The sequence below is a fragment of the Mercenaria mercenaria genome, unplaced genomic scaffold (assembly GCF_021730395.1).
Source record: "Mercenaria mercenaria strain notata unplaced genomic scaffold, MADL_Memer_1 contig_4267, whole genome shotgun sequence".
NCBI lineage: Eukaryota > Metazoa > Mollusca > Bivalvia > Venerida > Veneridae > Mercenaria > Mercenaria mercenaria.
Genome location: NW_026462483.1, coordinates 1187 through 73275, shown reverse-complemented (window position 1 = coordinate 73275; position 72089 = coordinate 1187). Strand labels below are relative to the sequence as shown.

Below are 72089 nucleotides of genomic sequence, written 5' to 3'. Positions count from 1 at the left end.
AGATGCATTTTCCTGCTACCTGAAACACCTTTAAGGATGCATGAATGTATCATATATTTAAGAAAAAGTCTACATTTTAATCATTTCATCAAGCCTTTTCAATGTATATATGATTGTACAGTCACAGTGTATGGACTTATTTTTCTGTATGATACCCAGTTGAAAAAAATGTTGAAGTTTTAAGATGATTATTAAGTAGAGTAGCTCCTAGACTATGATATTTTTTCACATTTTTATGATTTCATGTAATGAACTGAGCAAGTCTATAAACTATGTCCAATATTACAATTTTAACATCAGTCCTCTTAGAAAATCTCTAGAATAGACTGGCTTTTGTCTCTATGAACATAAAAAAAAGAAAAAAAATCATAGAAATATCGTAATTATCAGTCTAGTGGCTAGTCTAATTATTAAGGGTATCCTATTTGCAAAATGGCCAAATGTTTTTAGATTTCCAACAAAACAAACTATAACATCACGGCACATATTAAATGATATTTATATGTATAAAAAACCCTCACAAGTAACGAGTTTTAGATGCGTTTTGTAAGATTTACTGAGAAACTACTTTTTAAAACTATGGGAGTTTTTAAGTAAGGTTATTGGACCCAAAAGAGTAAAACTGATACAGTAGTTTCAAATTCATAATTGTTGTACAAAATAAAAAGATCGGATAAATATCTATCAATTTAATAAATTTGGGGAATGTGCCTTAATGTAAAAACAAAATACAACCATAATAGTGTTTCAATTTAAGATTCATTTTAAGATTTACTTAACAAAACCAACAATTTTGAATTATGTTCTGATCATTTTATAACACTTCCAAATAGTAAAAAACATAATAGTTTCTCCACTACCCAATCAAGTGCCGATCAAGCGATGAATGAAGCATGCACAGATAAACTTTTACCTGTGACATGCCTGGGGCTAATTTCCACTACCGGACACGGTTTTATGGCTCTTTAGCCTGTGTATTGCTGTCAAATCAAGCCAGTTGCGCTGGTGTATAAATTTGTTAATGGGGGGGGGGGGGGGGGGGCATAGTAATAAAAATCGTATCTAGCCAGCCAGCTGGGGAGGCCCCTGTCCCCTCCCCCCACCTGGACACGTGCCTGACTTAGATAAGTCTGCTATTCTAAAATTGAGATATTGATGAAGTTATTGTTGTTTTTTTTTTCCTGTAACAATATATTTATAGTTCAAGTATACTATGGTAGTAGTATTTGTCAGCAGTACTTATTCAAGTCACGCAAATATGATATTTCTGTTTAGGCACGATATAAAAAACTTAATCCTTACCATGCTAAACTACAATAATGAACTTGTCTATCTTTCAATTTGGACAGTACAATTAATTATGAAAAGGGGTGCACACCCAAAAAAATACTGGCTGAATGGCAGAGAGTACAGATCATGATCAGTCTGCACGGATGTGCAGGCTGATCATGATCTACACTGATTGCAAAGGAAGAACCAATAGTGTCTAGCATGGTAAGGGTTAAGTATAACTCTTATTTCTATACATATTTTTCTTTAAAGCGACCGGCCGCCAGATCGTTCGGCAACAAAAATACTTTTTAGATATCTTGAAAAAAGCTCTTCTTGAATATTTATTTTATTTACAGACAGTTTCTTGTGCGTAAATATTTCTTTTCTGTACATAGATATACGTTAGCACGATGTTCCATGTATTAATAAAGTATTATATAAATTTTCGACTTGTTCCGATTTTCACTTAAAGGTGGTCAATCACATTTAATCAACATTTAATGACATTTTTTACTTTTTGTATATTCTGGTAGAGAATTTTTTAAGGAACAAAAAGACCGATTACATAGAGTTAGATTCCTATTTGAAATGTATATTTTATTAATTTTATAAAATTTTGTAATTACTCCCTTTAATATGAAAGTATAAAAAAGCTGGGTATTTCTTTTTTTCGATACAATGTCTAGTTTTACATTTGCATTTGATAGACATATCAACTATTGAACAATCTGAACCAAAATGCAAGTTTAAAAGCTGTGTGTAGCTTCTGAATTCATTTATTTCCAATCTGTCTTGGTTGCGCAACCAAGATAGGCAAAGGGAGGTAATAATATTTTTTCAAACTTGCGTTTCTAATGAATTCCATCTAAATACATAATTTTTAATGCAAATATTTTACAAATATATTACAATATGACTAATATTTATACATTTCCTTAGGCAAAGTATGTTTATCAAATTTATACTTATGATAAAATAACTCTATCTTGGTTGGGCAACCAGGATAGGAAAATGAAATTTTAAAAATACCTCCAGTGAAAATCTAATTTGTATTAAGTGTTAAGTGAACATAAATGAGTGGAAATGATCAGATGCTAAAGTTTCGAACAAATCCGTTACATGGCCAAAATCTGATTATCCACCTTTAATTATCGATTTTCTCCCGTGTTACTACAACAACAACAGTTAGTACGGGAATTCGTCTGGTAGCGAATATATCGGATTATTGGTTTTATTGATTTATATGATAGGTAGATCGGTTTCGAGATGTTACTAAAAGTTGGTAATGGGTTTTTCGACCAACATAGAATCAGACCAGCCGAAGGGTATTTGACAGAATTCAATCATGAATGACACAAATATTTAACTAACGAAAGGAAAAGAAAATCCGTTTACACAAAACGATTTCATATGTTATTGAAGTTTGGCGTGCGCACGGGTAATTTCATAACCGAAATGCACCCGTATTTATTTAATTAAAGGCGCAAAGGGTGATATATGACATAAATAATTACATTTCACGTGTCACCGCCATACATAATGCAATCAACAATATAAAATCACGCTGATTAGAGATAAACATTGATAAAACGTGTCATCTTGTGTAATCCAGTACAAATATTTACGACAAATTTTATCAATGTGTGAAATATGATTACCTTTTGAACATAGACCTGTATGATTCAAGAATATTTTTATTTAATTAAATGAGCTGCGCCATGAGAAAACCAACATAGTGCCGCGTTTGTGACCAGCATCCGCGCAGTCTGACCGAGATCCATGCTGTTCGCGGTCAACTTTTCTCCTTTACGGTCAAATCTATCGATTTAAAACCTGGAGCAGTTATTCGCCATTAAAGTTGACACTGCACAGCAAGTACCGTAACTCTGCATTGCCTTTTGCAAGAATAGTGACCTCCTTCGGTCTAGAGAATCACGGCTAGGTTTATAGGACTTAGAAAATCATGGCTAGGTTTATATTTCTTTTTACACAGAAACAAAAATTCAGATGAGCATCTGCATCCGCAAGGCGGTGCTCTTGTTCTGTAAAAGGAGAGTGCAGTAATTCGTTCTATACCTGATTCTACTTTATAGTGTAAGTCTGTATTTTAGTTTATTTTTCTGTTTCATTTACTGGGCGTATGTCATAAATGTTTACAACATTATTGTTCTTTTTACAGGTCATCTAAACGCAAAAACCGGTCATGCGGATAGACATCAAAATGTTGAATTGAACTGGTATTTGAGACTTAAATCTTCAGAATATTATTTCATAAAACTGGTCGATAAATCGAAGTGGAAGTCTTTAGGAATGGCGAGTAAACAGTTGTGTCTCTTTGGAGAAACGATGATACAATATCTATGTCGACATTCAAATGATGCTATTCAAGGTAACACTATACTCAAAGAAGCTGACATTTGGCAGTGTGAGAAAGGAAGTCTACTTTTGCACGACAGGAAAAATGATATTTGCATGTATATTTTATCGGAAGCAGCTGCAAAACCACGGTCAGGAAACTCTTTGAAATTATGGTGTGGTAGACTATTTTACTGTTTTTTGTCCGCCTTGATGGGACGATATTAAGGTAGAGTTTTATATGAAAATCTACGATAAAGTCTGATGATCTCGAATGTGGAAAAAATAGACTTGATTAAGAAGTTTCCGCTAAGAAATAAAGCCTTTGCGTTGGATCAGCTGCATTTGTTTGCCGTCTTCTGAAGATCTTATCTTTCAGGAATAAATTCGCTGGACCAGCTACGCTGCCTAACTGTGACCTCCATTTATCTGCCTCTCCTTGCGGTGCGACTCAAGCCTGGTGGAATCCCAGGGGATTTCACTGGGATCCCGCATGAATGTTCTATAGGGATATGTTTACAATTCAGCCGAAGAAAGTATAGAAAATGTAGCTTTTGGTTTATAGCCATGAAATATTACAATTACAGATAAATTTTTATTCATGTTTAAGCATGTTCAAGAGTCCCATAAAAACCGTGAAGAAAGACAATTATTCTGAATTAAACATCCAAGGAATGAAGAAATACACACGGACAGAAGAGTTATTCCTTTTGCCAGAATTCAAAATATATCTTAATATTACAGTAAAATGCATGATGAACACCCGTGGTTTTAAGTGTCCGTTTTGTACGTATTAGATGTAAGTCACTCATGAAATAAAAAAGCAAAATGGTGTAAATTAAAAATAGAAAAGTAATAAAAAATATGTAGTTTCTGATATTTGTTTTATTCAAGAAAGTCTATCAAAACTAGATATTAAAGAAAACATGTGAATACCTTTTAAGAATTTATTATAATTATATTATATAAAAATATATGTGTACATAAATTCAAGGCATTGTATTTAATTTTCATTTGTTATTTCTTCATTTATACTTCTTAGTTCTTAGTTCTAACTTTACTTTTTTATATTTACTTCTTACATTGATGTTTGCAAGTGTCGGTGTACAAAATCGAAAACATTATGCATTTCAATGCGCGTTTTAACAATACACAAAAAAGCAAATGTTACAACAATGTGTGAATTTCTCTTGATGGCAGACTCGAACAAACTTTTGAGACAAAGTTATGTAAAACAGAAATGTTGAAACCAACATTTTCTTTGAAAACGCATTTTGAAGCAATGCGCCTTGCAATAGAGTAATAGATAAGATAAAATGAAAACAATGTGTAAAAAGTGTTATTAAAGAGAAATTCAATTTGTGCAGACATATTTATTTTCAATACTCTACAGACTTATGCAAATCTAACATACTGTAAAATCTGGTAAAAATGCGTATACGCTTATAATTAATTTTAGTGGCACTCTAATACACCTTTTTGATAAGCGCTTATACTTAAGCCAAAACTATGCGCTTATAGACAAGCCGTGTGTGCCAATCTTTGATATAATTGGAAAATTGACATTGCTTACCTCGGTTAAGAAAACGAAAGTAAAACATTGGCATTGGCATGCGCAGTGAACTACTTCCATTTATTGCATACAGTATTTATACATAATGAAAGCATAACAATACATTGTATATAATGTTCATACGCTCATGCCATTCAATCACTGTTCAACACAAAGATTATAGCGTTCAACTACCATATTCACTTGCACATATGCACTTGAACTGCATGTGATGAGAGAGGCTAAAGGGACGTCGTCGTTGTTGTTTTAGTGTTCAAATTATACTACTTACATGCGCGGTATTGTTTCCCACATCTTTCATAAAAGTCAACAATTTCTATTTTCTTTTCCCTCCCTAGAGTAAGATTTTGCTAAGCGGTATTTTACTCATATTGTTTTCACAGATTTATACAAGAATGACAAACTGTAATGATTATCGTAAACGATTAACGTTTTACAAGACAATAGACGTTAAAATATTTGAACATCTATCGGCTATTCAACAGGTAAGAACACTTGTCACATGTATTCATGATAAACAATTATCACGATATGATACCGTTAATTACGTCTTTTTGCTGCATCTGTTGTTTGTTTACCAATATTCGGATATGCGCCTACTTTCGAGACAAAATTACGGAAAGGACATAAAATGGGCTTATTATCCCATACGGAATAACGGGAAGGCTATATGCGCTTACTTTTGATATGCTTTAATATTCGAATATGCGCTTATATACCAGATTTTACAGTACAGTTTGTGATAAATACAAAAAGTAATTTGAGTTGGATCGAGGCTGTATGCCTGTATGAGGGGTTTAGTACAGAAGATGTAGAAATAAGTATAATGTTATAAAATTTAGAAAGAGACATAACTGAGCAAAATTTAAACATGAACTCACCGACAGTATGCTACGAAAGCCCGGTGGTGACTTACGAGTTCCGACTTCTGACTTCCGATTTCGCACTTCAGACTTTTCATACTATAAGCATACGGAAGTCAGAAGTCAGAAGTCGGAACTCGGAACTCGGAAGTCAGATGTCGGAAATCAGAAGTCAGAAGTCAGAAGTCGGATGTCGGAAGTCGGAAGTCGGAAGTCGGAACTCGGAACTCGGAACTCGGAAGTCAGAAGTTGGTCGGAAGTCGGAAGTCGGAGGTCAGAAGTCGGTCGGAAATCGGAAGTCAGAAGTCGGAAGTCGGAACTTGGATATCGGAAGTCGGAAGTCAGAAGTCGGAAATCGGAAATCTGAAAATACTGATTAAAGTTTTTCATGTAAGAAAATGTATTATAACTATTTCTTAAAGGAATATTGCTTTGAAAGTTTCTGTTTAGCTCGACTATTCAGAGAATAGTCTAGTTATTCTACTCCCCATGGCGTCGGCGTCGGTGTTGTTAAAGTTTTGCATGCAAGTACATATGGCTATCATTTAAAGGTATATAGTTTTGAAACTTATTTTTTTCTTTAAAATCCAATTACAAACCTCACTGGGTCAAATCCCTTAACTTTGACATTTATTTTAGCAAAAATATGCCCCCTTTTGGACTTCTTGAATTCTGGTTAACGTTTAACATGCAAGTTACTATATCCAAAACTAATGCAGATATTGAATGTGAAACTTCACATGTGTCTTTTGGGTTATGAAACTATGTTATAGCACCAAGTCCCAAAACTCTGACTTGCATTTTGGCCAAATTAGGCCCCCTTTTGGACTTCCCGGTTAAGGTTTTGTGTGCAAGTACATATAGCTATTACGTAAAGGCAAATGGATTTGAAGCTTACATTTTCTTTTTCTAGATTAAAAACCTAACTCACTGGTTCAAGTTCCATAACTCTGACATGTATTTTTGCCCCTTTTATAAAACAAACTACTCGTAATATCCCTGATTCTGGGACAACAATTCGATTAGTCAAGCATTGGCTGTCTTACGGACATCTCTTCTTATAACTCGAATGCATATTCCAAAGGTCTAGTACTTCCGTACGCGTATAGTATGAAAAGTCTGAAGTGCGAAGTCGGAAATCAGAAGTCGTGATATCTAGAACGGATCCTTTATTTATGTTGCATGTAACTCTTGATCCAGTCCATTTTTACATCTCGTTTAGCATATTATTGTTCAAAATACGTTTGTTTTTTTTTTGGTCTGTTTAAAGATATAGACGCTTCGAAAAGCGGCCCCGATTTAAAAACATTCGGGAGAGGGCCTTAAAATTAACGTTTCAGACTCTAATTTCTAATTTTTACTCAAGAGACTCTAACGGTTCCTTAAACGGTACAATTGTCCCATTGTGAGCACATGTGACAGAGAACTTTGTATTACCAGTACAGACCTAGTTTTGTGAATACATATGAAGAGATTTATGACAGATTGTTTAAAGATTATCCATTTTTAGCCCTATCGGCCGCATCAAGTCTTAAGAAGCCAAGTGTTCCCGTTGGAATAAATTTAGGAGAAGACCTAAAACTGATGCTACAGACCAAGTTTAAAAAAAAAATAATTGGTTTTATTTGTATCCATCATTAGCTCTACAAGGGGTCCGGTGGTTTGTTCTAAGTACACACCCACGATAAAATCAATTGGAATATGAACGCAAACGTTTTAATCTTTAATACATAACACACTTTTTTACGTACTCGGTAATTTGTAACATTATCTTATTTCCTTTTATGCATTTGACATTTTCTGCGCCAACATTTATCGTTTAAATACATTTGTCTGATATTATCTAAATTGTCGGTCATATGAAAATTATATTTACATTTACCTCTTTAACAGGAGAGCTATTTGCTCATATATAATTAAACAATTGTTTTATTAAAAACAAGGATCTTACTCAAAATATATCAGTGAAAGTGATTAGCAAGGCAGAACGAAAGCGGGAAATTAAAGACGAAAAACAGCTAAACTAAATACCTAACTGCTGAACTTGTATTACATTCTTTATTTCTGTTTAGATATCAACTAAGTATTCGCTGATTTCCGTCAATCATGATCACCGACATTCCTTTTGAATGATAGATTAAGAACATCAAGGGCAGATAAATTTACCTTTATAGTCTGTGCCGAATAATCTAAAAATATGAATTTGTGTTTTTCCGCTATATTCTATAGAGCTGTGTTTTTATTAACTCTCCAGAGAATCAGAATCCATTGGCGAAATTTTTATATCATTTTATATCATTATTTTAGCAGCCATCTTGATTTCAAAATGGCCGCCTCAAGTTATTCATTTTTACATTTTCTTTCCAATTTTGTTTAAAATGTACTGTATGCACATTTTATGTTACAGAGTGTATTAAACAAATGTAAGTGGAACATTTAATTCTATCTTGTGTTTTATAAATTGAGTTATTTGTGCTAAAAGAGAAGGAGACAAATCGCTTGTAATTTTATAAATTTAGTATAATTTGCAATATCTTCAAAATACAGATATGACATAAACAAAAGACATTCCTTTATACAAAATATGTCTGCATCAACATTACTGTATATCTTTTAAGTTCATCTTAACAATTTAAAGCATATCGATAACACGATAAAGACAAAGTAAAGGGAGGTAAAAAGCAAGCCTGTGCATTTGCTCTTGGCATCTTATATTATTGAAATTATTAAATTATCAGTGAAGCGATTACATCTGTTACATTAAATATGGTAAACTATGTGTGTTATTATAAGTGTTGATCTTTTTGGTCTGATAAAAAGGGAGATAATTACAAAATACGATAGAGATATCCAGATATTTTGGAATGAACATTCACACTGTACTTATTTTCACCATTTCGGACCGAATACATCAGCCCCAGTTATTTTAAACAATGTTTTAATCTTTCCCGTGAATAGAATAAAAGGAAATGCCGGGAAGTTATTTTAAGATACATTGTTGTTATCATTCTCAAATGTTCATTTTGTGGTGTTATACATTATTAAATGCTTGTAATCTCAGAGCAATGCATGGCTGCATGACAAAAGGCCTTCCTTTACCATTACAATCTGGACGTTGACTTTCAAATTTCTTGGCATCACTATGTAGCGTTAAAACCCTTCAAGTGACGTAAAATTCTTTCAGGCAAGGTAGCAACACAACTGGTTTACCAAAGATGTTTGGTTCCACCCAGGCATCTGCCCGTACCTATAATGGATGGCGCCGGAGCCTTTCATTACCATTCAAAGCTTAAATTTTGCCATATTCCTAAATTGTGTTGGTGGGACATAAACCCTATATCAAAACAAAATTTCTTGGCCAATTTCCTGAAGACAATCTGATGACACATTGACGAAATGCAGGATATATGGCAACTTTCTATCTGTTATTGCTGGAAAACTCTGGATGACCAAATGAGGACTCAAACTCTCAGACAAAATCCATTTGGCTAAGGAGGTACTTTGTTAACTTTACTAGATGATCAGTTAGATTGTCAAAAAATAAACCATTACTGAATAGAACATTTACATTTTTGTCATGTAATGTGCTTATCAATGAGTTTTTATTGACATTTTTGAAAATAAGGTTCAGCATAAGAAGAAACATATTTCCCTAGCTATTCTTGCATTAATAATTTCCAGTTTGTAATAAGGTATTTACATATAACTAGTTATCCAGTAGGTATATCTGGCACATCCTTTTTAAAATGTAAAAATAGTTCAACATTAACTGGACAAAGATGAATGAAACATGATTACAAAGTGAACCAATTGCGTTGTGAAGCTTTCCTAATCTCTTACATTTCCCACAATACTAAAGCCGCCTTTTAGTTGTGGTTGTCATTACAAACTGGTAAATACGATATTGAAAGGAAGTAGATTTGAAGATTATTTCCCCTACAAGCTAAATATGGTCTAAGAATGCTATTGCAATATCTACAGCTGACAAGCCATTAAGCAGGCTTTGTTGCATAAATGTACTTAATTAAGTAGCCATAACTCATGCAATGTGTATTCACGAAAAGGTTATAATAATGCCTTGTTCAGGACGCTTTCATTGGGTGATTGTGATACCTGAGTTCCTTTTGCAACTATTGTTACTCAGTTGTATGAAGATATTGGATAAAATGTGAATGAAACATCAAATCACGGAATAACATGTACCAATGTTTCTGTGTGTGAAACATATAACTTTGTGTAGTTAAACTATGTATTTATTTATAGATATCTAGGACTGTAATAGTTATCAAAATTTAGAAAGAGTTATCAAATGCAGTGAGTGTGAGGGAAAGGTATGGGGTGGAATTCGTCATATTTCATACAAATATTCATATTTGTATCCAAATTTAGATGCACACATGTAACACCAACAAGTTTATATGCTGAAGTTAGGCTATTGACATAAATAATTACGTTTCACGTGTCACCACCATACATAATGCAATCAACAATATACAATCACGCTAACTGGAGATAAACATTGATAACACGTGTCTTGTGTAATTCAATAAACAGTACAAAATTAATATTTATGACAAATTTTATTAATGTGTCAAATATGATTACCTTTCAAAAAGGATGTATGGATGTGTTTTTGGAAAAAGAGTTGATTGTTTCAAGCATATTTTTAATCAATTCAATGAGCTGTGCCATGAGAGAACCAACATAGTGATGCGTTTGCGACTAGCATCCACGCAGTCTGGTCAGAATCCATCTTTCCGGTCTAAATAAGAAATTTAAATCAAAACTACAAACTTCACAAAACAGAATAACTAGATTTGTTTTAAACTTACCTACTAGAACCAGTATTAATTATGATGTTTTAGAAAATATCAATATCCTCAAAGTATGTGACAGAGCGAAGCAACTACGTCTGAATCATTCCTTCAATATTTCTCGCGATAAATGCCCAAACTATTTGAAACAAAACTTTATTAAAGTATCTGAGATACATACAAAGACAAGATTTAGTAAAAACAATTTTGTAGTTCCGAAAATTTCATCCTTTGAGTCAAGGACATTCTTTTGTCAGGCAATTTCAGATTGTAATGCTCTGCCAAGCAGCATAAAAGATATAAAAAAATAAGTCACGTTTTAAATCTGCTTTAAAAGCACATCTGTTTAAAGAAGGGAAATTACTTGAGGAAAGCCAAATTATAAGATATTAATATTTAGTTTTTAAATCCAATTGTTATTTAAACTTTAGTTGTTATTACTGAGGTACTCACTAAAATAATTCTCTTTAGTACTTCCTTTTTATTTTATTCTTCTTTCGCGTATTAGTTTTTCACTGATGTTTTTTTTTCTTTTTACTTAACATATAACTAAATCGGTGCCGTAATGAGTCGAGGACCCCATTGGAAATAAGTGCTCTTCAAGCTACTTTCATGGGTTATCCTTGGTATAAGATCAGCGGAGAATAATTTAGGAAGCACGACTAAACTTGAAATAACTTTTTTATGATTATTATTAGTATTAAATCATTGTCTTTTTATAACTTTTATCAAAGTATCTATTTGTATTCTTTATCTATGTTTAAGCAATATTATGTGAATGTAAGTCACATGTTAGTTTTAGAATTTGTTCTCTTTGTTTTAAATATCTTACAAAACTTGTCTTACTTAATGCAATATTTGTAATTTTAGATTGTATATATGATCTTATACCTGAATAAATCTATCTATCTATCTATCTATCTATCTATCTATCTATCTTGTTCGCTTCCAAAGCCTATTTCAATGATTTCTTGGTTAAGTTTTGCGTTTAAGTCAAATATTCTCCTTTACAGTCAAATCTATCGATTTAAAACTTGGAGCAGATATTCGCCATTTAAGTTGACACTACACAGCATGTACCGTAACTCTGCATTGCTTTCTGCAAGAATTATGGCCCCTTTCGAACTTAGAAATCATGGCTAGGTTTATATTTCTATTATACAGAAATAAAAATTTCAGATGAGCATCTGCAATCGCAAGGCGGTGCTCTTGTTGTGTAAAAGGATAATGCAATAATTCGTTCTATACCTGATTTCACTTTCTAGAGTAAGTCTGTATTTTAGTTTATTTTTCTGTTACTCATTTGCAGGGCGTATGTCATACAATGTTTACAACATTACTGTTCTTATACAGGTTATCTAAACACAAGAAAAGGTCACGCGAATAGACGTCAACATTTTGATACGAATCGGTATTGGAAACTTAAATCTTCAGGATATGACTTCATAAAACTGGTGGATAAATCGAAATGGAAGTCTTTAGTAATGGCGAGTAGACAGTTGTGACTGTGTGGAGAAACGATGATAAAATGTGTACGTATACATTCAAATGATGCTATTAAAGGGAACACAAAACTCAAAGAAGCTGGCATTTGGCTGTGTGAGAAAGGAAATCTACTTTTGAACGACGGGAAAAATGATGTTTGCATGCATATTTTATCGGAAGCAGCTGGTCAGGAAACTCTTTGAAATTATGGTGTGGTAGCCTATTAGACTTGTTTTGGTCCGCCTCAGTGGGATGATATTAAGATAGAGCTTTATATGAAAATCTGGAATAAAGTCTGAAGAACCCACTTGTGGTAAAAGGAGACTTGATTATGAAGTTCCCGCTAAGGAATAAAGTCTCTGCGTTGGACCAGCTGCAATCTTTTACCGTAATCTGAAGATCTTATCTTCCAGGAATAAAGTCCTATCGCTGAACCAGCTACTCTGCCTAACTGTGACCTCCATTTATCTGTCTCTGATTCCCATGGGGCTCAAACACCGAAGCTCTCGATCTGGTGTCTAACGCCCTACAATTGAGCTTGCATGGCTAACGATTCCACAGTGATGTAATTTTTTGTAATGGTAATGCGATGTTAAAAAATGTTCACGACGTCGAATCGACAACGACCGCATGCTAGCGTCTTTTACAAAGCTAACCAATTCATAATGGAATCGAGGCAAGCTCAGACGAATACACTACATATCACTTCGAGCTGATACCAGCGCGAAGGTAACCACAGAGACAGTTTACTGAGGTATTGACACACTAAAGAGCTGTAGGCTCTTGTTTTATTTATATGAAATAGAGGAACTTCCAGTGGCTGCAGCGCACACTGAGCAAGGCACATACCGATGGCCATTTGAAAAGTCTGTGACTTAGTGACCTTTCCTTGAGGAATGTTGTTAGTGCAGTATACAAATCGAAAGAATGACTTATTTTCCATGACAAATGAAGCCTTTCTTACGACGAAAATGCTACCAACATTTCAGGGATGGATCTGTTAAATGGTTACAACCAAAACAATACATCAAAAGAAAGGAATGTATTTCTACAGAGCCAAAACTGCGAACTATTTGAATCTGTTATTTTCTACAATTTTTCTCGCGCCATTTTCCTATTTGTTAATATCTGTATACCTACAGAGTTACAATTATGCACATTTAAAACAAGTAGTTTTACAATGCAGAATTTCATTTAACCCTGTTTATTTGGTTTGTTTTGAGCTTAGCGCCGTTTTTAAACAGTATTTCAGTACTGTAAATGACAGACAGTTAACCTAACCGGTGTTCATTGATTTACAAACCTGATCTCCTCAAGTACTTGCCAACTACCCACATGAATCAGAGGTGGAGGACAATGATTTCAGGTACAATAAATTTTATCAGATCGTCACGGAGAGCACACGCCTTGCACAGCTGACGACCCCGCGATACAGAGATCTGCGATCTCCCTATTTGAGCTAAGCGGGCGGACCTAAAACAGATAGCTGGATTCTACAAAATTTAATGGTTTCATTGTCGCAGCTAAATACACTGAATGACAGATATTACTGCATAAGACAAATACTTTTTTTTAAATTTCTATAACTGAGAAAACGCATCATCGTATAGAATTAGTTCATTATTTAACAATGTTTTGTGGTTTTAAGATACATCGACTTTTTATAATATGTTGTATTTAAAAGTTATAATTGTAGCTGCACTGGTTTTATTTTACTTGTTACTGTGTTCTGTTCCGATATGATATATATATATATATATGATTTCATAATACCAATGAAGTTGAATATTTCAAGTTGAGATATCTCTTTGTCTGTCTATCTATTTGACATTCAGTCACATTTTCCATGCCTAAGTTGAAATCCTAATGGTACAGCCGACATATCATTGAAACTTAAAATGCACATAGATATCGCTGAGACGAAGTGCATCGTACAAGAACCTGAAGTCTTTGTTGTAGTATTCAGATTATTTCCATTTATGTAGCTAATATGTTTGTCCAAAAGTACCAAGAACATCTCGGACAATGTAACTTATATGAGATGGAGAGCTCTTCAGTAGTAACTACGTTGAATGCATTTTAACTTATCTCCCTTTTGTACTTAATTCTTTCCGGTCCAATGCGTATTTCAAAAAAATACTAGAAAGCTGAAATCATGATGTACATTGTATAGCAAGGAGTGCTTGAGAATCCTTACTCAGTTTAGGACATTTCTCAATAGTTTCCTTTTTATCCTCTGCCAAAAAGCGGAAGCATACTGTTTTTGCGTTGCCCGTCCGGCTGTCCATCTAGGTGCTTATAATGCGGAATGTATTTAAGCTAGAATCGCCACATTTAACATAAATAAATTTGCTCACATATCATCACGTATTATCCCCATTACTCGGTAAATGCAGAATTGTTCAGTATACATGAAAATGCTTAAAATGCAAATAGCATTTAAGTTTAAAGCACCAGATGTCATATAGTGATAACGTAGTATAGTGCAACTACGCACTTGCGGATCCATGATGTGTGTGCAGGGAGGGACGTCGCTGACGTCGAATCAATTGCCCCTCCCAGATGTCGGTTCAAACTTCACTCAGGGCGGTGAATAACTCATGCCAGGAAGCCATCGAGTTTGCTTGCGGAGCGGAAGGGCTGTGTGTTCTACAAGGTACCCACCCGTAATGAAACAAAGCACAGAGGTATAATTGGGGTATTTCACCACCATCAATCCTGAAAACACGCCATATGACATAAAATTGTGCCGGTGTTGCGTTAAACCCAACAAAAACGATGCCTGTACTAAGTTGGGAGTCATGATTTCTAGGCTGTTCCTGGGGTACGCCCATTTGGTAAGAGATAAATATCTCTGAAGTGCTGCAACCCGACGCACATGTCATATGATTAGGCCTTCTATTTTATCACAATATCATCTTTGTTAATATTCGTTAATCAAAGGTCAAAAGAAAATGAAAGATATATTATTGAACCTCTATTACTGGAGAAATTTTTAGATGCGTTCGTAATGATAAAATAAATACCTATTGTTTCCAGTGATTATATTCTAAATATCTTATTAAATTTCTTGATTGTTGTCAGCACGTGCAATTTTAGTTATTAGCACGTGCATTCAGTTGTGAACCAAGAAGGTGCCTCTTTTAATCAGAAAATATTTTTCGGACTTAATTACAACTATGGCTGATTTTTGACTTGAAAATATTGTATAATACGCATGCAATTTAAATTCTAAAAAATTTTATACGTCAGTTTAACATAATTTTATATAATTATTAATGCAGCGGATTGCATGCCATATAGGCTATTAATTCGCTTCCATTTTAATACATATGGACAATGAACAGAAGTTAAGTAATAACGCGTTAAATATCGGCTTGGAATATTTAATTAATTGTTGGAAAAGATGTGGATAAATTGTTTTTGTGACATTGGCTTTTGTAAGCTGTTAGTGTTGTATAGATACGCTTAACGTAATTATAATGCTTGCATAGAATTATTCCCGTTTCCGTTGATAGTTTTACTATGACTGTTACGAAATCAAATATATTTAAGATTTGATACTTCTATCAATTTAATAATTAATCATATTACCGGATGTTTCTACCAAAGTGATGCTAATGTTCATGTGGAAAAAATGTACGATAGAATTTGCGGAACAATAATAATGCTTTGCGTATTTCTTATTTTGGGGGTGGGTCACTTATTGTTACTCTGTTGAAATCTCGTATTATGCAATAAACTTTCCGGAGATATCATCACCATTAGTATGTTATCAAGTACACTTCATATTTTGTATATAGCCCGGATGGAAAAATCAAAGGAAAATACGACGTTTTTGAAAGCGTATGTCTGTATTTCTTTCATACACATTTGAAGAAGCAATATACATCCCCTGCGTGCGGTTACGAAGAAAATACATATATTAAAGTGACAGTTTGGAAAAGGATGGTCACTAAATGTTATCTTTATACGTTTTCTTTCCGGCTCTGTAACTTCAATAAATCGCATATTTCTACTTATTTTTTATACAAAAACACTTTACAGTTTATTGACAAAATGAAAAACAATATGAAATCCAAATGATCGTTTTACTATGATGACTTACATTCTAGACATTGCAAAACAAACAAATACCATAATCTCGTTTTAAGAAGCAAATAGAACGTTAGTAGGGTGACCACGTGTAAAGACGAATTTCAAGTGTTAATGAATAACTCCAGTTGGCCAAACCCCGGATCCCCACTCCCACCCACAAGGACTACCCCTTACTGAATTTGAGCAACTTGAATAAATCCTAGACGTCTCAGCGCTAGGATTAATTCTTTATTGCAACTTTGTACGACTGTTTCGATACTTATCAATAACACTATATTAGAATCAGTTTGCTTAGAGTGAAAATACCGAAATGGTACAAAGTTACATTCTTCCTTTGTTTCATAGAAACAATTAAATCTTGCGACCTCATTTTCAGTGGTTTACAGCATTTCAATGATATAAAAACACATATATAGCCATTAAATATAACATGTCTTCTCACCAAAAATGAAAAAAAAAATGTATTGAGATGTTAAGTTACATACGAGGGTTGTCCCAGAAAATCGGGAACTTTTTTTATTATTTCTAAAATAAGCGACGCATGAAATAATCATTTTTAACTGATGATATTTCAGTGTATACTCGACAGGACTATATAGTTTAAATCAAATACCTCTCATATTTTTTTAGTATTCTTTAAATAATAGACGGCAGTCAGTGCTAGTCGGCGGACGCTCGTTATTCCTCCTACTAAAAGAAGCAGCTTCCATTTAAAATCATGTAACTTACCCGATATACATCTCATAGGATTAAAATTTATATCGACGTTAATTGCAATGTGTGGCACGTGTTTTTGTTGTGTTTCAAATCTTTGACATGACTTGCTCTTGCTTAAAAATGATGATGTAAACTTGAAAGTAACGGTCGCACGCATGTTCAGAAATTACGACGTCAGAAAAGTTCGCGGCGCAGGAAATATTAATAAAATACTGTGTAGGTCGTGGTGTGACTCCTTCACAAACAAAACGGGAAGTGGAAAATTCTGGAAGTCAGGCAAATATAAGCAGGACACTTGTTTTTACGTAGTACAAACCTTTTAAAGAAAGTTGGGCGAGTGATTCAAAGAGAGGGCGAGAAAATGCTTTTAAAACTTTCTGCGCCGCGAACTTATCTGATGTAGTTATTTCTGAAAGTGCGCGCGACCGTGGCCGATACATCCATATTTTAACGTAAGTGACGCCAAAGACTTGAAACGCAATATAATTATGCGTCACACGTTACCATTAACGAGGATATAAATTTTAATCGTGTGAGATGTACTGTACATCGGAAAAGTTACATGAATTTGAAAAGGAAGCCGCTTCTTTGTGTAGGAGGAAAACTGAGTGTGCGCTGACTAGCACAGACAGAGGTCCATTATTTAAAAAGTACTCGAATAATATGACAGATACTTAATTTTAAACTTTATAATCCTAGAGAGTATACATTGAAACAATACCAGTTGAAATAAGCATTTGATGCGTGGCTTATTTTCGAAATAATAAACAAAGTTCACGATTTTCTGGGACAACCCTCGTATATTGAAGAAACGTTATCTGTCTGAAGAACATCACCATCTGAAAATACTCCCATGAAATTTGTCATTTAGCGATCACCCGTATACATGTAGACATGGAAATTCACAATGAAAGAGATCTACATCTTTTCTCAATACAATAAGCAATACAGCTAAGCCAAAGCTATAACTGTCACATCCTTTTCTAACTCATACACAAGATGGAACTACATTTTGAATTGCAAAAAGCGGTCTATACTCTACGTGGCATTTATATGCTTCATTGTGTCTGAAAGGGCGAAAGGACCGTAATTAAACTTAAATAACTAAACTGAACTGAATTGCAAAAACAGATCATCTAACATCATCTAAAATGCTTGGCGAACTTCTCTTTTCGTAACACTGGGGCTCATTGTCCCTGCGCAGTTAATGGGGACCGATGCGCTCTTCTAACTGCTAAATGCTACATAAAAAGTTGTTAATGCCTAATGTCAATAGCTTAATGTTAATGTCAAATACTTAATGCTAAATGCTACATACAAAATACTATATGCCGTATACAAAATGCTGAATGTCATCACAACTCTACATGCAGCCACAGGAAAACACTGCAGCAATTAAAAGGCAGAGACTGAAGCACTCATGAAGGCCGTCTCAACGGTTGAAGACTCGGCAGACGAACGCTCCCCAGTCGCCTTTCTCACAGATGCACTGTCTGTTATGGAAGTTCTGATCAACAATAAAGCTTCGCCTTTAGCCAGGAGAATGCAGAGCCTGAGTATAATCTGCAAAGTAGCACTTCAGTGGATTCCGTCCTATTGTGGACTTGCAGGCAATGAAGAGGCTGACAAACTGGCTAAGCTAGAAGCTCAGTCAGAACAACCAACAAAACCTGAGAGTTACAAGGAGAAAGTCAACATCATCAAGGCACTAACGAGACCAAGGATAAAGGAAGATGCTTTTCATCTCCTAGATCAATGGTCACATGTACAAGAAATACAGACTGGCACCATCGCCATCTTGTTCATGTGGTGAGGAAGATCCGACTGCGTAGCATATACTTCAGAGATTTGAAAGGCATGACCATAAGTAGCTGCGACTTGGCCGATAGATACCTCAATGCACCAGAAACTATATGGAGGCATTGAGGATCTGCGGCAAACCACAAGTTTCATCGAGGCTACTGGCCTCACAGTGTAGTTGCGAACAAGAAGAAGAAGATAAAATCAAATTCTTTTTGTCAAATGATAAATGGTAATTCTCAAATTATCAATCTGTATGATCTTTATCTCTTCAACTAATGAATGTAACTTTTACTCATTTGAAAAATAAATGTTCTGCCTGCCTAATTCTAAAGCAATAATGTTGCAGGTGTTACGGGGACATGGAACGGAAACATTTGCTGTAAAATGTTTATTATTTAATAGACTAAGATATGTAACAGAGACTAAGTTATGTGACGAAGGATAATGATTATATAACTGATATATTCAGCTCTTTTTTTCAATGAACACGTAGCAATGAACATTTTGACATTTATTGTTATAACAAAAAGAAATAATAATTTATCATTGACAATTACCGTTCGAAAGCCAATATTTGAAATTAAGCAGTTCGTAAATAGCGTTTTTCATTTTGCGTTAACATTTTTTGCAGTTACCTTTGCGCATTGGCCTTCCTTAGGCATATAGCATTTGGTATGTTGAAATTATGTTAAGTTTTTGCAATTTTGCATTAGGTAATTGGCATTTAGCATTAAGTATTTGGCGTTTAGCATTCAGTTATTGGCATTTAGCATTAAATATTTGTCATTTAACATTTGGCTATATTCATGGCGCACCAGCCTTCCATACATGTGCTAAATGCCTATAATTATTGCCAAGTGGCAAATGCTACTCGTCAAATGCTTTAACGTTGTGAGTTAATGATCTTTATCCCTTACTTACACTAATGACTTTTACTTTTGTATCACTTGAAAACATATGAAGTTCTATCAGCCTGATTTGAAGCAATAATCTAAAGGTTATGAAATGACATGATCGAAGCTTTTCACTCTAAAATGTTTTAAAAGAAATATTTTTGATAGAGACAAAGTTATGTTATAAAGGCCAATGATATTTACAGGATGCATTTATACACTGATATATTCTGAATAAGTACTTAGCAATACGCATTTGACATTTATTGTTTCGTATTTGCAATTAACAATTAACATTTATTGTTTGACGATAACCATTTTACAGGCAATATTTGACATTAAGCATATAGCAAATAGCATTTTGCAATAACTGTTTGTCATTTAGCATTTGACAATTAGCATGGCACACCAGCTTTCCATAACCTTCCATAGTACTTAATAAATGTTATTTCGTTTTCAAAACATTTTGCATAAGGTGTTTTGCATTTAGCATTTATATTTGATATTTTGCAATTGACAAATAACATGGCGCACCAGGTTTCCATATAAACATGCACATTAGCATCTCTTTGGCAGAACCGCTCTACAAAAAATGGAAGTCTTTACTCTAGGGATAGTTTACTCCCATTATTGTACCGCTGAATTATGGAGAGAAGTCCGGTAACATGATTAATAACTAAAGTGATAGAAGTATGAAATTTAAAATACTTGAATTCGTAACAGTAATAGTAAAAATATCAACGAAAATGGGAGCAATTTTATGCTTGCATTATATGTTAAGCGTATCTATACAATACTGACAGGTAACAATGTCATAAAATAAAAATCAAAATAATTTATTCAACAATTAATCTAATAAACATTTTATTTTTTTTTCATAATATATTTGTTAAATATTCCAAGTCGAGATTCAACGAGTTATTTCTTAGCTTCATTGTCTATGTGTATTGAAAAAAAGAAGCGAATGAATAACGTATACAGATCAGCTCACGCGGAAAACCCATTCTACTCGATCCTCGGAGGATGGCCTAAACGAGTACCAAGGCTCCGACTCAAAGTTTCTTCGAGTCAGCCATTTTCCGTCAAGGAATTTCGCTTTCTGACTCCGAGGATTTATGAGAAGTCACTCGAAGGAAATCCTCGAAGTGACTCGAGATGAAATCCAATTAGCGGAATACACAACTGTATTGGTTTCTTTTGATTAATACTAAATTATTTTTTATCTTACTTAAAAATAAACCAATTTTGTCCTTTACACTTATGATATTTTATCATTTTTTGAGTGAATACGGCAGTAGTTTTTATCCTATTTAAAATTCCTTCCAAACTGATTAAAGAAAGACCATTTTTATAATGAAAAATAATCATTTCTCCTATATTTTTTGTTAATTTATTAAGGTCACATTTCTTTAACATCCATTATCTTAACGTTTATCTAGTTTTATATAGTTTCTGATTTAGTCCGTTTCACATCAATTTATTTCTAAATTCAATTTGCACTGTCAGAAACTATTTCAATTTAATGTTTAACAAATCACTATTCTTCAGCGGCTGTTTGAAAGTTTATTTAGCTTTAGATAATTCTTAATACTTAACTGTTTTTTCTAGCGGGTGTATTTTTAAAGTTTATCTAGTTCTAAATTATTCATAATTTAGTGCATTTTTTCATGACACTATTTCTAATTTAATTCGCAAAGTTAGAAATTATTTCTAAATCAAAATTTAACAAAGCAGTTTTCTTTAACGACGGTCATTTGGAAGATTGTTTAATCATATATGAATACTAATTTAGTCCGTTCTACATAAATTTACTTCTAAATCTTATTTGCATGTATTTCAATATTATACTAAACAATTTCCTTTTAGCGGTTGATATTTTAAAGTTCATCTAGATAAATTATTCTTAATTCATGCATAAACTTCTACACGACTTTTTTTCTAAATTCAACTCGCAAAGTCAGAAATCATTTAAATTTCAAAATTTAACAAATCACTTTCCATTAACGACGGTGATTTGAAAGTTTGTTTAATTGTGTATGAGTAATTTAGTCAATTATGCATAAATATACTTCTTAAACTAATTCGCATGATCAGAAACTATTTCAATATCAAAATTTACACAAATTTCATACAATAAAAAAAACAAGCTAATGTAAAAAAAATCCGTCAAGCAAGAAAATACTGCCTCAAAGTTTCGTCAAATCATCTTGCGGCACTCGAAATAGTTTATTACAGACTCGGAGTCGCGCGGAGTGGCCATAAAATACCGGAAATCATTATAATATTACCTGCATAATATCGACTCGGAGTTCCGTCAAGTAATTTCTCGGAGTGACTAAAGTAATAAAAATATAACAGTCGGTACTCCGAGTCAGAATTAGGCAGTACTCGGAGGAATTCCTCGCTATGCAAGATTTTTCCTTCGAGGAAAAACGGAAAGTAGGTTTTCCGCGTGAGTTGATCTGTATGTCATGTGATCCGCTGCATTAATATATGAAATGGTGTTTTACTAACGTATCAAAATTTTTAGAATTATAATTGCATGCATATTATACAATATTTTTAAGCCAATGTTCAGCCATAGCTGTAATTATGTGCAAGAAACATTTTCTGATTAAAAAAGGCACATTGGTGGTTAACAACTGAGTGCACGTGCTAATTACTAAAATTGCACGTGCTGACGACAATTAAGAAATTTAATAAGATATTTAGAATATAATTATTGCAAACATTAGGTATTCATAACTTTATTAAAATATGAAAAAATCAAGTTTCTAATACTATTACTTTTTGAAATATGACAAAAGACAGATTTTTAGTTTCATCTTCATGCCACTGGCTTTAGCGACTGAACTGTTCGTTTGTCCTTGAGTCCGTGCTTACATTTGCATACTTAGGTGGCTAGAGGGACAAAATGTAACCGTACTTTTTCTTTGATGTCATTCGTTCCGTAAGCTGTTCTGTGACTATCTTTCCTTTACGTGGCTAAAGGAAAAATAGAGAGAAAAAAAAGAGTAGCCACAATCTAGTTCATAGTTACACTCAACAAACCTTGTGGCAAGACATACAAACTAACCTATATATAGATGACATTGACCTTCATATGATCTTTACCTTCAAATAAATACATTTAAAAAATAACTTTTATCATAAACCCGGGGCATGATTTTGCTTTTTATCAACGCATCTCCTTGTTTGATTGACTGTGGTTACTTCTGGATAATATTTTAGACCAAAACATTCGACTTGCACATTCATTAAGTTTACACTATATTGCACGAGGATATGACTGTCTCGTATTTTGAACACTCAAACAATTATATGTACATACCGAAATTCGTAGCCATATATGAAATAAATAATTGATTGTTTTCGGATCATCTGAGACAGCCGTAGAAAGCAAATAACTTTATTACCAGTCAATACCTTTTTGCATGTTTATTGCTTATTAACACCTTTTAATTAGGGGACTTGGGGTGGTCAAGTAATTTATTACAAATATTTATAACTATCATGTTGGTGATATCCGCGGAAGCACTGCGTCTATGTTAACAGCCAAATTCCCGAATATTTTTAATCAAATACAAATGTTGTCAGATACAGTCAGTATGAAAAAAAATATTTCATTGAAACAGGCTTACTCTTTGCGTTATTTGTAGACAATCATATGGCATTATTTAAATGAATAATTATGTTTATATTGTTTGAAAAAAAAGTTTCCGTCAATAATTTGTCCGTCCGTCTGTCTGTATTTATTAGCGTTAAGTTCAGAATAATGTGACAGTGATTTAGTATGTACGTCGAGCTAATCTCAAGCAGGTATAGCACGTGCTAAAATAAAAGAAAAATATATAATCCCATATACATTTAATTACTATATTAATGATAATAACAATACTAATCATGAAAAAACGCGATATTTTCTTTCCACTTGATAAAAGGAAAAACTCATTGAGCTGTTAAAGAGTAACAGGTAAATAGAGCAAGTATTGAAAAATCAATCATGTAACATTCGTATTTTCCTGTGTTTCGAAAATATCGGTGCAACAGCATCATTTCACTTAAAATAAATCAATTTCTGTAGAGTTTTTTCTATGATGAGAAAATCGCTTGTTTTTACATCTAACATGTATTAAATACATACCTACTTAGTTCTTAATGACTGGCTGGCCGAGGGCAAATAGGTCACACTTCCATGACTCAATAACAGGCGTTGGTGTTGGCTATATACGAATCAAAATGTTCTTTTTTCACATAAAATTTTGCTACTTCATAACAATTTTGATACAGTTTCTAGAGTTTCACTCCATCGTAGACCTATTTTCCACAAGATATTAATACGTTTGCCTAAAGAAAACAGAAAGAAAAAGGGATGTTGAGTAGTATGCAGGAAAATGCAAGTTAACTAATTCAGGTACCCTAATATTGCCGCATTTCAGAAAGCGATCCACAGAATAAAACACTACTTTCCTTTTTAAGTAAACTACTCGAAAGCATGCAAATCTTAGCATCTAAAGTATCTTATTGTATGCAAAATACATTCCACGAATGAAATAATACCCATTTGGCCCCCGTTTTACGTGCATATAAATGAGCCCCAAAGGGACAAAATCAGCCTAAACCATATGTTGATCGGGTCATAATGGTGCTCGTGTTGCATGCTCCCATGGAAGAAATTAATTGTAGAACAGAGCTCTGGTGCATTTCGATGTATATATTTCGACCCACATATTTTTGGAGTTTTTTTTTATATAATTTCTAAAATTTTCAACATCATCAGGATACCCTGGCTATCGAAAAAATGCAAGTAAAAATGTTTACCAATGTATTTGAATTATAATTGCCTTCCTAATACAAGGCACTAGCAGTCTGATAGGTAGAAAAAGGGTGAAGAAGCAAAATATCTTCTATAAACTAGAGGACGGTAGGTCAGTTTTCTTCTCTCTCCTAGACTTCAGCTTAATAAAATACTCCTGATACTACTGATACCAGATTTGCGAGAGTGACGAACAGAATTTTCTAAAAAATACTCTGGTATCTGTATTCTATGCTTTAAAAAATGTATGTTTGCAGTTTTTGGGAAAAGTGGTACACTGGGTGCATCCCTGACGCAGATGGTGTATACACAGTATTATGTATGTATGTATGTATGTATCTTAGATGTAGCAGGGTTCGGGAAACTGCTTGAGGGGGGACCCCATATCCTGCAATATTTTTAAACACGAAATTCTACATTCTGCTGAGATTTTAAGAGAAAGTTATCTCTGTCACAGACGTATTGTTTCACTTGAGAATAGTTTGTATTTTAAATGAAATTTTTATCATTAAACAAAAGAAAAAGTCCACCTAGAGCAAGAAATTGGCGCATTAATATCAAAACAATGAATGGTGCTGGTGATGTTGGAGTGCTTAAGGTATTATACCTGTAGTAGAGTACCTCCTTTCCGAAGTCAAGAGTATTCAATTCCTACTGTATACCTACTTTGACTGCTATTTTCAGTGTGTGTGTGTGTGTGTATGTGTGTGTGTGTGTGTGTGTGTGTGTGTGTGTGTGTATGTGTGTGGAGGGGGGCGGGGGGGGGGGGCTGGGGGGAGTAGGTTTGTTTCTTTTAAGTTTTTACTTCTTTCAAGACATATTATTTTACAAACAGAAGGTGTAGAATTAGATATCTTTAAAACTGTCGAGTTACATGTGGTAAACGTTCTCTATTTTGCATTCACTCTTTAGATTGCATAGTGTAGATGAAATGTAGGTAGGTTTTACTTCTGCCCTAATGGTATTTTTGAATTAAGTGAGCAAACATCAAAACAGACCCGCAGGATTCGACCTTAATTTATCAGTGTTGGAGTTAGAATTCTGTCGCATTATCTCCGTTTACTTAAGGCACCCTAGAAAAATATATTGACAGTTATATTTATGTTTTATAATTCTTTACCAATAGTTTGATGTTTCTTTTATCAAAATTTATGGTGAAATGAATTCTCTGCGAACGTTTTGGATAGTGGCCATCACTTTGAAATATGTCTCTCTTTGAGCTTGAGGAAATATCATGAATTATACAAAGTTAAAAACAAGAAGTGCACAGTAAAAGTTGTTTGAAAATTGCTAAAAAAAAAGGTGCGAAACATGGTCAACTTTAAACATATACCAAGCAAGTGCCATTCTATAAACATTACTATAAGGGGTCCAATACCTAAACGTCTTGCGTTCTGTTTTATTCGACAGTGAGATGATTTAAGCTTTGCCCAGTTTTTGATGACACAAAGTCAGTTAAGATTATTTTTCAATTTTTTTCCAGTGACAAGACATGACAGATGCCGCTGTTCATAATTTACAGACCTAAAGCTGATGAAATTTTACACGGAGTTTATAATCATTTCATCACAGTCTGAGACGAACTGTGTATATTGTAAAGAGTTGAAATTATAAATGCCGATATTCACATTATTTTGTCTGTGTGTTTGAGAGCTACTGTTTACAAAGCTGCATAAATGTTAAAATATCTATAGAGTTTCAATCCAGTATCTGCATAAGTTAACTGGAATGGAAAACATTAACCAGTATTTTCTCTATGTCCAAAAGGGGGCATAATTTTGAACAAAAGCATGTGAGAGTTATTGGACTTGTGCTGTCACCTAGATTTAAAAGCCTGAAGCCACAAGTGAGGTTTCAATTCAATATCTACATTATAATAGTTTTGGAGGTAGAAACTGGCATAAAAGCTTTTAACCAGGTTGTCCAAAAGGGGGCATAATTTGGTCAAATTGCATGTCAGGTTTAATGGGTCTTGACGCTATTATCTAGTTTAATAACCATGAAGACACAAGTGAAGTTTCAAATCAATATATGCACTAGTATTGGAGTTACTTGTACCCAATCTTTATAACAGTACCAAGGATCTAAAAGGGAGCATAATTGGAAAAGTGCGTGTCAGAGTTATAGGAGTTGATACTGCGGGGTTGATATTTTGACGTACACAAAGGAAAAAAAATAAGTTTCAAGGCTGTCTTTAGGTAAAAGCTACATGTACATGCGTGAGACATATTACACCTTATATTACATTTTGAGAACATGTTGTATTATTTCTGTGAAAGGAGATGGGAGGGGAGTGGGGGGAGGGGGTGTAAATTTTTGCAATTGTTGAATAACTCCTGAATTCTAAGTGATTTCAACACTGATTATGATTGCCAATTACTTTTGTTTAATTTATATTTTGTAATCAAAACTTGGGAAAAAAATAATGTTAGAAATCTGTTTGCCGTATAGGGTAACGTTCATATACTGAAATTATCAGTACAACATATTGCAGTCACAATTTTGCTACACAGAATCAATCTCATCTTCAACGGTGTTCAATTACTATATTTAAATGAACTGTTGTCAAGAAAACGTGTTATGCTATGATATAATTGTTGTACTAACCTCATTATGTAATTATAAAATATTAAACCTAAAGGCAGTTTTGAAACAAAGAATATGGCTTTCGGAGTAATAAAGATTTTTTTTTTAAATCTGACTTGGAGCATTACAGTTCTCTTGCAACCACCTCTTTTAAGCGATTTTTTTCTTTTTTCCATCAAACGACTGGTCAAAATCAGTTAAGATTATCTTTTAATTTATTTCCAGTGACAACAAATGACAAATGCTGCAGTTTATAATTTACAGTTCTAAAGCTAATGAATTTTTACACAGAGTTTATAATCATTTCGTCACAGTCTTAGACAAACTTTGTGTATCGTGAAGAGTTGAAATTATAAAGACCGTATTTCACATTATTCTGTCTTTGTGTTTGAGAGGTATTCTTAACATTTTAAATCAATCCACTCATGTGCCGGACCCCTTTTTATGTTGCATTATACTGTTAATTATGATAATGGAGATTAGTAAGCAAAGTATCTTCAATCCTGCATATATTCTCCAAACATACTAGTCATGAGTGTGAGTCAACTTTGAAATCTATTTTTCTTATTATTAATGCATATACATAGATTTAATTTGAGTTTGGTGGTGCAAATATGCATTGGGGAAGTGTACATAGATACCTTTTTGCACACACAAAAATGATGCACATGCAAGTTATGTGCATTAAACTTATTTTGAACAAAACAATTTCGGAACAAAATCAAGCTATATAAATATTTAACACAAATTTCTTTTACAGTAATGATTTTATAAAAAAGGTCTAAGATATAAATTTATGTATTTTCAACTGTTGGAAAATTATACACATATAAAAGGGGCTCAAATAAAATTAGGAGTTGTTAGTTTTTTGGCTCTCCTGAAAAGTTACGAAAATGTCAGTTATCCAGTTTTTGCGCTCACATGACGGTTTATAAGAAATGTATTACAGTTCTCATCATAAACAGAGTAAATAAACACAGACCAAAGCTGTTTATCATGTCTTACAATTAATTACTTCACAAAACCTTGTATTTATTAAATTGAATTCCAATTCCCACTGTTCTAATATAGCATGTATCTTTATTATTAAGCAATGCAGTATTTCAAATCCCATTTCAGTGAGTTACAAAAAGTTCAGTGAAAATAAAATAAAAAAACCCTAGAAATTAGTAAAATCAAGCCTTAATTTAGATAGTGTCACCTAAAAACAAATTTCTGTTGAGGTGTCACTGTAAATTCCAATGTAAAATGGTAAATTGTGCACGTGCACTATAGGCTTGCAGCTTTTATTCATAGAGAAATGATTTGTTTAAAGATTGTGAAATTTAATTTAGTGATCTATATGGAATTTCATATTTAAAATTGATATTGAAAAAGAATGCATTTGAGGATACAGACAGTGATATAAATGTATTTTATGTAAACACTAACTTTAAAATCCGATACCTGCATTCATGAGGATTCACAGCAACTCCAAAGAATCTGCATTGATGTGTTGTCTTAAAATACAAGGGCCTACAACTTGCTGATTATAGTATGGGTACAATGATTGTTGGGCATAGTCAAAACTGCAGTGAACCGTTATATTTTTTACTGCTGGAGGTTGTCCTGAAAAATATTTACAAAGAATTTTCATTCATTTGGTAACCTACCAGCATGCTGTCTACCAGTACTGGCAGTAGTGACAATGAAAAAACGTAATTCTTATTGCAAATTGCTATAGAAATTTTTAGCAATTTTCAGGAGATCTATTTTAGTTGCTTTTACAATAAAAAGTGGCAATTTAAAACGTAATTCTTGTGCTATTGTACTATTATATTTCTTTTTAAATTGTCATATACTATGTACATAATTTCCATGTAACTTCAAGTCTGTGACAGTTAAAAAATGTACAATATCTTACAATATTCCTGTTCATTAAATTACAATTTCCAGATAGAATATTTCATACATAAAGTAGATGCTTGACTGTCTTGGCTGCAAGTATATTCTGCCATCATGAAAATTGACAAAAATACCCAAGGGATATAAAGTATTTGACAGCAGACAAGCGGATTGAAATGTCAACACTGCCATTTTTCGCTTCCAATTTAATCCAAGTTCATGTTCTCAATCATCTTTGATAAAACAATAAACGAAGCGGTATGTCCATTCCCTTTTTATTAAATAACAAACAATCTATAACGAAAATAAACACTTACCATAGCAATTAATTATTCCGCATTGCACTTTAAATATCCACGTATATTTAGAGCAATTCCTGCATGTTTTTTTCTTACCCAGTTTCACGCATGTATACATCGTTAATGGCGTGTTGATTTCAAAGGGAAACAATTCGCTAATCCACTCATTATTAATGATATTTCACTAAAAGCGCGATAAGTAAAATATTGAAAGGTTTAAACTTAAAAATCTTCGTCCGATATTATTGATTTTAACACTAATGGATGTTTCTTAAAAAAAAAAACAAAAAAAAAAAAAAAATAATAATTAAGCGACGTCAACTTCAACTTCAATTTACCGAAATCGAGGCTTGTGTCATTTGAGATAAAAATGTCATGGCGGGACACATATATTTGGCAAAAAAACAATGTGTTTAATGTCTAAACATTATAAGGTAGTAATAATCATACGAAACTGTTTATTACCCGCCGCCAAGAGGGTTTATTAGTATGCTAAAAAAAATTGCATGTGCAACATGGAGCAAGTCACGTGACAGGTTTTCATTCCTGTACAGATTTTTTGTTTGTAGATCTGTGATACACTAATACTTTATTTAAATGATAAAATATTCTATTTATATCTATATATTCTATTATTATTTTTTTAAAAATAAGTAAAAAACTCGGGTCATGTGACACGTTGCGAACATCTTCGTAACACACAGTAAGTTACAACCATCTCGGATGACTGTGATCCAATTCACACGATCCTTTTGTTAACATTTTCATTTCTACAATTTTCGCCTTTCATGTGGTACTTTTGACTTAGTTACAAGATTTTTTATTTGCTGGTGATGTAGGATTACCACAAGTTTCGAAGCTATATGGAATTATGCTTTTATTAATATTAAATTGTAAACAGGTTGAGTATGACGTCATCTATAACAATAATATATACATAACATGTATGCAAATAATCAGATGTTCAGTGAGCTGATAATCTTTGATAGAGATGAGTAAATGGAAATGTGTTTTGCATTACTTCTGTTAGGAAAGTGTTGCTAGTTTGCATAAACTAGAGATATTAGATTTTTTAGGATGTAGTTTAATATATTTAGATTGCCATGACCTGCAGATGACCCCAATTATGTTTGTGATCATTAAAAGGACATTCATTATGATTGACCTGAATAGACATTTCTGGCGGCGGAAAAACTTTGGAATTGTTTAGTTATATTACAATCACATTTTATTTCTACAGTGTAAGACAGCCGTTCGTCTTTATCCTTAAAACTAAAATGAAAAGACACTTACTGTATAAGTTTGCAGATAGTTGAGAAAATACATTTATTCAGGAAGGGTCTAAATTATCCACCTGAATAGCTGTATATTACCTAGAATATAGAAAGAATGATTTTCGTGAAGTTTTTGTGATGGAAAAATGTAGGTCACTAGGTCATAGTAGATCTTTAATAAAAATATATATGTTACAACCGTTTTACAAATCCTAATTCAATCTGGACAATATAAAACAAAGTAGAATGTAGGTAAATCATTTATCATTCTCGGAATATGACTGCATGGTATCTATGGACTTGTGAGGAGATTTGAAAACTTAGCTCGCTACGCTCGCTCGGTTGACAATTCCCTCAAAGGTCTGTATACACAATGCATACCTATTCATTTAACAATAACTGTTACTTATTGCCCGTTAGTATTGACCACGCATCCCTAGAACCGGATAAATAAATCTGAAAGCATTCAGAATCCAAATAAATCAGTTTTATTTTGGGTTTGCATGCAAAACATGCCAAAAACTGCAATAATATTTTCTGAAAGCAAATCATCGAGAGTTAGAATCTGTAAAAAGATCCTTTGGAAGCAAAGAATGCAACAAAGAAGAATAATAGAAAACTCGATTTGATAGAGTGAAATGTGCATCAACCCATAGTACCAGCTTTAGCGGAACTCTGTCATAAACACTAAAACTCATATCTGGTGATCGACACTGCTACACTGTTATATATTTTATCACATCACCGAGAGACCAATAATAATTTACAAGAAACAACACGAACGTTAAGGCACGCGGATATGCTGCAGAATCTAATGACGGATTTGCGTGCGTGCGTGAGCGCTGACTTAACATCGCCTTGTTTCGCAATAAGACGGATTTTTTTTTTCTTTTTTGTGCGTGTGTGTGTGTCGTTTTCAGTGTTCATTTAGAAGCACAAATGCAAACCATAAACTTCAGAATATGAAAGAGTGTGTGTTTTTGAAATACAGTGCATTTTTCTTTGATATCTTCATGTAATTTACAAAAAAAAAAAAAAAAAAAATAAAAAAAATAAAAAAATAATGTATTCATATATATTATAGGTGTATTGTTATTTATTGTCCACTATAAGTTTTGCATATATACGTCTCGAGTTTTTTTTAGCGTAATGTTTTTATTAGAAATAGTAAACTTTATGGAATACTATACACTTACTAAATGGTCAAGTTAGTTGTCAAAACTATTGCCCTGTGATTCATTTTAAAAGTTATCATTATGTATTTAAAACCCATGTATGAGCTAAAAGAAGTCTGATATATAACGATTAAATTTTGAACATGAAGAAACTCATATTTTAAAGTCTCATCCGTTTTTTTTCTTTATATCAGCCAGACTTTAATACAGGTAGACTAGAACAAAACCTTGACACCCTGATTAATTATTAATTAAATTGACCATTTAGCAACAAAAACGTGAAGTCGTAAATTGATGTAAATATGTTCTTGATAAAAAGATACTGACTGAAAAGCGGACAGTGCAGATCATGACTGTACAGGCTGATCTTGATTTGCACTGGTCGCAAAGGTAGAATCACTTACGTCCAGCAAGCTAAATGTTAAATTATTAGATAACAAATTACTATGAATAATACCAATTAACACGTCCAATACAAGACTCTTCAACAAACTCATAATTATTTTCCCAATTACTATACATATGCAAATTATAGATCTAGTGAGATTTATCTCGCTATCATTCTTCTTTCATTAGCTAGCGACTTAAGTAATGTATTAATTAATGTTAACAGTTAACATATTTACATTCTTGAGAAACACCATGCATATAAAGTTTATATGATTCTTTTAAGGAAAGCCATAAATTTCTATAGAAAATTCCAGAACGTTTTTCTCTCTATTACTATAACAACCTTTCCTTTGCGGAAGTTTCATAGGATTCGAAATCATGCATCATAACATGAGACGGTTAGACAAGCAAAACCTATTGCCTTCTATATTATCGGCATGACATGCCCTTGGACTAATTAAAAAAGAATTCTACAGCCTCCAGCCACGTGTAAAAGTGCAGAAAATTTTAATTCCCGGTAACCGATTGTCGGTGTTCTACGAAGATCTATCTTATCTTACCACGTTCTGCGAAACTAGAAAGTATTGTATTCGTTTAAAACATCAACAGTGACATTTTCTGTGTGTATTTTAATCGATCCAGTAATCTTGTTTTTTTTTTTCCAATGCTTTCGCAAATCAAACGCTGAATATTCAGGAAAACATATAAACGTATTTAAAACTGCAAAATGTTTCACTGAGATTTTTTCAATATTGTTGCATTTAGCTACGCGTACGATCGAAAGAAAAAAAGAAAAACAAGATATTCATAAATAAATTCGTTATGAACACCATAATTTCGTCTCGTTTCTTTTTTTTTTTTTAATCGATAGAGAAATTAAAGAACCGTCAGTGTTCAAAATTACATTCATGGAGATTGTTCACTATTGCCATTCGCAAAAGAATTATTTGACTATTTCCACCCCCACCCGCACAAGATCCCATCCAATGGTCAATTTATCCAGACGGGCAGAATCCCCGCTTTGATTTTGTTCAACAAAATCTCTAAAATAGATTATTGTAAACCTAATAAAATGTTTGATACAATTTTAAAAAATCAAAGGCGATCAAATTGCGAAGTTGCGCGCGCGCGTGTGTGTGTGTTGTGGGGGTTCGGGGTGGAGGGGGGGGAGGGGCGATTGTAGGAGGAAGTGGCGTTGGTTTGGTGGGTGGGGGCGGGGGCTATTCCCTTGCGAACATATTTTGATATGCTGTTCACTCGGATAAAGATGTTTTGATCTTACATTTAAATGAAAAAAAAAAGTAAAAACTAAGAAAAAAAAAAAAAAAAAAACAACTAAAAACATCTATTTATTTTATGTTTTAATAATTTTACTCATTTTGTTATTTTCATACTGTTTTATATCTGATATTTGCAGTAAGTTTGACAGGTTGAAAGGCAAATGTTTTAAAATGTGCCTATTTAAAGGATGCTGTGTACTTTTATATATGTTTCGGTCGAATGCTACTTTTTACATTGATTGGGGATTGAAAGGCGAAAATTGAATATCTAACTTATTTCTTTAACCTTTTTGTTCTTTACCTACAATTAAAACTTTTTTGGATAAGAGCAAATATGCTAAATCTGACATTTTTGTCAGTTTTTTTAGTTTATTTCATTTTTTTATAATTAAATTCAGAATTAAAACGAAGATTTTGAAAAATCGAGTGCTGCGGGTTAGCTAATTTATACTCATTTGGATAACATAAGCATTATCATAAAATTTCTGGTTAATATTCGATATTCTTAGTATAAATCCGTTGACGAAAATACACAATTTCAATGAATTTATTGTATATGCATCCAGCGAAGAAGTATTTTGTGAAAAGTCTGTTGTCTTTCGTATGTTTAAAAAAATCACATGAACAATATCATAACAATAAAATCAAAGCTTTTATTAACAAGGAAAGCAAATTTCCAATGAAGCCATAGAGTACCCGCACTTATTTTTTCTTGTAGTGCAGGCTTGGATCCAGGGCTGAGAAGTGACCTATAGCCTTAAGGTTGGCCCTAACTGTTTTGCAAAGGAGCAATATTTTCTCACAATTTAAACGTAAAACTGCACCAGATGTCAGAATTTCATACATAAATCTTAAAAATATCAGTGGGAATACATTCTGACACTAGTAGAGAAGGTCATGACCACACACGTACATAAAATGTTGCACTGAAATGCAAAAGAGGCTATTCATATATTTATTTCAAACAAATGACCACAAAGAGACCAAGAGACCGACTTTACTGCCTGGTGGGAGGTAAGCCTCCCGTACCTCAAAATTCGGACTCAAAAATAAAACAGGTACCACTATTTTTTTACATATGTTCCAAACATTTTCTGGCAAAAATGCCCTGACATACCTAATCTTTCTAAACTAGCCGGTGCCGCTTTAATCCTGAATTCGTGCCTGTCCACCTACCCTGGAACTGGGTCTTTTATACATACACTTCTCATTCTTAAAACGATAAATGACATCTGTCTAACCATTGTAGTATTAAATAATCCCAAATCTTCTAATGCTGCTTTAGTGAATATAGATAAACTGTGAATCGAAAGTTCGTTCGAATAAAGAGAAAAATGCTTCTTAAACCCTTTGGAACGGGCTTTAGAATATCTCTAAGATTTTCAAGAGAAGTCGTAGAAATATGTGTCGTGCTATCGTATTTTCATGTGGGCGAGGAAAACACGACAAACGAGGACACAAACAAACATATTTATAATCGCCAAAAAGAAAATGAACTTGAAAGACAAATTTGTTGTGTCGGCATCGTCTTAACGTCGAATTTTCTTATACAATGACACGTGTTTCCGCTAATGAAAAGCAAAGAAAACATGAGAACTCAACAAATAAAGTAATAGTCGAGATTTCGTATTGTCGTGTTTCTGTTTTGCACAAGCTTAACAGAACTTAATCAAGCTAAGACATTTCTCCATATTGTTCTTAGGTTTTGGAAATAGATTGTTCTTAGGTTTTGGAAATAGAAAAAAACCTTTCACATTTTATAGGCGTTCTAAGAAAGGACTGTCTGGCTTGAAGAACCTTTTACCATTTTTGATGCATATCTCACGTTAATATAGTCATTTTCAAAATTATTTAATCAGCTGTTTTATCAGTGTCGAGATATCAATATTGGAAGGTAATATTTACAGTAACACCGCCCGCATTCAAGCACATTGAAAGGCAGAAAACCTAGCAATTTATTTATTAAATTCACAGACGGTTTGTGGCCAATTGTCCCTCATACTGATATTTAGTTTAGTGTTAGTAATACAGTTGAATCGATTGGAAGTAAGCGTTAAATATTTTGGGAATGTACTTAATTTTTATTATGGCTTAACGGTATGTTTCTCTTTTCTTCTGATTGATCTACAACAATTACAATTTACATGATTACTGAATATTATTTTTGTTTCGAATTTAATTTCAAACCAACCTAGCGAAATCTACACTAAATTTTGCACAATATATAAACTGAATGTTCAACTGGAAATTAATTTCAGAAGAGTGTCTATTTCTTTTCTGCTTCAACTCAATGGAACTTGCACTGTTATTTTCCTTATAGCAACAATTTAATAGCTTAATGATTTTTAATAAAATTATATGATATTTGTTCAATACATTGAACATATACAACGAAATTTAAACTTGTACTCATCGCAAAACCTACCAAGCCTTACCATCTATTTTTTTTTTCGATAAAAGATGATAATAATAATTTCATAACATCATTAAAATCTCTTTAATTACATAGATAGCTGTATCATGCATAATTAGTTAAAATTTCCAGATTTTCACGAAAAAAAGTTATTTTCTACATTGTTAACGTTTTCAACGTTTACAACAGTAGAATAACATAAAAAAAGATAAAATCCTGGATAATGTTACTATATTTGAATATATCTATATAATATTAAAAAGATGGTCTCCGGGTTCTAGCTTATATCAAGTATATATTACAAAACAAAACGGAATATCGGCCGTCAGATTAACGTAGTATTTTATGAGTGTCATTATTATGTTATGATTACAAAATTATAATAGATGCAAATTGAAAATGATGATCTCGCATTATGTTGTTGTCTGAAGAATAAATCCAGGATGACCACCACTATATTGAAAACTACTACTATATTTGATTTGGTTCAAACAGGTCATGATTTCATATTGTATTTTTTTTTGTCATAAATGTTCAGTTTATAGATAGAAAATTCATAATAACGAGTTAACATTAACGAAGAGAACAAAATAAAGTTAACTTACAATTCGTTGAGAAATATTTATACTTAAAACTTCTTTGAAAGTTGGTTCGATAAATCAATTCCCGAAAAAAAAGCAAACTGTAATTAAAACAAATTGAAACCGGTTATTGAGTCAAACCGCGAAGAGTTTGAATAATGGAATATTTTTAGAACCAGCACATGGGAAAAGAAGTTTTACTCAAGTACTGCGAAAACGTCAATTGTTTCTAGTACAACGTTTGGTATTCATAAAACTAAGGGAAGTATATATTCAACAGGCCTAGGTATGTTAAAATGAGTATTCTTGATTTGTCAAAGTACTTAATGTATGATTTTTATTGCTGTTTCAATATTGAGAAGTTAAAACGAACCAGGATAAATCTTAATTGCTAAAACGTAATAAAGCAGGATTTAGTTAAGACTCAAAATATTACTTCAAAAAGAAATTTAGTACCAAATTCAAAGATAAGGCTTCTGGCATCTAGTTTCTGACGATTTTGGATAAAGAAATAAAATGCATTTCATTTTAAAACAAGAAGAAATTGTTAAAATGTGCAAGGTAAGTGCAATATAAAACAAAAGGACATGAAAATTACAAAACCACTTTGCAGAATTAAATGCAAGCCCATATTACATTTAGAGGTATACCTTCAATAGATCATCTTAGTTCTTAGGGCTAATATTCTTTTTGATTAAATGATTATGTTCTTGACGGTATTAGAATTTCGTTACCTTAACCTTGCTTACAGAGTCCAAAAGAGTTTATAGCTTTCGGCGACAAGTGCACATCATCAGTAGTAAACTAGATACATTTAAACACGTATGTCATTTATATAAATCACATTATTGATTTTACTCTTATTTAGTTATCGTTTTTTAAACTGCATCTACAAAGTGATAAATGTAACATTATCACCATTTTAGATGTACAAGGATCTGTTTTACCAATAAACAAACTGAATAATGCACTAGGAGCATCTGAGACGTTTCGATGTTATCTGTCATTCAAATTACTATCCACCGCATTAAATGTTCCAGTTATATTGACTGACTTTACAGTCACTGGTTTCATTTCTTGTTTTAGGTGAAAACTTACAATGGACACTATTATCTTGCTGAATAGAAAGTACACTCTTTGTATCATTTCTTTAATTATATTGTTCTATAAAATAACAAGTTATTATTCACGTAAGCTCCCTTCCTGATTATGCATTTCTAGGGGCAAACCACCAAACATTAGGATTACATAAACCTCCTGAAATGGAAATAGCAATGCGATCGAGAAAATATTCATAGTCTTCTAGAACTTGAAATACTTCAAAACTATTGATCCTCACCCTCACCTACTTTTGTTTGTAGAACATATATCACCTAAAATGTTTAAAACGTATGTCATTTCAAATAAGTAGCATTCGTTTATTTGCTGATTATCATCAAAATAGAACCAAAAAAACATTTAGTTAAGTAATAAAAGCGCTCTATAGTCTGTTTTTATAGTATTGAAAAAGACTCATTTTCTACTTGTTCGAGATTGTTTCCCTTTTTTTAAGTAATTTTTATATTTATATATATGTGACGTCGTCTTTGAAAACCGGTCCAGATGCGGCATGACGTAATATCGAGAAACGACGTTTAAAGTTGCGCCAAGTTTACGCGCGCAGCTTTCTTACACATGTTTTAATTAGCAAAAGTTTGACCGTTAAAGTACGAGTGCTTGTTACATGATTGATGACAGCCTACTACAGAAAGAATATTTAGACATCAGACCTGTAAATAAATAGTGGTATTACGCCTGAGACAAAATACTTCGTTCAAAATCAGTTGTTTCCCCTTCGCTACTGTATGTTTCCGGTTTCGGATTTTATCAGGGAAGCATGTGAAGTTTACTTTTGTTTAACTGCCTTTGTTCAACGATGAAGGGATCTGAGACTTGTAGTACTGTTTACTGATTTGGTAAGTACTGTTTATAAACAGTTGTTAATGTAGATTCTCTAAATATTTTAAACTTTCACTGAAATAAGTCTGTCTTTTTACCCGGAAGTGAATCCAAAAACATACCGAGAGAAATTTATGAAATTTATCTTGTGGCTGGCCACTAAACACAGATGATTTCATTATGCCTGTGTATTTAATATAAAATGGCCAGTTGGGTTGTCACAAAGATTATTGAAGGCAGGCAGCTTCTTACTCAAGGTGACCAGGATTCAACAAATTATTTCATTGTCCATAGTAAGCATTAGTATGGAAAAATACAAAATACATGTAGCTATGATAATTAATAAATTTGATGCAGTCTTATAGATGCCTGCCTATTTCACATCATTTCTCGAAAATTCCCCTCTCACAGCAGTAGCAAAGGTATTTTAAAAGGAAATATGTAGATGTCCGGTAACCGGACGCCTACCCTGCATTCTAGCTGTCCGGCAACAAGACGACTAGCCTCTCCGCGAATGTTTTTCTAGCTGTTCGGCGATCATTTTATATATGAATACTGTAATGAATAAATTTATTGTATCATATATTTTTTTGCATACTAAGGTTTGAATATTCACATGTAAGGCTTATTCAGACAATATTTTAAAATTGATTACCAGACGCCTAGAAACCCCTACAGGATAAGATAGGCTAGGCGTCCTGTTACCGGTTGGCTAAAACACTGGCCTATATATAGGTTTCTGGTTACCGGATGTCTAGACGCTTCCATTTATAAAATGGTAACTGTTTTTGCTGTGGGTCTCATAAGTCATGTTATTTCTGTGTGGTGACTACTCTCTTTCCATTATTGTTGATTCAGAATGTTTTGTAACAGGATGATTGTAATATGGATAGTGGGAATTTATGTTATATAATGAAAATCTTTTTATTTTTTAAATTTTTGAGCCTTGCTGTGTGTAAAACAATTTATGATCCTTTAAAAAATAGATTCATAGTATAATAACTTTTATAGTATTTTGTGGTAAGTTAATGAAACCTTTCACAATCACATTATTAATTAAGTATTCAGTTTTTGATTTTTAGTGATGTTTACAGTACATGTATTATATCTTCTTTCAGATTATATTCCTTGTTCCTTTGATGGTTCATTCTACTACAGCTGGTTCATATACCCTACAACAGCCAGGAAATTGGTCTGTTTACTTTAAGATCAGAAGAAAATGTAACATATTTTTGGATGTGCTTTGAGGAATCAGGTAAGTAACATGCAGCTGATGGCTCTATTATAATTTTAATGCAATATATTATTTAATTATACCTCTGTCTAAGTTTTGTTGGAGTCTATACAAAATAAGTCTACTTCTACACTAATGATTTGTACAATGTATGTACATGTACTATGACTATTGAATGGCTTAAACTGACAAAACTGGCATTATTGAAATTCATTTCAACAATCCGGTTTTGAGGAGGATCAGTTTGTGAAAAGTCTTCATTACATTGGCTATTAGCCTGAGAAAAGTCTGTGGCACTCAATAAGTACATGGATAATTTGAATGCTTAACACTACATGTACATGTGTATAAATTGATATCTCATTTAATTGTAGAAGAGTTCTAAATAATAGGAATTTTAATTAATTATTTGAAGTAAATCAGTTAATTGTAATTTAGTTTAATTGTAATGTGATTATTTTCAAATTTAATTAACCCATTCTTGACTTAGAAATTGTGATGTGATTGAATTTTTTTACCAGTTTTATTGCACCAAGAATATGGATTAGAATGAAGGCTGTAAAGGTTCCTGAGATACATGAAGATAACAGATACTTTTACCAAAGACTTTTAAATCTTTTTTCAGGAAGGCAAGTGTTTCCTCTTGTTTATGAAAGAAACTCAGTTGGTTAAGGGGCAGACAACTTGTGAGCATGGTACATCACTACCTGTATTGGTATTCCATTTTGACAATGCTGCTAGCTAGAATAGAAATAACATCTTGCTGTGGTATGGTCTGTGGAGAGTTTTACTAGGTAACAACCATTTTTTATAGCTGTTAAAACAGTGTATACTTTTAACCCTTAGGCTAAATGAGGCAGCTATGTCTGCCTTTGCAACCAGTGCAGATCAAGATCAACCTGCACATTTGTGCAGTCTGATCATGATCTGCAGTGTTTGATATTTAGTCAGCAAATTTTCTATGAGAACCCCTATAAGCTATTAATGGTACTGTCTCTATTTAAGATGGAGTAGTCCATTTTGCAAATTTAGCAGGTTAAGTGTTAACACAGTAAATGCAAAAAATGTGTTTTAGAACATCCTATTTGCAGTAATCAAAATTTACAAACAAAGTACATTTTATATACTGACAGCACGCTGTTGTCAGTCTGTCAATATTTTAGAGCATTGGTTGTAAGAATCATCTATTATCAAATAGTGATAACTTTGCTTTTATTAAATAAAGCGACTCCCAGGTTAATTTTTTAAAATAAAATGTTTTACTATTTGTTACAGGATATCACAGATCGATTGAATATTCAACAATGATCACAGACCATGCAAAGTTTGAATCTGACTTGCACTTTTGAATTTAGAAGAATCTGTGGAGGAGGGTGAATGCTGAGACCTTTAATAATACATGATATTGCTGACACAGTGTGTCAGTCATCAAAGAAAGGTCATAACATTGCACAGTTGGTCAACAATGATTTAAATCCTGTCACATTCTACCAGTGGAGAAATATCTTATCACAATATTTTAAACTTTTGAAGAAGATAACTAAGTATTACCACTTTACATGTCTGCAGAAACACCTGGATTGTTAGTGTTAAAAGTGACAGTCCAGTTGAGACAGTTAACTTACTAAAATATACTCCCCTTGCCAAACGAATATTACTGACATGGAATGACACAAGCCTGACAATGGTACCTGTATGAACTCCTAAGAGAATAGTATTTGTCTGAAAAGTCAAAGGATTCTGTTTGTCCCAGACCACTTGAACTGAAAACTGAAATTGTGATTGACGAGGATTTTTCTGAGAACTGAAAAAAGGAAGTGAATTATAAAAGATAGAAATTGTTGTAGAATTCAAACGTTTTAATACACAACACTTTAGCCTGTTTTGCTGTTCATATAGATGTGTTTAGCTGTTAAGGTTAAACATCAAGTAAAGGTTGTAGTTTCAGTTACCTACATTAAAGTATTGGCTGGAAATAAATATTTACTTTTCACCAGAGCTTGTAGCAGTGTAACCTTCATCAAAAGTTAAGCTATTGTGTTAATTATTAAAGTATTTTTAGAAAAAAGGAATTTAGTATGTATGTTGCCATTGGTAACATAATTCAAATTATATTTCATTGAAATTATGGATTTGTATTTCAATAAGGGATCTACAGTATATAATGTAATGGTAAAAGAATGTTCACTTTCTTCAGTATTGTCAGTTATAACTAGACAGTGAAAAAAACAGATTATGAGGAAAGGGATGACTGAAATGTTTATTCTTACGATAACTACTTTTGTTACTTTTTTTGTTTTGTTATTTTAAAGTTTTTATGTGAAATTTCAGATTTCTTTCCTGAATACTTATACTTTAAAATATTTAACTTATTAGAATACTTTTTTAAAATAAGCTCTTGTTTTTAGGTATTATTGTAGGAAAAGGGAATTTAAAACATATGTCGCCATGGTAACACGATTTTCTTAGAAAATATGGAAATTTTTTAATTAGCTCTACTTTCTAGTATTCTACTTTAAAATAAGCATAAACAATAAAAAAAAATCAGTAGTAATATATGTTTCATTTATTTCAAAATAGTCATTTATTACCAACAGGTAAAAGGCAAGTTATGAAGAAACAATGACAGAAATGTCTTATTCTTATAGTTATTACTCATGTTACAAACGCTGTCATAAAACAAAACATTTTAATTTTTTTAACATGGAATTTTGAGATAATATTTTTTAATACACACCACTTGATAATATTCAAGTTATCTGAAACACTTTTCCAAATTTAGCTCTTTTTTAAAGTATTATTATAGAAAATAGAATCGAATGCATATGTTGCCATGGTAACATAATTTAATAATGTTTTTATAGAAAATGTGAAGGACTTTAGCCAGCTAGATGTTTGCACTTTAAGTGAATATCTAAATATTCTTTGTAAGAAGATTCATCTATTTAAAAATAGCCAGTGATTACCAATAAGTGAAAACACAAACTGAAGAAACAAGGACTGAAATAGTTTATTCTTGTGGTTATTACCCGTGTTACGAAATCTGTCATAAAACCAAACATTTATATCTTTTCACATAAAATTTTCAAATTTTACTTACGAATACATATACTTCGGAATATTCAACTTATAAGAAACATTATTTCAAATCAAGCTTTTATTTTTAAGTTCTATTGTAGAAAAAGGAATTTAATGCATATGTTGCCATGGTAACACAATTTGAATAATGTTTTCATATAAAATATGAAAGATTTTAATTAGCTGTTTTTGTGTTTTAAGTAAGCATCACAAGAATAAAATTTCATAGTAAAAGAAGGTTCATTTTTCCCAAAATAGTCATTTATTACCAGTATCTAAAAGACAAGTTATAAAGACACAATGACAAATCTAACTTATTCTTATGGTTATTACCCATGCTACAAAAACTTGTCATCAAACCAAACATTCTTAATATATTTCATGTGAAATTTTCAGAATATTTTTATAAATACATAGGCCTTCTAATATTTTACTTTTTAAAGTCCTTACTTTAAGTGAACAAGTCTTTTTTAAAGTTTTATCATAGAAAGGGAATTTAATATATTTGTTGCCATGGTAACACAATTTGAGAAATATTTTTATAGAAATTGTTGTAGATTTTAGTTTATTATCATTTTGTGTAATAAGAAGGGGTCTAATATATATCATACAATTGTTACAGAAGATAAATTTATTTCAGAATTGTTAGCCATTACCAGTAAGTGAGAAATAAACTAGAAAGAAAGAATAACTGAAATGTTCTGTTCTTATTTTTAATATCTATGTTACAAAATCTGTCATAAAACTGACAATTTTGAAGATTTTCATCTGAAATTTTCAGGATTTATTTCTGAATGAGTAAACTTTCTAAATATGCAAAAACCTGAAAATGTCAAATTTCCTCATCTGGACCCGTTTTCTCAGTCACGGTCACATATATATTTAGGGTTAAATGTAACATTTTCTTATGATAAATTCTCTTCGTTTATGCTATATCATAGTATATTTTATTATTTTTGATTCATTTTTTTTCGAAAAAGCATATCAACGCTTTGCATATTAACTATTGGCAACTGATTCACTATCCCTGTTATTTGCATCTCCATTCTTGACTGTCTTTCAAGTTGCTAAGTAATAGTTATTTCCTTTTTCCTGATTTTATGTATCGGATACAGAAGTTTCCTTTAGTTATGCATTTGCAAATTGTTGCAAGTTGTCTTACTTTTCATTCTGGAGAACGTTATCATTATATATCATGTATTTCAGTTTCAGACGATCATTGAAGTATTAAGTACGCTCACTAAATTATGTGCTGTGTTGACCAATGTTTTGTGAAGCTGACACTTCTAGCTCTGCTTTATATTGTGCAACAGTTTGCTGTACTTGAATATTTAAAAAAAATAAAGAAACAAAATATACTTTATTGTTATATAAGATTTAGTTTGAAATTTGATTAACGCAATTTTAGATCTTAATGTCTTCTACAGATAATGGTTTACGGTTAGACTTATTTTAATACATTTAATACATTGCCTGGTTTCGATGGAAATATCATAGAATGAATCGGGGACTGTGGTGCTTAATATTGCTGATTCTCTTAACAAAATTTACATTAGCTAAGGATCTTAGTTTGCTTTAAAAACTGCAGTTCAAACAATGACATATCAATTTCAGCGTTAAGCAACCATGTTGCATAATCTGAAATAAATAGGAAAATAATGAACTCAGTTGAAATGAACATTACAGATGTGTGTTGTAGAATGATAAATCTGAATGGAGTTGAAAAAAGTTTTTTTCAACAAATATAAAACAATTAAGATCAGGAACTTCAATTAATTTGTAAACATTTAGGATAACATTAGGTAAATTTCAGTGAAAATATGAACACTTTTCTATGTTGATCGTTGAAGAAGGGGCATGTTGCTCGGTCTGAGAGAGAAATGCACACTGGTAAATTTAAAGGTTTTGAAGGCTTATGGATGTTTGGCAATTAAGCAGCAATTGGCAAACGCATTTTCTTCTTATGTAGGATGTGTTAGAAAAAAGCCATTGGAAGCGGAATGAAAACAAATGCAAATTCGGCTGCAGTTACTTTCTATAAAATACCTATCCGGTTTATTAAAAGCGATGGTAATTTACTGATTAAGAAATTAACATAATTATATTGTCAAGCTAACCATGATTTTTAGATGCGAATAAACAAATTAAAAGTTGTCTTGTAGTTGGCCGAGGTCGATCACATATTTCATTAAATGCTTTATTTATATCATATCTGTTTAAATCATAGTGGTATGCAGCAAAGCGGGTATCATTCAACAATTAAAGAAAGAAGTCTGATTTTGATTAGATAAATGATTATTTTGAAGTAGAATTAAAACTCATGTATACTGAAGATCAACAGCAAAATGGAAATGACATTTTAAATGAAATAATATTTTTTTAGCTTAACTCTTGAAATTTGACATTACTGAAATCTTTTTCAGACACTTTATGTCCTGCAGGCTAGCTGTGACTAATATATTCAAGAAGCTGACTCTAGAGAGTTTCTTATAAGCTTGAGGCTTTCATTACAATCAAGCTAAAACAAAGTAATATAAGCTAAACTAATCGGATGAAAATACCGAATATGTAGAAGCGTCACAGCAAAAAATATATTCTAAGTACATATAGCAAAAAAGAAAAAAGAAAATGAATTACTTTCATCCCTCGATATGGAAATTTGGAATCAATATCCCACCAACAAATAAACCGCATGCATTAATGAATATTTATCGTGGTCTCATTGTTCGAAAAAATTTATCGTTACTGTCATCAGACCACTAAATAACATTCAGCTTTGTAGAGAGAGAGAGTCAAAGGCTTCGTAAATGTGGGCACATCCTTTTGAATTTCAGTACCGTTAGTCTGCCAGATATACGGTTCCATTTCTATAGTATCTGCCCACTTTAAAGGATTGAATCGCAACCTCAAGCATATATCTGCCTATGTATATATATACAGTGGAACCAGTCTAATCCGAACATGCTCGGACCAGAAAAAAAGTTCGGATAAGAGGGGTTTTCGAATTAGAAAGGTTTCTATTTTGGAACGAAACATTAAGTTATTTGTTATACATTTGTTATTCATCTTTTTGTGTACAGACTAATTAGAAATAATTAAATTATAAGCAACATGTAGATTGCTTTAGTGTAATGTAAATTCCATGTTAATTCAACTTCTCAACATCACTTATAAACATTTTTTCACCACTCCTATATTCCCAGCAGGTAGCTAAAAGGAAAATATGTTACTTGTCCGATTATTGTAAGGATCAGCTGCTTTAAAAGAACAAATTGCACAAAATTGAGTGAGGAAGGTGCAGATTAATAAGGCTCTATTACATTGGCACTACATGTACCTATTTCACGCATGTCTATTCTTACAAATTAATGTTCAAACATACTTGATTCTTTCATACCTGTGCTTATTGCAATAATCTGACAAGACTTCTGATTACCAGTGTTGAAGCATTTGTTGTTGACTTCTTCATAAAGAGTAACAGTTAAAATTGTAAACAGACTCAAAAATGTCAAAAGTACGCAAGATTTACATCAGTAACATTGACTAAGGTTCAGATTAGAAGGGTATAGATATAAAAATCTCATAATTTTGTTCGGTTTTCGGAGTAGAAAGGTTTCGGATTACAAGGGTATTCTTACAATAGAAAATGAATAAGAAAAAAATGGGACCAAATAATATGTCCGGTATAGAGAGGTTTTCGGAATAGAGGGGTTCAGATTAGGGAGGTTCCACTGTAAATACTTCATCAAAAATCATCAATCAGTGTAGATTCTATCAGTTGTAACAAAGCAAACGTGTATTGTCTCTGTTTTAGAAAACAGTAATAACAAGAAACGAAAACTGAATGAATTTCCATGGGTGATAGCTTTAAATTTATTGAACGTCTTATTTTATCATTTTCCATGATATTGCTGATTAAAACGGTCAACATGTTTAACAATACATTACCGTAGCATGCAAATCAACAAGACTTCTAAAACAATAGGCTCAATGTTTAGAGCATTCAGATTCATTTCTCATGCCAATTAAGGTATAGGTAAATAAATTTCAACTTCAAAATAATAATCTTACATGTGTTTTTTTTCTATAGAAAAATAAGCATTGAACCGCTTTTAAATGTACATGTAGTCAATGAGGATGTTAAAAATCTACCAACTTGTGCATCTGAAAATCATTGATATAATCCCTAAAAAAACAATCTTTCAAAACACACGCGGTCATATATTTTCCAAGTAACCGACAAAAGAAAAAAAAAGGATTTGAAATGTCATGCACAAAGGGCTTAGCATTCAAGAGAATACACATTGATGGCTCTGTAGGGAGGGACCACAGTGCGTTTTGTGCTGTTTTCAAGTGTTTTTTTTTTCAATAATTTGTCTTGAAGATACAGGTTTTCATTCATGTAAACGTTAAAAAAAAGATTCCATATTTTAGGCTGTATTATATATTATATTGTTTCTATTTTCAGAAGTGTTAGACCAACGAAGACATCATATTTAACAATGCAAATATATGTTTTTACTTTCGCAATGAGGAAGAGCAAAACGTTAAAAAAACTGCTGTTTCTGTCGTGTTTTTTAACATTTCTAGTATGTGGATTCATGTTATACACCAAAAAGGATTCTGAGATAAAGCAAATTTCGCCGAATTTTACAGTTTACATACCTCCAAACTCTACTGCAATGTTTTTACCGAATCACTTGAATAAATCTCATAGAATTGGTGTTTTGATAATGTGTAACTACCAAGACAACAGAGGCTCATTGTCATTGATGACATTGTTACAACAGAACATTCCATCCATCTATAGGACAATGGAAAATGGTCATATATACAAAATATACGTCGGTCTTACAGAATCTTTTCGAGATATCATTTCCTCACAATATAACAAATTATTGGTGATGTCGTTAGATAATAGACGTTTTTCAGACGGAATTAATTCACTCGCAAAGAAAGCAGTCAGTGATCAGATTGAATATTTTGCACTGGCAGGTTATGATACAGAGTTCAATCTAAATACTTGGACGTCGCAGGCCATATATTCGTTAAAAGGACACTGTCCGTCAGATATCGGTGTTGTTCTTCAACATTGTTGCAATACAAATGCAATAGCAATGGTTCATAAAAGACATTTTAATCTATTTGGTAACTTCCTTCCACCAAAGTTGAATATTACCGACTCAATTGCATGGCTACAGAGAATGTATTTCTCAGATCATCTATCTACATTACCGGTTAATACAGAGCCGTACAGTACTAATCTGTTGAAAAGAGCTATTCATGAATCTGAGCGCAAGAAAACAAGCTTAAACAACAACTTGGAAAATGAAAAAGAACTTTGTGTAATTTCATATTCATTGTACGGTTCAGATCACCGATACATTGGCGGTGCTGTAGAGAATTCGTATTTACTAACAATAATTTACCCAGGATGGAATATATGGATATATCACGACAATAGCGTACCCAAATCAATTCTTGATACGATCTGTAAACTTCGTAGCATTAAGTGCATCAATATGTCATTAAATGCAATTAAAAACAAGCGGTCCTGGCGATTTCTTGTTGCATCTGAAAGAAAAGTTGCTCGTTTCATCATACGAGATATTGATTCGAGACTAAGCTTTCGCGAGAAAGTGGCAGTTAACGAATGGATATATTCTGGCAGAAAGCTGCATACAATGCGAGATCACCCTCACCAGACGTTTTTCATAAACGCTGGATTGTGGGGTGGAATGAATGACACATATCAAAATATGGAACAGGCTCTGTATGCAAATCATTTGGCCGACAACTATTTAAGCGACTCCAACTTCCTCAATCGTATAGTTTGGCCGGCGGTAAAACACTCTGTCATGAAACATGATTCAGTGCTCGGTTTAAAATTTGGAGGAGTGAATTTCCCTACTTCTCGTATTGGATATGAGCACGTTGGAAGTGTATACATCAATGGAAAAGAGAGAAAAGTTGATGTTGATTCATTAAGACGGTTTAAAATTCTTAATAATTGAATGAGCAAGAAGATCCGAAGTGATTTTAATTATGTAAGAGTATTTAAACGAAATGAAATTGATTCAAAACTAAGTACCAAACATTGTTTCTATGAAATATAAAATGTAAGGGTAGATTTCATGGAAGCACAGAACTCCCCAAACATAGCCAGAGGGCAATGTATTGCAAGGTCGACCCACAGCAAAAAGAAGCTGTGGGCGAAAAATATTGTAGACGGGTTGCTTCAAAATTCCAACAATAAGTGCATTATAAATGTATGCAAATACAGAAACATTGGGTTGGGAGGTAAAATATAGATTAAAGGGTCGGATGTAGGTGGAGAATGGATGTATATTTAACAGAGAAAGCAAATTTCCTTAAATGCAGTTTTCCTATAACGTCGCACACACGCTCGCATAAAACACATACACGAACACACGCATGCACGCACGCATGCACGTACGCACGCAGGCACGCACACACACATACCTACGTACATTTTGTTTCAAACCACTACACGTCATTTTCCGCCGGCAATTCACTACCACTACCACTATAACAATAATAATTAAGTGCGACATATGACACTGTCGACCACGCCATTCTTCTAGATGTTATATAAACACAATATGGCTTCTGTGATACGGCTCTTCAATGGGTGACTCTTAATTAAGGCCTCGTGCTTATAAGATTAATATAAACAATTTATTCATCAGACCTCAACCAGACCTCCATCTTGAATGCAGTGTGCGCCAGGGCAGTTGCCTTGGTCCTTGGCTGTATCTCATCTATGCTGGAACATTTTTTGATGTAATTCGAAAATCCATATCAGTCTACGGTTTTGTTTGCATAGAGCAGATAAAAGATTTCTTCCTACATTTGTTTCAACAAGGTTTGTTAAATTTCATTCTCAAAAACTATATGTTTGCACCATTAAACATGATGTTTTAACCTCTATATGCAACTAGTCTGGACGTACCATGTAAAGCTAAAGCACTGGTATTGGCAGTAGGGATGAAATGACCTTAAGCGGAAGGGGGCGGTCGTGATTGATTGTTATAAAAGGATGCTATTATAACTACTGTTATTATTAATAGTGTTATAATAATAATAATAATAATAATAATAATTAAAATGTACAACGCCATTGAGTATCATTGTATAAAATAGGCGTTTAATCAAATCATTCAGTTTCAGTTTCAAATCAATTTTACTTTATATACCCTCATTTTAAAGTCTCATAAAAAAAATTGTAGCAAATAGGTAATCTCATAAAAAAAAAACTGCAGCAAATAGGTGATAGACGAAACCTTGAAAGATACCATTTAGTGATGAACTTTGCATTTAACTGAAAACAGCTCGTCCGTAGGTCAAAAAAAAATTTACCTTGAAAATTAACAAGTAAAGTAAATATATATCTAATAGTTTAAACATTATCTTGACGTTTTGAACCACCATATCCCGATGTCTCTCTAGTTTATGGCTGCTTCATACGGGCTTTACCTGTCTGCACTGGCAAAATATGTTATCTTCAGCCTTTTTCGTTTTACAGGCAAATGTAACATAAAATTGAGACTATTAATTTCAGTGATAGAGCCTTGTATTAATATGTAAATTTGATATTTGTAAACTGTATGTTGAACTGTTTGCTTTTGTGAACTGTGTCCTTTTTGAGTTTATTTATAATTCCAGTGAAATGCAATAGATACACTACATGTAAAAACAGACGTTTTAAAGGAATCTCAATCAATGTGTACACACATTTTATTCACAATTACAGTTACTACATAGTACATTTTTACATTGCATAAGTCGGTTTTATTGTATTCAACCTCAGTTTAAAGTATCATTAGAAAAAAGGAGTTAAAATAGGTATTGGATGTAACTTTAACATACCATTTAATAATAAGTCATTGCATTTACACTGTAACCATCTAATATGCAGGTGCATGAAATTACTACCCACCGATTAACTCAATAAGTGAAGTTAATTTATTTTACATGTACGAAATTTTACAGCTGTAAAAGATCGGTATTTTGTTCTAATTACAGTCATAATTATTTCAATTTTACGCCTGTAGATTTTATAATCCAACATTGATTTTACAGATGTAGATTTCAATTAACAGCTGTTAAACGACAGTAAATCAGGTCGAATTATGCAAATGAGATACAAATGCAAGAAAAACTTACAGCTATAAAAATGAAAAAGTTACAACTGTAAATATGCCTAAAAGTTACTACTGCAGAAATAGAACAGGTGTTGAAAAAGAGAACATTAATTTAAGAGACGAAAGCAGAAGTACAAACAGTTTAAGGATGAATTGTAATTTTCTAGAAAGGGTAGCAATTACTACACAAATGGCAAAAAAAATATCTAGTAAAGAACAATATCAAATATGTTTCTAGTACGGCAATTGTTAAACTAAATGTATATGTAAGTTTGGTATTTGAAAACTTTATGTTAAACTGTTTGTTTTTGTGAATCGTGTCTTTATTTTTTTTTTTCGATAACACGAGTTAGACTTTATTTATATTTTCCGTTTCATTGACTACGTACTCGTTTGTATGGAAAGGATTGCAAGTCACACATGTTATCATATGTTAACACACACGATTTAAAGGAATCTCATTACATGTGCACACATGTCTTATTCACAATTAAAGTAACTACATAGTTCATTTTCTCATGCGACAAATCAATGTTATTCTATGCAATTTCATTTTAATCAAAGTCTCGTTACAAAGAGCGGTAAAATATAGGTACTAGATAAACTTTTGAACATACCATTTAGTGATAAGTTTTTGAATTTAAATTGAATACAGCTTATATGCAGGTGCATAAAAGTGCTACGCACCGAATAACTCAAAAATAAAGTTAAGTTATTTTATAGCTCTAAAATATCAAGCGTCTAGTTATCTTGTCATTTCGTACCGTCGCATCCCGGTGTCCCTCTAGTCTATACATGTTTCATTTGGGTATGAATTGGCTGCACTGGAAAATATATTAGCGTAATATTAAGCCTTCTTTCTTCTACAGACAAATGTAACATGAAAATGAGACTATTCATTTCATCAAATAAACCTCCTTTTGATATGCATGTTTGATTTTTGAAAACTTTGTGTTAAACTGTTTTCTTTTGTGGACTGTGCCTTTATTTTTCATTTGATTACACGAATTTGATTTTTTTTCATGTTTCCTATGAAATCCACTAACTTTCCTATGAAATCCACTAATCCATAAACTTTCCATTGAAAAGGTTTGTAAGTCACTACATGTTTACACACGGCTTATTCACTATTAAAGTGACTACATAGTACATTTTATCATTGCAAAATCAATGTGAGTATATGCAATCTCAGTTCAAAGTCTCGTTAGAAAGAGTGGTAAAATATAGGCAAAAGATAAAATATTTGAACATACCATTCAGTGAGAAGTTTTTGCATTTACATTGAAACCAGCTTATATGCATGTGGAAAGAAGTACTACGCACCGATTAACTCAATAATTGAAGTAAACATATTTTATAGCTCTATAACATCAAGTGTCTTGTTATCTGGTCATTTTTACCGTCGCGTCTCGCGTCTAGTGTCTAGTTATCGGGTAATTTTGTAACGTAGCGTCCAACCGGGGTCCCTCTAGTCTATACATGTTTCATTTGGGTATGAATTGGCTGCACTAGAAAAATCGGTTAGCGTAATATTCAGCCTTCTTTCTTCTACTGATAAAAGTAACACAAAAATGAGTTTATTCTTTTAACTAATTAAATCCCGTTTTTAAATGTTGACTACTTAGTATATTTTAAAGTGACTACATAGTATATTTTCTCATTACACAATTCAATGTTATTGTATGCAATCTCATTTCAATGTCTCGTTAGAAAGAGTAAAACAATAGGTGATAGATAAAAGTTTTGAACATACCATTAAGGGAGAAGTGTCTGCATTTACATTGAAATCAGCTTATATATACGTGCCTAGAAGTACTATGGTCCGATTAGCTCAAAAATTATCTTATCTTATCTTATCTTATCTTATGTAGTTTTGATATTTGAAAACTGTATGTTAAACTGTTTGCTTTTGTGGACCGTGTCTTTAATTTTCTTTTGATAATACATGTTTGAATGTATTCACATTTTCCGTGGAATCCGCTACGTACTCGTTCGTATGAAAAGGATTGCAAGTCACACATGTTATCACATGTTAACGCACACGTTTTAAAGGAATCTCACTACCTGTGTACTCACGTCTTATTCACATTTTAAGTGACTATAAAGTTCATTTTCTTATCGGAGAAATCAATTTTAGTCTATGCTATTTCATTTTAATGTCTTGTTGGAAGAAGTTGTAAAATATAGATAAAAGATAAAACTTTTGAACATGCCATTTAGTGATAAGTTTTTGCGTTTACATTGAATACAGCTTAAATGCAGGTGCATGAAAGTACTACGCATCGATTAATTTAATAAATAAAGCTAATTTATTTTATAGCTCTAAAGAATGAATTTAAATTTATTTATATTTTTCTATGAAAAGGATTGTAAGTTACTACATGTTAACACACACGTTGTAAAGGAATATGACTACATGTTTTCACACGTCTTATTCACAATTAAAGTGACTACACAGTACATTATCTCTCTGCACAAATATACTATATATACCATTTAGATTTTGCATTTACATTCGAACCAGCTTATCTGCATGTTCATAGAATTACCACGCACCCTGTAACTCAATAATTGAATTAAATTTATTTCATAGCTCTAGAACGTCAAATGTCTAGCTATGTGGCCAGATTGGGTCGTCATGTTTCGGTGTCCTTCTAGCCTATAACTCTCGTCATTAAACAACTGAAATACGGTTGAAAAACGGCGCTAAACCCGACACAAAAACTACCCTATAAATGCTTCCTACGGGCCTGACCTTGCTGCACTGGCAAAATGTTTTATCGAAGCATGCAGCCTTTTTTGTTCTACTAGCAAATGTAACATAAAGATGAGGCTGCTCATTTCACTGATAAGCCTAGAGTTGGCATGTAGATTTGATGTTTGAACTGTTTGCTTTTGTGGACTGTATTTTAATTGAATTTATTTCATATATCTCGTGATATCCACCACATACACGCTTCTAAGAAAAGGGGTGCAAGTGATTTAATTTCCAGATTTTTTTACATTACAAACGCGGGTGTAAAGTGCTGTGTGGCGGTCGTAAAATAGTCGCCCTAACTTCATCTCAGTTTTGTTATAATTTCTGATTCTTTGGGATCATTCATTCAACTCATTTAGATTAGAAGATTGAATACTGTCAAGCCGGTGCTATGGGGCATGGGCGGTGTTGCATTATCCATTACTGGTCACGAACAGACTCAATCAAACCGAGTCTGCAATTTTCACTTTTTGCCTTGTTCTCGTTGATTCCGAGGGATTTAATTTCCAGATTTTGTTGACGGCATGTAAACACACGCGCTAAAGAGGAATCTCACTACATGTTTACACACGTCTTATTCGCAACTGAATGGACTCCATAGTTCCTTTTTCCTTGCGCAAATCTTTGTTAAAGTATGCAACCTCCTTTTAAAGTTTCAGCAACAGTTATGTTATAGATGCATCTTTAAAAATTCCATTTAGTGATATATTTTGCATTTTTATTAAAACCAGCTTATCTACAAGTCCTTGTAACTCAATAATTAAAATTTATTTATTTTTAAAACGTTAAGTATCTAGTTATCTGGTCATTTTGTAACGTCATTTCCAGGATCCTCTGCATGTGCAAAAATGTTTTATGGAACCCTTCGTACTACTAGCAAATAAGAATATTCGTATAACTAATACTCTGTAGGAGTTAAAATATCAGCATTGTTTACTTCACGCACAAGGAAATCTTCAGCAAAAAGGGTAAAAGAAGTTTCATGTTCATGAATGTCCATGTCTTATTAAGGCATTTTATCCGGTGCAAGTTTCTTGGAAATTTTCTTATCGATAGTGCCAATAATCCAGTATTTCACCATTACCCATTACCCCGTGCATTATCTGTACAAGAGTATTGATTTTTCTGTCAAACTGAACGGAAATGGCACTAAAACCACATGCAAAAGCATATTTTAATTAGCAGTTAAAATGCATGTAGTATAGCATAATGGCTGAAAAAATGGCTAAATCTGGCTGTAATTTTCGAGGGCATATTGTAAGATATGCGGACTGCTTTGTATCGGCGCATTAGAAATTAAAGTCGATTTGGAGAAAGTGTAGGGGGACAGTACGCTGCCATATGTACCGTACCGTACCCGATGGATATCTCTCTTTAAGGTGAAGCATGCGTAACGAGCGGGATTTTTAAAATCAAAGTGCATCTTTGAACACATGCTTAAATTATAGCAAACACTGACTTTCACTCGATGTAAAATTAGGCCTTTGTTTCCGGTATCCCGACCTATCCTAAATTTGTGGACCGACCCGAAATGTTCTGATGGCCTTGTTGAAATTTGTTTTCAACATTTTAACAAAAAGTTGCAAACCTGCACCTTATGCTTTAAACATGGTAAGTGATTTTTAAAAATTAATTTACTGATGTTGTAAATGCACAACTGCCTGATCTATTCATTTTAATGACACAACAATCATTTCCGAAAAGTACCACATTATATATGATAATACAAAATAAAAACCTATATACCCCGACTATTCACCGTAAGAATGCTCAGTTTTGGGTAAAAAATAAAATGTGCTAAAAGCTTTCCACGAAATTATTGCTTTCGAGTGGAGTGATTAAAAACCGTTCAAAAGATATCTTTGAAAAAAGTAACATTGTCATTTAAATATAGCACTATGAGAAAATATAAAATTCATAAATTTTGTCAAAATATGACATCTTTCAAATGCGTATTATTATATCAATCGGGCTACGCCCTCATGTTTTATTTCCTTTGCATCTGAACTCCAAACAATGATATATTTAGCGACAAGTCACGAAATGAGAAATACTATTACCTAAATGAACAATATAATGTTAAATATCTTTTTTAAATATGTCTATTGTATTTTTGTTTAAATTAAAAACGAATCACTGAATATTGTTTTCTTTTCTGATTTCAAAACGCCTTATAAAACTCTGTAAAAGAGCGCCTGCTTCACCCGATTTACATTCCGAACATTTTCAGGCGGTTGTTACGTTAGACGGTTGAACGATCCAAATACGGAAAAAAATGAAGGTTTATTTTTAAGCCCGTGCTTCCAATACTGTAATATATTGTACTGTCACGTGTTGCAAATAAACGTTTACGATTGGATGAATAAAATAGAATAAAAAATCAAAATGTGTTTCGATTAAATGTAATATCAAAATATCTTTCACTTATAAAAATCGTATCTTGCATTATAACTCGTGGCTATGTCACTCTTGAAATTATTTGCTTTTCACTCGTGAAAGATATTCCAATCAAACAAATATCCTTTATGAAGACGCATTCTAATGAGAGTACAACACAAAACGGACTGCTCTTTGGGAAAGTAAAATTACTTTAATACGATGACAACTATGTAAAATACGCTTAGGTACTAAGCTTCAACATGATGACAAGTAGAAAAACAAGTAGGAAAACTCTTTTAATCAAGAAGTCGTCAAAACACAAGCAATCCTTTACCAGTAAATTAAAAGAAAAGAAAGGTAAAATGTTTATATGTGCAGGTATAGTAGGAATTCTTATGCGAAAGAAAAAGTACGTTGAACGATCGCTTTCAATGGAAGTACAGAAAATATCTTTATGTTCATGTTCATTATTTTCATATTTCATTCACTATTTTTTTCTTGATTATTTAACCATCCGTTTTAACTAGCTGTCGGCTTATTTACTGGTCACTCTGATAATCATGTTAAGTAACAGCAATAAACGAACTCAAATATTTGTCCTTGTCCATTAGGCCACCGCAGCTCAGTTTAAATTGAAATTGGCAGCTGTTAATGTCAACACATATTTAGCTTTCACGAAGATTAAAAAGAATGAACCTCCCGAATATATCAGACTCATAACTATGAAGCAGTTTCGACGTCATTAACTTATTCGAAATTTAAAGAAAAGTATCTTAATATTTATGTCACGGTTTCCTTTGGAATTAAATTTAGCTGATGTCATGTGCCGTCCGTCATGATTAGGTCGTACTGCCTTGCATCGCTTCGCGCATCTTGCGTTGTAGGACCACATTCGTAACAGATAAGAGAAATCAAGCACATTTGTTACAATTTTTGAGACGAATGTGATCGATGCCGATTTTTGATGTGATATCTGATCACATTAGTCACATGACATTTTCGATCGGAAAAATGAAGAAAAAAGTGCATTTTACATCTAAAACACATTTGTAACATGTTTTTACCCATTTGTACGAAGTGACAAATTAAGCTGTTGTGATCACCCTTTGTACGCCGTACGTCGTCCGTCCGTCCGTTCACATTTTTCTTGTGAATACGATAGAGACAACATTTATTATTTGACTTTGACACAACTTGCACAGACCTTATATATATATCTATTATTTCTTCGTTCCTTTCGTTAACCAGCCATATCACCTAATTCGTCTCTCAGATGGCAATACTTACAGATTTTAGCCTTGTAAATGCGATAGAGACTACATTTTGCTTTATTTTGAATATGTTTGCATACAACTTATATATCTATAAAGATATCTATTCCTTTAAAAAAATGAACAACCGTATTGTCTTGGCAAAAAATGCTAATTTTATCTTTGTCATTACAATGGAGACTACATTTATTATTTGATATTTTATTAAACTTATATTTATATAGAATCTCACTTCCTTTTAAAATAGCCATATCGCGCCATTTGTCTCGGAGTTATGTCTGAAATGGCAAAATTTGTTTGCTTATTCTAGTCTTGTGAACACAATAGAGACCATATTTATAATTTCATTTTGACCAAACTTTTATCGAAGTTATTTATCTTTATCATCTTGGTTCCTTGCAAAAATCAGCTATATAGCACCATTTGTCCTGCAGTAATGGTCCTTAGAATTACAAAAATTGCTGATTGTTTAGCATTGAGAGCATGACAGAGGTAACATTTATTATTTGATTTTGACCAAACTTGCATTGAAGGTACATATCATTAAGATATTGCGTTTTTTTCCCTCGAAAAGTAGCCATATCACGCTATTTGTTTTGGAGTCCTGGCCCCTAAGATCGAAAAAATCGCAGATTTACTAACATGCATAGTGTAATATTACTCATGTGAGCGATAGTGGGCCATAACGACCCTCTTGTTAATCAGAAGGTTATTTCGAGTCAGGTTAATATCTTAGTACCGGTTTATTATCTGGCAAAAAAACTTGGTAAGAATACCGTTATCATGACTGATCTATTCATAGTAGCATAGTACTACATGTACATGTCACTTATAAATTTCCCATATCGGGTTTGGTTTATATGATTTCATTTTTACTAAATGCATGAATAAACGAATGTGTATGCTTAAAGGGGAAGATGCACACCACATGCAGTCGCTGTTCAACTTTTATATTCAATAAGTCAATTGGGAGCTCTGATCTTGATCTTGGATCAAGTAACACGGATCATGATCGAAACACACCTTCTTCCCATGCTGATCATTTGTACCAAACTTGAAAATCTGACTATGCATGGGCAAGTTAACCAAGGACAAGAACCGATATGTAACTACACGAACGCACAAACCCCGCTATTTCACAGCGGGATTATAAGAAAAGAAGGCCTATACAGGCAGGCTCAGTGGGGTAAGGGTAATTAATAACAAAGGTATATTTTCTTAAAATCTCATAGACATTAGTTCGCAGCACATGGTCGGGCCCTCCTAGACTTAAAGTGGCACCACAAAATAACTGTATTCTTTTGTGTTTCCATGATGGTAATAATACATGCTTTGTATGAAGAGAATGAGAAATAACAAGTATCTATTTACAAATTGACAGTGACAAATATAAGGCAAATACAATGGGTTTAATGTCTTAACATGTTTGAATTTTAATTGCAATATGTGCATAAATCAGTGTATTTAGTTAAAATTCCAATCACATTTTGTTTCTACACGGTAGTATATTTATACATGTAAATTCTTAAAACTATGTTAAAAGAGATTGACTGAATAACTTTGCCGATATTTTTGAAAATACGTTCATTGTTTATTTATTTATATAATGTCGTGCGTCCTAATATTGTCAAGCCTAATGTCGTTTATTGTCTCGCGACAATTTATAAGAAAGGGCGGAGAATACACATTAGATAAACAGGATTCCGTTGTTTCCTTTGGGAAAGTCGCACGAGAGTTTTTGGCTAAGTAAGTAATCACCAAGGCGTGCGCTCACTTATGTGCGTAACATTTTTAAAAGCACGTTTGTTTGTTTTTTTCATTTTTTTAGTAAAGCGTTTTATGGTATGTTAGAACATCGTAGGTTTGTCACACGCTTTAGTTTTTTTTTTCTAAACAGCATTGTAATTGTATGGATGCAAGTAAGGTGTTTAATCCGTGGCAGTGGTGACTTTGTATATCTAGCCTCCTTAAATGACAATCATTACGTTAAGGTCTAAGTTTTGTACAACAAAATGTCATGTGGTACGATTCTTCGAACACACATATTTGTATGCATTCAAACATCATAGGCACAGAATTAGAGGTCATTCAGGCAAAGTCAATAGCATTATTAATACAAGTAGCGTTCATCATGGTCGACACCGTAATTAAAGATACATAAAACATTTCTCATCGGCAACGGTATAATTACCTTTAAGCAAAACGTTGATGAATCCCTCGAAAGATCAGGATATTTCTCTCTGTAATTATCGTCTCATGATGTACTGGATGAACATCGATAATTTGAGTTTGTCAGCATCATCTTGTCATTTTAAAGGCCGGAAATGCCTAAATGTCCGATGTGGTGAAAAAGATATATATATGATGTATACCTATCATGTGTCGGTGCTTCGTTAAACCAGGCCAAAAAAAAAAAAATAATATTCCCTTCGAGTTATGAAACACGTTTTTCTTAAATATATCTAAAACCTAAGCTTGATCCTGGAATTTGCTCGATGAAATGACTAAAAAAAATCTTTCATTCTGGAACAGAAAATGAGATAAAACAAAATAGAACCAGATTGTCATAATTACTTCATGTGTCCAAGGCAGTCTATTCCTCAAGTTTTCAGATATAATTTCGAGGTTCTTAGAGACAATCAGCCTTGTCATTTCTATACAGGCTTCGAATTTCTTTGTGCTTGCTACTAAGTTGAAAAACAATACCCGCCAATCAAGTAATAACGAGTTAAATGTTTGTGTTTGATAAGTTTGGCACTTATTAATGCAACTTTAAACAGTATTTTAACATTGTATTGCGATAGAAATACCATTCACCGAGACAAATGCAAAAAAAAGAAAAAAAGCTTATACAATTAACGTTCGACTCCAGGGAAACAAATTATGAACTTTTCTCACATAAATTGGTCTAGGAAAGACAGTAGTATAAGAAATGGCGCTTCTGGGACACTTTTTTCAATTTTAATTAACCACCCGCTTCTAAAAAATCCAAAGTTGGCCAAATAAAAAAACAAAAGATTTTAATAAATTATTTATTAAAAGTTTTTGTTTAACCAAATGAAGAAAACATATATTTAAAAATAAAATCCAGAAGGAAAATTTAAGAGATTCTATATTTAAACTCCACACTTAAAATAGTTTAAAATAATTTATAATTGTTTGTTCATTTACTCATTGATTGTTAACTTTTAGTATTCTATACAATAAATCATACAACGGTACTTTATCTTGTAACATTTTAATGAAAAATAAACAATAATATCCACAGAGTATACTTGTTTTGTCTTGATATTGTGTGATTTAAATTAAAATACATATAATATAGATGAGTTTACAAAATAAAATATATTGTTTGAAAGAAAGAAGATTTACTGATAATATAAATCCTCATTATGTTACAACAAAAAACTGGAGAAAAATGATAATGGCTACTTGTTCGTCTTGTGGAAGAATGAAATCAAAGTTTGTTAAAAGTACTATGACAGCAGGTAATTTAGACATCCATAAAGCAGTGTTACCTCTATTACCTAAAAAAGGGTTAACACTTCCAGGATATAACTATTGTGGACCAGGAAATCCTTTAGATAATGGACCTCCTGTCAACGAACTGGACGCAGTATGTAAGACCCACGACTTTTGCTATGACAGCGGTGTAAAAAAGGGTATATGTGACAAACAAATGCTTTCCAACTTAAATAACACTAAATCAAAAACATTTGGAGAAAAGATTACACAACATTTAGTTGTAAAACCTATAATTAAAACAAAATATAAACTTGGTTTTGGACAAAAACGAAAATCAAAAAACGGGAAAAGGGTGGGAAGAGTACACCCCCGAAAAAACTGTACCAAGCTACCGCTGGAATGATGAATTAGCAGAAGAATTACATAAGCCAATTAAAAGAAAATTTACAAAACGACGAGTAATTGTCAATGATATTGATGATACTTGGTCTGCCGATTTAGTTGATATGCAAGCTTTTTCAAAATATAATAAAGGAGTAAAGTACTTGTTAACCGTTATTGATATATTCAGTAAATATGCTTGGGTTATTCCATTAAAGAATAAAACCGGAGAATCTGTTACTGAAGCATTTGAAAAAATAATTTTAAAAGATAGAATTCAGGGACGAAAGTCCCCGAAGACTGCAAGGATTCACAAAATTTATGGGTAGATGAAGGAAAAGAATTTATAATAAAAAGTTTGAATCATTTTAGAATAAAAATAAAATTAACATGTATCATACATTTAATGAGGAAAGGCCGTAGTAATCGAAAGATTTAATAGAAGTTTAAAAAGAATAATGCGAAATATTTTACTGCAAATAATACTTATACTTATTTAGATAATTTGCAGGATATGGCTGATAAATATAAACAAAACAAAACACTCTAGTTAAAAATGAAAACCCAACCAAAGCCAGTAAAAACTTAAATAAAGGTACTGTTTACTTTAACTTATATGATAATTTAAAGATACCAAAGAGTAAAGCAAAATTTAAATTGGTGATCGGGGTTCGCTTAAGCAAACTGAAAAGACATTTGAAAAGGATATACACCAAACTGGACAGAGGAGATATTTATAATTCATGGAATTAATAATACAAATCCCAGAACATACACTATAAAAGATTTAAATGATGAAATAATTCAGGGTTCATTTTATGAACAAGAACTTTTACCTACTACACAAGAAGTTTTTAGAATAGAAAAAGTTATCAGACGAGACTATAAGAAAAAACAAGCTTTAGTAAAATGGAAAGGTTACAATGAAAAATTTAATAGTTGGGTACCATTTAGCGAACTGGAAGAAATTAAAAAAATATATTATATAAAGGAGTCATAAAAATCTAATTTCTAATAATGGAATAGAAACAATAGATCAATTAATTATTCACCTAACTAAACTAGCTGTTGCTTACAAAAAAAGTTATAAATTTTGTGGAAGAGTAAATAGAGGATTACAGATTACAGCAGGTATCTTTGGTTGTTCAGCTGCATTAGCACTTGTTCCAGCTATTCCTATATTTGTAGCAGTTGCTGGTGCTGTTCCATCAATAATTACTATATTTATTAATAGACTAAAAGTTGGCGACAAGAAATTTATTTTAAAAGCACATCATCACAAAATAAAACAACTAATAACAAAAGCACGGATTGCAGCTTTAGCTGTTCGTAACCCCAATGATCATGGAGAAGAAGAAGAGAAAAAAGTTATTCAAGATATTTTTACAATACTATGAGAAATGCAGAAAGAAAAAAACTATTTAATGCCCTTTGAAACATATATGAAGGAATTTATACTTAACGGATATAAAAGTAAAAAAGAAGATATTAACTTTAACTTAAATTAAAGATTTTTTCTATAAGTATTTTATATAAATGAGAAAAATTATATCAGTTGAAGGTAATATTGCATCAGGAAAAAGTACGTTTTTAGGTATTATTAAAGAATATAATCCTAATTTTAATATAATTCCAGAACTAATTCATGAATGGCAAAATGTTATGGACCCAAGCGGAAATTCATATAATCTTTTTGAACTTGCTGCTCAAGAACCTCTAAAATATTCATTTCCTTTTCAATTAGCAACTTTAAACAGCCACATAAAAATGTTAAATTCTGCTAAAAAAGTTGATGGTGTTTCTTTTCTTGAACGATGTTATTTAACTAACAACAACGTTTTTACAAAACAATATCACGACAACGATGTTATAAAAGACCCCGAGTGGGCAGTATACAATCTTTTCTTAATTGATCATGTTATTAAAATACATGGAAAAAAACCAATTGATGCTTTTATTTATGTTAAAACCGATCCTAAAATATGTTTTCAAAGACTTCAAAAAAGAAACAGAACTGAAGAAAACAGAGTTGGTTTAGATTATTTAGAAAAACTATACAAATTACACGAAGAATGGTTAAATAGAATGTCTCAAGAAGGCATTAAAATTTTAACAGTTGATAACAATTTAGAAAAAATAACTTTAAAATCTTATTCAAAAGATATAGATAATATTACCTATTTTTTAAATGTTCTTTAGATGTGTTTTTTTAGAGATTTTTTTCTATAAGTATATTATATATAGATGGTTAATAGAAAAGTAGATAGAATGATTATGCCAAAATTATCTAGCACTTTAGGAGAAATAATGAATCCAGACAAAAATGCATATAAAAAAGTTCTTAAAAGAAGAAATGTTATTAAATCAAAACTTAATCAAATAGTTAACGATGAATATAAAAATCATGTCATTGGTAAATTACAAAATGTTATAGATCCTTATCTATTAGAAAGGAATTTATTTGAATGGGAATGTGGTTGTCTATTAACTGAAGAAGAAAATACCGAAAGGTTATGTGATTGTCCCAGACCAAATAATTATCGAAACAATCCTAAAAAAGTTATTGTAACCGATTGTGATACTAATGAAGAAAAAGCATTTACAAAGCATCCAAAGAATTTAGTGTTAATACTGGGTTAATAAAAATGTGTTGTGAAGGGACAAACCGAGTAAAATGTGGAATATCAAAAACTAATGGAAAAAGATATAAATTTAAATATTTTATTTCTTCTTAAACTTTATTTATTTTATTATTTTTTTAATCCTTTTTTTTTGCTTGAAGATTTATTTTCTAAATATAATATATAGATGGAAATCGAGAGATCCACAAAACAATATTATAAGAAATTTGAAATTAAAATTGAATATAGACAAGATCCAAAGAATCAATTATATTTAACTATAAACGACTCATTTGGTATTCTTAAATCCGAACCTAAAACTTTAAAAGGTATAAGAATAAACGTTGTTTTAAAAATAACTTTTGTAAAAATGGATAAAACTGATACAATATATAAATCAGCTTATTTTCAATCAAAGGCTTTAGAAATTATTAACACAAACGAAATAAAAAAAAACTTTACGTCAAGCTTTTGATGAAATAATAAATAGAATTGGTAATTGGATTTCAGAAGGAAGTGGTTGGAGAATAGAGTCAGTTGATGCTCATATATAAATAGATATAAATATACACCACTAGCTGCTTCAAGTTATTTAGAATTGCCAAAATTAATACAAAATCCAAAGAAAGGATTAATAAATATAAAGAATGATGATAACGAATGTTTTAGATGGTGTCGTTTAGCTTACAAATTTCCTGCAACAAAACATTCTGAAAGAGTTTCAAATTATAAAAAAAACATATAAACGATCTTGATTATACTGGAATTAAATTTCCTGTTACATTAAATCAAATACCTAAAATTGAAGTTTTAAATGATATTTCATTTAATATATTTGGTTATGAAGAACCTATGGGAATTTATCCATTGTACATATCAAAATATCAATATGAAGAACACTGTGATATGTTATTAATCAGTAAAGATAAGATAAATGGCACGTCACCAGGAACCCCGGTCCATCATTATGTTTGGATAAAAGACTTTAATCGATTAATGTTTAAAAAAACAAAACATCAACATAAAAAACATTTTTGTAAATCATGGTAACAAAATATTTCACAAGAAAAAATATTAAAAGAACATGTTGAAAATTGTTTAGCTATCAATGGTGTTCAGGGTGTTAAAATGCCAACAGAAGGTAGTAAAGTAGAATTTAAAAACTACCACAAACAATTAGAAGTACCCTTTGTTATCTATGCTGATTTTGAATCAGTAACAAAGAAAGTTTCAAGTGCCCAGCAAAATCCAGAATCTTCATTTACCGAAGAATATCAAAAACATATAGATTGTGGTTATGGTTACAAAGTTGTTTGTTGTTATGACGAAAAATATACTAAACCAACACGGGTTTACAGAGGACCCAACGCAGTTTATAAGTTTATAGAAACAATGCTCGAGGAAGAAGAGCATTGTAAGGAAATATTTAATGAAAACTTTAAGAAAGATTTGAAACTGTCTAAAAAAGATTAAGCTTTATTTAAAAAGCAAACATCTTGTCATATCTGTGGAAAAGAATATAAGAAAAATGAAACACCAGTAAGAGATGAAAAACAAAGTTTTCCAAACGGACCAAAGGTCCGGGATCACTGTCATATAACTGGAAAATTAAGAGGAAGTGCTCATTCAGAGTGTAATATTAATTTTAGATCAACACATAAAATTCCTGTTATTTTTCATAATTTAAGAGGTTATGATTCCCACTTTATTATTCAACAAATAGGGAAATTAAAAAAAAAAGAAATTAACGTCATTCCAAACAATATAGAAAAATACATGGCGTATATGATTTCTGATTTAATTTTTATTGACAGTTACCAATTTTTGTCGCAGTCATTGGATAACTTAGTAAAAAACATCCCAGATTTTGAATATTTATCCCAAGAATTTCCTAAAAAAATAAACTTAATTTATTAAAAACAAAAGGTGTTTATCCATATGATTACATGGATTCATTCAAAAAATTCAAAGAAACTAAATTACCATCAAAAGAAGAATTTTATTCAGTGTTAAATGAAACCAATACTTCTGATAATGAATACGAACATGCTAAAAATATCTGGAAAAAAATTAAAATAAAAACAATGGGAGATTACCATGATCTCTACCTAAAAACTGACGTACTGCTTCTAGCAGACGTATTTGAAAATTTTAGAAGGTTGTGTTTATCATATTATAAATTAGATCCGTGCCATTATTTTAGTAGTCCTGGGTTAGCCTGGGATGCAATGCTTAAAATGACCGGAATTCAGTTAGATTTGATAACTGATATCGATATGTATTTATTTATTGAAAAAGGTCTTAGAGACGGAATTAGCTATATTTCGAACAGATATAGCAAAGCAAATAATCAATATATGAAAAATTACAATCCAAAAGAAAAAAGTAAATACATTATGTACCTTGACGCCAATAACCTTTACGGTTGGGCCATGTCGCGACCTTTGCCCTCTGGGAACTTTAAATGGGTCACCGAAAAACAATATAAGAAATTAACTACAAAAGGTAAAACTAATTTTATAATTGAATGTGATTTGGAATATCCAAAAGAATTACATTCTGTTCACAGCGATTATCCTTTAGCTCCAGAAAAAAATAAAATACCAGATGAATGGTTATCTAATAACAGTAAAAATATTAAATAAATATTTGAAATAGGAAAAAGCAATGTAAAGAAGTTGGTTCCGACTTCGAAGAAAAAGAAGAATTATGTAGTTCATTATAGAAATCTTGAACTGTATACACAACTCGGTTTAAAAGTAACCAAAATACATAGAGTAGTAACTGTTGATGAAAGTCCCTGGTTAAAAGAATATATCGACTTTAATACACAGAAAAGATCTGAAGCAAAAAATTCATTTGAAAAGGACTTTTTTAAGTTGATGAACAACTCTGTATTCGGTAAGACGATGGAGAATTTACGCAAGAGGGTTAATATTAAACTAACTCATGACGAAAATATTTTATTAAAACGTGTTGCCAAACCATCATTTATTAGTGCAACAAAATTTAACGAGAATCTTTTTGGGATTCATAGAATAAAAGAAAGTTTATTATTAATAGACCCTTGTTACGTCGGAATGTGAATTCTAGACTTATCAAAATATTTAAAGTATGATTTCAATTATAATTACATTAGAGAAAAGTATGGAGATTCAGCAAAGTTATTATTTACTGACACAGACTCATTGTGTTATGAAATTAAAACTAAAGTGCGTATAAAGACTTTTATAAAGATAAAGAATTATTTGATAATAGTGATTACGAAAGTAATTCAAAATTTTACTTCGGTAATAATAAAAAAGTAATAGGAAAATTTAAAGATGAAGCTGCCGGCATTCCAATAGTTGAGTTTGTTGGATTACGGAGTAAAATGTATTCATATTTATTAGAGAATGAAGTGAATATTAAAAAATGTAAAGGAATTAAAAAAGTGTTGTTAAGAAGACAATAGTTCATAAAGATTACAAAAATACTTTGTTTAACTCAACACAAAGTATGCATAAATTTAAAGTTATAAGATCGAAAAACATAATGTTTCTAGTTATGTTATAAATAAAACATCATTATCATGTTATGATGATAAAAGATATATCCTCGAGGACGTGGTTACTACCCTGGCTTATACATAAAAAAATAAAGATTTATACATCTTTCTCACTTTAGAAAGAACATAGTTTCTTATTTTTAGGACATCTTTTACGATGTAATTTTTCGCACTTTAGAAAGAACATAGTTTCTTATTTTTAGGACATCTTTTATGATGTAATTTTTCACATTTTAGAAAGAACATAGTTTCTTATTTTTAGGGCATCTTTTACGATGTAATTTTTCTTTGGGACATCACTTCCCAATTTTTAGCTCCGGTTTAGAGAAACATAAGTTTCTGTTTTTATGATTGTTTTAGGAGAAACATAAGTTTCTACTTAAATAATAGAACCATAAATTGTTAATTGAATATTTTTAACGTTCAAAGAATTAATATAAATAACATCATTTATGTTAAATTTATTAGCATAATTAATAGAAATAGATTGATTTTTTCTGTTATTTTTTTACATCGTAACTTTGAAGAATTATATTTTCTTTGTTTTTTAGTTGTAATTGAGCTTCTCCTTTATCTAATTTAATTGCATCAACAAGAATAATTAAAATACAATTAAAATTAATTCTTACATTATTACCATTTTGAACTAAACCAGGACTAGCATTTACAGTTTTCCATTGAAATAATCCACTATCAGTATCTTCGGTATAACATGTTAAGAACAATGGAGGTTTTCTTATTATTTGTCTTTCTATTTTACTTACTTTTTCGTTTATATTATTGAATATTCCCATTATATGAAATAGAAATAAATGGAAATAAATCAATTGACTAGATATATTTTGAGATAACTTCCTGGTTCTATAGTATATGTATCACCATCTTTAGGTAATTTCGATATGTCTTCATTTGGTAAAATTGCAAACCATGTTTTTTTGCTTAAATTAATTTTTTTCTTAAAACAAGTGTTGTATTTTTAACCTCAGGTTTTATATACTCTATTCCACTTGTGTGGCCATCCAACCCCAACAAGCTAAAAATGAAATCAAAACTTTTATTAAAGGAGTCTACGATACCTACGATAATGTTAACTTCAATTATATAATCCTCATCTTGTTCGATTAGAAATTTATTTGTTCCTTTTTTAATAAAACTTTTATAATCTGTAATCTCATTAGCTCGTATTCCAAATAATGCAAAAAAATCTTTCGTTATGACTGTTTGTTGTAACAGTTTATCTTCAATTATGTATGATACATTACCAAAAACCGTTATATGTAGTTGTCTGTTGTTGTAATGTTCAAAAAGAAACACTTCGCGTCTTATTGTTTCTAGTTCATCTTCTGTTGTTTTATAATTTTCATTTAGTTCAAGAATTACTTCAGCTAAATCATCAAGTCGTTTTGTTGTAGCAACTTCAGAAGCTGACAAATTGTCAACAACACCTTTTGTTATAGCTAATTGTGTTTCTTGTTTTAAGAAAACTTTTTTTACTTTTGTAATTTCTTCTGCATTAGTAGAAATTGATTGAGTATTAGCAGTAACTGATTCTCCTTGCTGATATTTCAACTACAGAGTCCAGATCATTTATTATTTTTTTAATTTTATCATTAAATTCATTAACATCTTCTTGTAATAAACCTGTAAGTGTACTTAATTCCGCATACTTTAAATTATGACGTGTGTCAACAGTACTAATCAAGATCCGGAGTTGTTTCTTAAAATGTTCTAGCTGATCATTAATTATATTAATTGCTTTAGCATTAGCAGTAATTGCTTCTCCTTGTTTAACTGATTTTTCAACTACAAGGTCCAGTTCATTTTTATGTTCTTCAACTTTAGCATTAAATTCATTAATACCTTCTTGTAATATTTTTGTAAGTTTACTTAAGTCTACATATTTTAAATTTTGACGGTTGTCAACAGTACTAATCCAAATTCGAATTTGTTTTTTAAAGTCATCTATTTTAGAATTAAACTCTTTTTTAAGGTTATTTAATGTAGTGTCATGGTCATCGCCTCTTTGTGAAGCTGCCTTTTCCAATTCAGATTTATATTCTGCAAATTTATTTGAAAATGTATCGAGTAAATCTTGGTGTTTTTTTGTAAAACCAGGATTTAGTTTATTTATTTCTGTTCTGATTTCTAACTGATACATATTTTGTAACTTTTTCGCAGCTTCAATAATCTTGTCTTTCAGTTCTTCATGTTTAATCATACTATCTTTTAATTCTTGAATTTGAGTGAATAAAATGTTTAAATTGACTCGAAATACTTCTTTTATGTTTTCGTCTGTCAAATCAGATTTCTCTTCAAGTTCTTTAATAGAATCAACCATAGCTTTCATTTCTTTTTCAATTTTATCTTGTAATTGAACAATTAATAATGAATTCTTTTTAAAATCTTTTGTTAATTCTTCAGTATTCTTTACTTCTGTTTCTAATGTCTGTTTTATACTTTTGATATCTTCAAGATTATAATCATCTATTACACCTTGAACTTTTTTAAACATAAATCGTCTCGAAACTGCATCGTTGGGTTTATCTGGATTTCCTAGGTTTATAAGGTTATTACCTCCCATATCTAATGCTCTGTTCATTGTGTTATCAAGTTCCTTATTTCTGTGAGGTACGATTCCGATTCTTTTTTAAGTTTTTTTGAATTGTTTTTTAGTAGCATAATCACTTAAATCAATATCAAATTTAACTTTACTTATACTGTCAGGTTGATTAATTTGTTTTACATCATTAAAACCTCCCATCTATATATTACCAGTAAAGTTTTTTCTTAAAAACTTCCTTGGTTTGTCAATATATAAGAAATCATATTTTTGATTTGTTGCATTAGCAAAAGAGTTAGGGTTAATATTTTGTTCATTACAAATCATATCATTTTCTCGTTTACTTGGATTTTCAAATAAAATATAATGTGAACAGTTAATCCGAATATCTTTTGGTGTTTTATAGTAAGACTGACTTAAATAAATAACACAACAGTTTTTGTGGCGTCCTTGAATGAAGTATTTTGTCATTTCATTCTGAACCTTTTTATCTTCACATACAAAATCATCAAATATTACTACTTTTTGTTTTTCTGATTCAAGATTCTCACAGGGTTCAATTTGGTTGGAATCAGCTGAATTTTCAAGTATTTCATTTGGATCTACTTTAAATTGTTTTCGCAATAGTAAAGTACAAAGAAAAGTACATAGGAAAGGGAATAAGATATCATCATCCATATAAAGTTTCACCAAATGGACATTATGGTAATTTAATTATTAACTTAAATAAACTTTATAGTCAAAACAAATTGACTGCTAAGGATAGAATAACTGGAAAAGAAGTAATTAACACTAAAGTAGATAATGATTTAATTGATTTGATTAATAAAAGATATAACAATAATAAAAAACATTCAATTCATTCTAGAAAAATATTTAAAGAATTAACAGAAAAATCAGGATTGCCTATCAATAAAAGATCTATGAAATTTAAAAAAGTAATTAGGGGACAGGGTTATGACGTTTGTCCATGTAATCCAGAAGAATTGGTTAATGATTTGGAGTTAATTTGTGGTTCAATTGATGCTGGAAATAATAATGAAGAACTAAAAAATGAAGGTATTAGTATAATTGATGAATTATTAAAAATGAATTCACTCTTACCAGAACAACATGAAATGTTATATAAAAAATATTTTTCTTGAATATATAAATGGAACAAAAAGTAGTATTTAGTTCTGAAACAGTTAAAGTTACTCCGAGTGATTTTTCAATCAGATTTGGTCGTTCTTTAATTTTAGATAAAAATAAAACTTATGCTATTGGTTTGGATAGTATTAACACTATGACTTATTCTTGGCATAATATTAATGATGAATATGATAATAAAAGAATTCGTTATAATAATGGTAAGGATTGGAAAGATATTATATTTACAAATGGTTCTTACAGTTACACTGATATTAATAATTACATAAGGGAAACATTAATAAGTAATGATGATTATGAATTTGATAAATCAGACATTGCTCCAATAAGTTTGGAATTTGATTTAAGTAGTTTTAAGATTTTGATTGCAATTAAAGATAATTTTATGTTGCATTTAAGAATGTCAAACTTTCATACATTGCTTGGATTTGAGAAAAAAGCATTGAGAAATACTAAATGGGGAACTACAACACCAAATATAATTAACTCTGTGGATACAATTTATATTCATTGTGATCTTATTGATAATTCACTTGTTGATGGTAATTTCAGTGATATTATCTATGCTTTAAGTACTGCAGATTTAACAAGAGCTTATCCGTTTACAAAAGAACCACAAAAAGTTGGATATTCTGAAATTAATAAAAATATTATAAATTCAATAAGAATATATATTACAGACATATTTGGTAGAATAATTAATTTTAATGAGGTTGAAACAAGTTTTACATTAATATTAAAAGAAATTAATTAAAATTTAGTTTTATATAATGTACAAGAAAGTTTATGACAAAAATTAAGGCATATTTGTTTATGTTGATGCTCACACGGGAAAAGAAATCATACACGGAACAGGTATATTTGACACTTTAACAAAATTGTTTTCAAGTGGAGTTGCATCTTCAATTAGCACATCTGGAAAAAAAGCTTTTGAAACAGCAGGAAAAGCTGCGTTAGAAAGTGGAACAAAAA

At 31.7% G+C, this 72089-nt stretch overlaps 1 protein-coding gene and 1 long non-coding RNA gene across 2 annotated transcripts; both read left to right on the top strand.

Annotated features, from left to right (window-relative positions):
• The first annotated feature begins 811 nt into the window (after window positions 1-811).
• Window positions 812-3597, top strand: LOC123544171 (uncharacterized). The gene is made up of 2 exons (XR_008369427.1): window positions 812-1494; window positions 3452-3597. It is a non-coding gene; the product is annotated as an uncharacterized LOC123544171 (long non-coding RNA).
• A 31944-nt stretch (window positions 3598-35541) lies between these two features.
• LOC128553748 (uncharacterized) lies at window positions 35542-55885 on the top strand. Its single transcript, XM_053534923.1, has 2 exons — window positions 35542-35674; window positions 47290-55885. The coding sequence occupies exon 2, from the start codon at window positions 47324-47326 to the stop codon at window positions 48833-48835; it is 1512 nt and encodes a 503-aa protein (XP_053390898.1). The 5' UTR covers window positions 35542-35674; window positions 47290-47323; the 3' UTR covers window positions 48836-55885.
• Window positions 55886-72089: the final 16204 nt, after the last annotated feature.

Coding starts and splice junctions, on each gene's coding strand:
- LOC128553748 (XM_053534923.1), top strand. CDS start 47,324: ATGCAAATATATGTTTTTACTTTCGCAATGAGGAAGAGCAAAACGTTA.